Here is a 72,089-nt window from a genome sequence, read left to right on the forward strand (position 1 = left end):
ATGAGGTTCGTGGAGGAATAGCCTACAAGCTCCTCCATAAGCCGACAAGCTCCTCCATAAGCCGACAAGCTCCTCCATTAGCCGACAAGCTCCTCCATAAGCCTACAAGCTCCTCCATAAGCCGACAAGCTCCTCCATTAGCCGACAAGCTCCTCCATTAGCCGACAAGCTCCTCCATAAGCCGAAAAGCTCCTCCATAAGCCGAAAAGCTCCTCCATAAGCCAAAAAGCTCCTCCATAAGCCTACAACCTCCTCCATAAGCCTACAAGCTCCTCCATAAGCCTACAAGCTCCTCCATAAGCCTACAAGCTCCTCCATTAGCTTACAACCTCCTCCATAAGCCTACAAGCTCCTCCATAAGCCGACAAGCTCCTCCATTAGCCTACAACCTCCTCCATAAGCCTACAAGCTCCTCCATAAGCCTACAAGCTCCTCCATAAGCCTACAAGCTCCTCCATAAGCCTACAAGCTCCTCCATAAGCCTACAAGCTCCTCCATAAGCCTACAAGCTCCTCCATAAGCCTACAAGCTCCTCCATAAGCCTACAAGCTCCTCCATAAGCCTACAAGCTCCTCCATTAGCTTACAACCTCCTCCATAAGCCTACAAGCTCCTCCATAAGCCTACAAGCTCCTCCATAAGCCTACAACCTCCTCCATTAGCCTACAACCTCCTCCATTAGCCTACAAGCTCCTCCATAAGCCTACAAGCTCCTCCATTAGCCTACAAGCTCCTCCATAAGCCTACAAGCCCCTCCATAAGCCTACAAGCTCCTCCATAAGCCTACAACCTCCTCCATTAGCCTACAACCTCCTCCATAAGCCGACAAGCTCCTCCATAAGCCTACAAGCTCCTCCATAAGCCTACAAGCTCCTCCATTAGCCTACAAGCTCCTCCATAAGCCTACAAGCTCCTCCATAAGCCTACAAGCTCCTCCATAAGCCTACAAGCTCCTCCATGAGCCTACAAGCCCCTCCATAAGCCTACAAGCTCCTCCATAAGCCTACAACCTCCTCCATTAGCCTACAACCTCCTCCATAAGCCGACAAGCTCCTCCATAAGCCTACAAGCTCCTCCATAAGCCTACAAGCTCCTCCATAAGCCTACAAGCTCCTCCATAAGCCGACAAGCTCCTCCATTAGCCTACAACCTCCTCCATAAGCCTACAAGCTCCTCCATAAGCCTACAAGCTCCTCCATGAGCCTACAACCTCCTCCATAAGCCTACAACCTCCTCCATGAGCCTACAACCTCCTCCATGAGCCGACAAGCTCCTCCATTAATTGGTTTACCTTGAGATGTTCAACTTTGATTGTCGTTCACTGATTTACTCGGTCGGGTTCAGGTATGACCGTGTGGCTTCGAATTTATCTTGTGAATGTAATGCGAAACTTCTCCAGCAGGTACCAAGGCGCATAACAATACGAGCTAAACAAAGTTTGTCCAACGATGTCGGTGGCGAAGTGTCCAACGTATTGTGAATGTTTCAAAGCGCAATTTGACATTGAAATCCGATTTCGATTGACGTTGAAGATGGTTTTTCATTGAGTAGGCAAGGAAGGATTAACTAAATGGACCAAGGTCGCTGAATGGCCCTAAATCCTCTGGAATTGCTTCCCTTTCGCTCAATCAGCGTGGCATCATCAGAAGACGTTTTCGCAGGTGGGCGACTGGAAGCTCGTGACTGGTAACAAATTGATTTTCAAATCAACAGCCTTCTACGCCTTCGGGAACGCATTTAAATGACAACTAAGTAGATCTCGACCTGCATGGGAACGATGTCACTTAAAGGAATGAACGCCAGCCCCCCCATGGGTTTCACTTAATGGGCCACTTATCACCTGATAAGTGATCCTTGAGGGTCGGTCGACAGGATGGAGCTATCGGGAAGAATGCCTGGCATTTCGATTGTGAACCAGTACGATGGACAGAGGTTCACATGAGCCTGCTTTTCACGGTGCTGCTTCAAACGGAGACCCCAAACCCTCGTTTTACATCGAATCCATCTTGGCTAAGGACCATCGCAGCCAGCCAAGGTCGTTGGACGCGTCCGCCGTACACGGACAGTCATCATGGTCTCCGCCTCCGTGGGTTCTGTACCCTGTGATGTACCCTGGACCTCACTGGACTCTGCATTGCCAATCGGGGCACCTCCAGGAAGGGACTATGGGGACCGTCGGTAAGCAACGTTTCTGCTCGAACTGTTCATGACGTCTCCCTTCATTATTTTGTTTCACGTTGATGTCACAGACTTTAAAATTTCGCATCCACCACAGACCAATCCACATGGTTGTGTGAAACCTTAAGTAGATCCATATTTGAGGAGGATGTGAAGCCGCCTGTTCGGTCAATACGAAGGCTCTCTTGTGGCTGTTAAAGATTCCACAGTGGCTTTTGAAAAGGTACGCCATTGTGGGCCGGTACTCTGGCCAAGTGCTTGTCGCGTACTTTTGATTAGAAAGCAATGACGAAACACCCAGCGAATTGCTTGTTCAGCCAGACACACCTAGTGGGAAGTACGTACTCACTCTTAGAATTCAATGGAACTTTGTTGAATCTGATATTCGCTCAGCAAGTTCGGCAAAATGCAATCCTCAAGTGACCATGCGAGCCCTTCACGCACAGATTCTTGGCAAACCTTCCATTTGAATATAATCATCCCAAAGTTTATTGTTACACCTTTGAGAGTATCACATTTTGTTTTTTTCTTGAGCCGACATGGATATGGAGCTGGCATGATAGCTTGGAAGTATGTGCACTTTCCTCGGAGCCCTCCAGCCAAGGTTCGTATCTCGACCCCACGATAAAACTACCACCCTGGTGCTTCGTATGCAGGATGAGGCATCGTCTATCGTCGACCAGTGCTGTCTACCAGCACCGGGCGATGATGAACGTTCGAGATCCCATGGTGTCTTTCGTGAAGAGTAGGCGAGGTATCGCCGACACCCTCAAGCACAGATTCCTGCCTGCATTGACTGCTGGGAATGCAACGGTGAACCACTCGGTACAATCCTTGCCATTAGTGACATGCCTCAGCAGCATTGATGCACTGCAAAGTGTATGGTACATCGATGATGATATGCACATGATGTCTTTTGACTGTTCAACATAAAGTCACGAATTCCAAACTCACTAACCCAATGACTTGGGTGCAGGTGCTCAGATGACCTCTCCAGATCTGCCGCCGCGCCGCCCAAGGAAGCCACGAACTCCTCGCCGCTCGAGGCCGCACTTCTCATTCGAGCAGCTGCAAGGCCTCGGTGCAGCCTTCGCAAGCGATCGCTACCCATCGCTGGAGAGTCGCAAGAGCCTCGCCACGCTTCTCGGCCTGAGTCCGGCACAGGTATAGCAAAATTATCTTTTAGGAAAGCACAGGCAGACTCCTAAAATAAACAAATCACAATGTACTCATTATTTATAATAACCTGAAATGAGATGCACGTACAAGGGTCATCCCAAAAGCTCTGTCACCTCAATTTTAATGTTTTAAAGTCGAAAGTCTCGATGATCACCAAGGTTGTATGTCTACTGCCTCATGATTTACTGATATATCTGGTAGATATGAAGTTCCTCACACTAATTCTTTTTCTCAAGAATTAAATTAATGGCATATAATATACCAACAAGGACATGGCAGCAAACAAGGCATCCAACCTCTTGTTATAGTCACGGTGATGCAGAAGAAAATGTTCATGAAATCCACAAATAGTTTCTCAAAAGGAAAAGGAAAGGAATCCAGGGAGCTTAGGGAAAGACCTTTCGCATCCACCAAAGAGGTTATCGCCGCCATACGCAATGTGTTCAGGACACTTTAGAAGGAAGGTTTCTGTGCTGGAATCACAAAGTTTGTTTCCCATCAGAAGAAGTGAATTGAACAGGATGGAGATTATAATTATCTACCTATATAAAACACAGTGTGAGTTTGTGTGATGTCTGTCCTCCTTCATAAGGATGACTTGAGAATGCTTTTAAAGGCCAATCTTTTAACATGACCATGTGTTCACGACGGCATATTTTTCCAAGGACATGGCAGAAAACTTTCCAACATTTTTCATAAAAAGATTTATATTTAAAACTAAAAAAAATAAAAAAATAACTTTAAAACATTTTTCATAAAAGAGTAATTACATTTCTTCTATAAGAAATGTAGACGGTGACTTGCAACTGGGCCTCAAGGGCGGTGTACAGAAGCGTTTAAAAAACAACAACAAATACAAGGTACAGGGAGGTGAAATTCACGGCACATGATGCGCGACGCGCGCAAGAGTAAAACTAGTGTTCATTTACGTCCGTAGGATGTCTAATAAATAAAGAAGGTAAAAGCACCCCTGACGCTAGGCAGAGGCTTCAGACTTTGGCATGCTCATGAGGACGCACCATTAAAATGAAATGTCCAAGAATTAAAGAAAATAGGGGTAGCATTTGTACGTGTAGTGTCTTAAAATAACGCTTCTTGCTACGAAACAACATATCTTCCAGTCTCTCAATATTTTGAATAAAATAATTCCAACCCGTCATTGTTGACGGGCTTTTATGTTCTAATAAAATGTACATGGGGTGATGCCTTTTGGAATATAGGACAAGAATTATACAAAACTGCAAAGAACGATCACTGATCTTGTGTGGAAGATTGATAGCATACAGAGATGATGCGGAGGGAGTGGGGGGAGGAGGGGGGGTCTGGAGGAGGCAAAGACAAAGGGGTTTAGCCTCCAATCAATCATTTTATCCCATTTGTAAATGTGATGAATATTTATACTCATGAAACTGCCAGGTAACAGGTAGTGTTAATTGCTTATAGGAATTTAGTGGGACCTCATCTGGAATAATGTGTGCAGTTTTGATCACCACATCTGAGGAAGGACATAGTTACTATAGAATCGAGGAGGTCCAGTGTGGAGAGCAAGTAGATTGAGTCTGGGCCTGGCTAGATGAAGCTATGAGTAGTGGCTGGAGGAGACAGGACGTTTCACTTTAGGAAGGATGTGGTTATGAGGAGATCTGATGGAGATGCTTAAGATAATGAAGGGTATAGACAGAATGAGTGCAGAATACATTTTCAGCAGAATGGAGACCGACAGGACCAGGGGCCCCAGTACGACTAAAGAAGAGGAGAGAGTAATAAGTCAAGGGTCTTTCACTCAAAGAGTAGTAAATGCATGGAATATCTCCCTGGAAAGGTAGTGACAGCAGAAACAGTAGATAGGTTTGAAAATGAATTATAAAAGTAGTGGGGAGAGAGATACACTTGATTATTGGCAGGATTATACAGACTTGATGGGCCTAATGGCCTCCTGTGTTGAAGTTCCTTGTCATGCATCATGCTGCTCAGGGCATTGGTTGACTGCAGCCATTCATATTGATATCAGGAGTAATGGTAAACTTGATGGCAAAGCAAAGTTTCGATGGCATTCCTTCATTGTTTTCTGAATGCATCACTCGTTTTTGAAGCAAAGCATCACTGAATGAAGCAGGTACCGGTTGCCATATATGTTTGGTTGATGGAATCGCTCTCCATGTCTTTCGATTGGTACGGATGGAGGAGACCATTGAATTCTCATTTAGCAAGGACTTTGCTTTGCTCCGATGAACCATGTGAAATCCATGTGAAATGTTTCCATGCCAAGTAATGAAAGTCACCGTCAGCAACGTTGCAAATAACTCACAGATTCAACCACCAAGTGAGTGCTCCAGATAACTTGCACCAACCAGATCTTTCTTGGGAAAAAGAGTGTGAAGCTGCATTGTCTGTTTTGATGATTTACCAGCTCATTTGCAATGACTTTCAAACTCATTTCAGATTGATCTTCTTCAATCGTATGCAGCACAAGGGTGCAGGCGAGAATCATTGGCTGGGGGTGTGGCTGTGCCACTGATGCAGTGCCCTCTGATGGTTAGGACAAGAATTTGTAATTTCTTCATGGTCCCGGTGATAGCTCGCCTACTCTTCACCAAAAAAAGACCATGAGATCTTTAATGTCCAACAAAGAATGCTGGCAGATGGGACGCCTGTTTGTCCATCGGAGGGACGGCACACATGTCGATGAATCACCCAGCTTGTCTTCTTCTTCTTCTTCTTCTTCCATATGGCAGCTTGGCTGCAGGGTAGCTATCATTTTGTTGGGGTGCAGCTGTGCCGCGGATGCTGTGCCCTATACCAATACACTGGTACTCATTTTACTGTACTCAAAAAGATGATAGGCTGTCTACCCCACCTGGTGTTAATTCAGCATCCAATGGGATTCGAACTCAGGACCCTAAGTACCCAAGCACCCTGCCTGTGAAACATTAGGATGACAGTTTATAGCTGGGTCGGGATTCAAACCCAAGTTGGACAGCTTGGAGACGAGTCTGCATATCTCTCGGCCATCCTGTCAGCCTTATTTCAGGTTTAGGAAGCACTCCTATTAACACAGTTGCAAAAGGGGATTTATACCTCTCCCTCTCTCCAATTCCTATCGATGCAAAAAGTGATTACCTCCCTCAACAAAAGGGCACCGTCCACAGGTTTCCCATTTAAACATGCTGTTGTTCTCCTCAACGTTCAAGATTATCTGTCCATGTAAATTATATTCTGTCTCATTTGTCTACTGTCTTTCATTATTCGACATGTTGGAAGTACCATAACACAAGTCGCCAATTTAATTAATTTGCAGGTTTTGACATTTACTGTTTTGCCACCTAACTTCACCCAACACATGCAGCGAGCAGGAGCTCAATAAATATTTTCTGCACATTTTTGTGAAATGTTGAAAGTTGCTATACTATTTTCACTAAAAAATAAATTGTTCATTAAACAAGCTCATATGAGCTAAGATCCTCGTCCTCTTAATGATGACGTCATAAAAACGATTATGATGTCATTGTGATGTATCAGGTTTGCGATCAATTATCTGTGCTAATGCCCGGCTTGATTCCCGCAAACAAAATTCAAACAGCTTGCCTAGTTTCGGAGATAATGGTATAGGCGATTCCCATTAGCGGCGATATTATGACGTCAACTTTTTTTCTAGGAAGAATTTCCAAAATCGGAGATGGTTACTGCCTGCGCGTGTGCTTTCTGTATATACATGGCAAGTTTCACGAAGATCCGATGAAAACTCTGGTTTGTGAAACAAAAAAATGTCAAAAAAATAGGAATGACCTCATAAAAATTGATATGACGTCATAGTGATGCATCATATGTGCGGTAATTCATCTCCGCTAATGCCCTGTTTGATTCCCGCAAACAGAATTCAAAAAGCTTGCCTAGTTTCAGAGATAATTTTTTAGGCGATTTCCATTAGCGGAGATATTTTGACGTCATAACTTTTTTCTCGGAGGAATTTTCAAAATCGGAGATGGTTACTGTCTGCGGAGGGTATTTTTACATATATACGCCAAGTTTAAGGAAGTTTCGATGAAAACTGGAGGCTGTGAAACAAAAAAGTCCACAAGAAGAAGATGAACAACAACAACGTGAGTCAGACTTCGAGATCCTAAACGAGGATCTAAAAAAACCCCAACACATGCAGTACCTTGGACGTTCAAAAAGTTATACGAACGGGGTCGTCACGACAATCCATGACAAGACAACTTTTTAAAATTTTTCCATATGGTATGGTTTGGACTATACTATGGGTACATCGTTTGGAGGACAGGGCTGTCCTTATTTTATTTTTTTTCGGAAATTCCAAGGGGCTAACCCGAATTTATGTTGATATTTATGAGAAAAAAAATATAAAAAAACATGAACCCGAAATTTTTTTTTTAGGTGTCCTAAGGCAAGCTCAGGGAGGACGGAAACCTCCTGTAGAGCAGAAGGGCGAAAGCTCGCTCAATCTTGATTTTCAGTACAAATACAGACCGTGAAAGCGTGGCCTCGCGATCCTTTTGACTTTTGGGGTTTTAAGCAAGAGGTGTCAGAAAAGTTACTACAGGGCTAACTGGCTTGTGGCGGCCAAGCGTCCATAGCGACGTCGCTTTTTGATCCTTCGATGTCGGCTCTTCCTATCATTGCGAAGCAGAATTCGCCAAGCGTTGGATTGTTCACCCACTAACAGGGAACGTGAGCTGGGTTTAGACCGTCATGAGACGGGTTAGTTTTACCCTACTGATGCTTTTGTCGCCGGGACAGCAACCCCGCTCAGTACGAGAGGAACCGCGGGTTCAGACACTTGGCGCGTGCGTCTGGCTGAGCAACCAGCAGCGCGAAGCTACCATCTGAGGGATTATGGCTGAACGCCTCTAAGTCAGAATCCCTCCTTGGGCACGGCGATACTGTTGCGCGTGGGGCTTCGGCCGAGACAGCGTATACGACTCTTGAGCCGGCGGTCCCCTCCGAATTTCAAAGGACGGTTCCGGCGCGGTCCTCCGCACGGCATCGGTTTTGAGGGTCTAATGGTCCAGTATGTACCTAATGTCCATCGAAATTTGAAAAAAAAGAAATTCATTTTATATTTTTCTTTAAAAAAAAATCTTATGCCAAAATGACATTAACATGTAATGTATGATGTTTTCTGGTGCATTAGAATCTGAAATACTGCAGAAAAATATTGTTGAACTTGGCAAGATTTTTCCAGTCTATCTCAGTGAAACATGAAAAGTCTAAAAAAAAAAATCAAGATTTTATGTATTTTTCGCGTTTTTCGAACTCTGCAGTTTGCAGACAGAGTCTTTGAACAGACGGAACAACAGCTATAGTTCACTTGTTCAAAGTTGATTTCTTACAGTCCAGGAATCGTTTTCGGTGATCGGTTACCGCTTGTAATAGCTACTGCTTTTGATCCTCATCGTACGTAATAAGACTGTTGTACTCAGTTGCCAGGGCTACACCACGCTCTGCACGGTCATACACAACTTTAAGCTTGCTGACGATAGTACGGCTCTGTACGAAACTATCTTCAGTTTCCTATTGATCCGGGTCTTTGTGCAGAAAGTCAGAGTTCAAATGCAGTACATCAAAAAAACTTCTGCTTCTCGGAGATGCAAAATCTTCCAGTTTTCGGCGCATGATATCTTTCTGGTGAACAACAGCTCTTTTCGGTGCTTCATCATCGTCATCGTCTTGTTCTTTTAAAGTTAGAGATATTTTAATTTTTGTCTCAATTGACACATTTTGGTCAAATAAATAGACATAATGGTATCAGTTCTACCGATAAATGCCACAGCTGTCCCAGCAACTTTTTCACCGTTGCCTTAGATGCATCAACGTTCACTTCGGAATATTTATCCATTCGCTTTAACAATGTCAGGTCGTTCGCACTAGCTGAGATGGAATTCGGGGCAGTAAACCATGCTTTGACTTAGATTTGTACTCAGAAGTGGCCCAGATCAAGTCGGCCCTTCTCTTCTCTCCTTGTCAACTTGATCTGCCCGCGAAACAAGTACAGCTTGAGGGAATAGATAGCTTTAGCTATCCATCTGGCTCTATGTAGGGCGCCCGGACGACGAAAGTGAAAGCCTCGTTCAGACTCACCACCGACAAAGACAATACATAACTCTAAAAGTTCCCTGTAGTCCTCTCTGGGCTGATGATCTTTCAATTGGTCATTCGCGAATTCAATAATTTCCTCTTTTGTTAAAATATTAAATTCTCCAGGATATCCTATAGGTTGTACCGCTCTGAAGGTTGTTTGCTCAACGTACGACCATTGCTCTTGAAGCCTTTTGAATGGCGAAATATCTGGTCCTGTGGAAGGACTGAGGCACACCACGGAAGCCGCTTCCAGGATGAGCTCATGAATGTGGTGGTGGCACCCAAAGTGAAGTAAATTCCTGCCTAAGTGGCGTTCTAATAAGACGCATGCCCCGTTATGAATTCCCTTGTTGCTGCTGGTTGTGTCGAAACAAAGACCAGCAACTTTAGGACACAGATCCCAGTCACCGAGTATGTCAAATACCGCTTGAGCTTGCATGGCCCCCGTCGACATAGGAATCTTTGGAACACCAAGAAATTGGTCCACACCCTTTCTTGACACTAGGACTGGCAAGCGATCAACCTTCTCATTTCCAGTCATGTCCGGTAACAATTTCCCATCCCAATCAGTGTGACCACTCCTTGGCTTTTTGCACAACATCTTGGCTATTTGTTGTTCACCTTGGCATCTTGGTTTTCTTGGCGTATAGGTTTTCTATTATCATCGCTTTTCCGAAACCTTGTGAATTATTGGCTTTTTTAATTGGCTCACCTAGGCATTTATGAAAATGAGGAGTGGTCTCACTGGTCCTAATGCACTAGCAAAGGTACATCTGCAGTGAACTCTGCTTTTATCTGTCCTGCAATCTGTTCTCTATGTTTGCGCCGGTCACGACGAATTGAAGACCGACTGATTGTGTACTCTGTTACTTCATGTCTGAGACGTTTGACAGTCTCCGTCAGAACAAACGTGGCCTTGCTATCACTGATCTTAGCCCTATCGAGGGCTGAGGCGAGTTGTGGACTTACCACAGACTTTGTGACCTCTTTGTCATTGGTGGGGTAGTAGATGTCGATGTACTTGGCAAAGGGTCCTCCCCAAGCTGTTCTTCCTCGCCCATTGTCTACTGTGCCCATTGTCCCTCTTCTTCCTTTCTCCCTCTGTGCTAACAAAAAGAGTCTATCTTCTTCGATTTTTATGAAAGATAGCGCATTGGCATGTGCCACAAACAGATTGTCCAAATCATCACTGAATCTATCTTCTTTTTCTTTAGTCCTTCGGACCTCTTTTGTTTATTTTCTTTGTTTTTCCTCAGATTTTTATATTTATCTACTAACTTTTTAATCGCGGGTATCAAGTTTCTCTTCAACTTACAAGGAATTCTTGCCTTATCCCAAAATACTAGGATCATATCAGCGACAGTTGTAGTACTATCACAAACAGTTTTTCCTTCATTGTAGTTATGATGAAAGAACACTTTCAAAACCTCTCGTTTGGACGGCAATTTACTTCCCTTGAGTTGTCCCTCTTGAGAACCAATCAGCCACAGGGTGTCACGATCTCTAGAAGCCATCAGTGGTACGATCTGAATTCAGGATATATTCTGAAACGACAGAATAGTTATCATTAGTTCACGAAAGGCAATTTCACTAAATGCCTGAATGACCAGATACCAGACGTGAAATTGACGTCACTCAGTCAGTCACTGACTGACGGACTCAGTGATTCAATGGAGGAATGAGCAGACAATACAACAGATCTAAAGGCCCGGTCACACCTTGACGTTTTAGCCAACGTATGCCAATTTTTGAATTTTTTTCCTAAAACGCTGGCACACGTTGAATACGTTATGGGTAAGTTTTGATAACATTGAGAGCACGCTGAAAAACACTGCCATACGTCGTTGTACGTTGGCTTTAAACGTTGTACTTTTTGGTTGTCCTCAAATTTTTTCATGCTTGAAATTTCACGACGTATGCCGGCGTATGACTCACACGTTCCGCTACGCTGGCCACAAGTTGTATGCACGGTCTGCGATCGTTGACAGACGTCAACACATGCTACTTGTAAGTTAATCATAAGTTGAGACACGCCGAGGTAATGTTTAGCGTACCCGAAATTTATTTCTAACCTATGATTAACGTGTTGTTGGCACGTTACGCGATCGTTGCCCCACATCGACGGACGTTACTTTTAAGTTACTCATAGGCTGAAAGACGTCGGTATAATGGATCGTCCTTGCGTCAGCGTCCACGGCCACGGCCAGGACACTTATTTGCAGCATTCTTCAAACTTTTCTTCGGCATGACGAGGATGTTCACACTTCGGTGTCTAGCCTGGCTATGATTCCAATTGTCCATCGGCAGCGTCTATTTAAAATAGTCGAGTTTGAGCGTTTTAACACGTTCAGAAGAAACGCTTCAAATTTCCAAACCCCAGCATCAAAAAACAAAGGCGAGTGACAGCAATTTAAATCGTTCATTGTAAACAATGAAAATAGTTGAGTGGTACCGTTTAAAAGTCGTCGAGTGTAACAAAAATCCAATTGTTGAGCGCAAGCGTCTACTTTCAATAGCGGGGTTTGAGCGATTTAGCACGTTCAATCGAAACGATTAAAATTTCCGAGTGCCAGCGTCAAAAAACAAAGGCGAGTGACAGCAATTTAAATCGTTCATTGTAAACAATGAAAATAGCTGAGTGGTACCGTTTAAAAGTCGTTGAGTGTAAAAAAAATCCAATTGTTGAGCGCAAGTGTCTACTTTCAATAGTGGAGATGCAGCCATTTAAATCGTTGAGTTTATCATTTAAATCGTTAAACGCAAGGACGATCCATCATAACCCACACCCTCCCCCTCACACTCACCTACTACTGTCAACATGAACAAACTACTACTAATACTAATACTGATACTGTTACTGATACTGTTACTGCTGACATGGACATCGACTCAAAAAAGGACTCGAAAACTCTGTTGGGTTCCTCTTTTATGAGCAGCATTTTTATATACCAATTCCCAAAACCGCTGGGAACACGTCTTTATATGGCAGTTGTAAGCTAGAAACACGTTAATTTTTTTTTTGTCGACCGGAAGACGTCATTGGAATACGTCTATATACGTCGATGTGTGTTGGGACTACGTAAGGAATTGGTTCAAAGCACGTCAAACATAAGTTAGAAATAAGTTTCGCGTAAAAAAGACATTACCGCGACGTGTTTCGACTTATGAGTAGCTTATAAGTAGCCTTTGTGGATGTGTGTAAGCATCCACATATCCTGTGTAAAACTTATCCCCATCGCATGCGGAACGTGTGTCACACGCCGAGTACGTCGTAAAATTTTGAACATGTTTAAAATTTCTTGACTTACTCTACTTACTACGACATATGATAGCGTACTTTAGCGTTGTACTCACGTATACCAAACTTACTCATACCGTATTTGACGTGCCCCAACGTTTTAGACACATTTTTCTTAGGTCGGCATACGCTGGCAAGATCGCCAAGGTGTGACCGCGATGTTGACACTTCCATTTCTACGGCAGTTATGATTCGAATCGTTTTGCGTCAGCCTTTTAATAGGCTATGTCACGACATTGTCGGCGATGCGTGCAACGCGCTATGCCTAAGTTAGACTATCGTTGGGCATCGGTTGTGTAGGCCGACAACAGGTTCAGCATTCGTTGGTATAAGTTATCTATAACACAACAAAACGTTCTGTGTCCGTTACCAATGCGTTATACATAAGACCAAGTCGCTATGAATACATCCGAATCTTTAAAAAAAACATCAAGAATTCAACGTAAGCCAGCGTTTTAGATGCATTTTAATACGTTGCCATCGCTGGCTAAAACGTCAAGGTGTAACCGGGCCTTAAACAATAAATACCTCAAACGTACAACAAGCCGTGTCAGTTCAAGAACAAAAGACATAATTTCATGTTGGAAATGGAAAATTTTCCCATTTTGGAGTCACGTTTCAGGACATATGTAACAATTTTTGGGGATGAAAAACATTTTTTTCATGTTATTCACGTTCGAACCAACCAGTAATCGCGCAAAAATTTCATGAAAAATATCTGACATAGAAATACAAAAAAAAACATTAAAATACACATTTTTTCAATTTTTGACAGCTGGTAGCAACTCCAAGCCAAATTTTTTTTGGGTTCATATTTTTTTTATATATATCAACCTAAATTTGGGTTAGCCCCTTGAAATTTCCGAAAAAAAATAAAATAAGGACAGACCTATTGGAGGACCTTTTAAACTCCCGTCACATCATTCCATGCTCTGTACTTGTACTCCAGAGAGGGTTTACTCAGAAACAAAGGGAGAAATGACCACACTGTGGTCACAACCTGTGACGCAAAAAAAAAAAAAAAAAAAAAAAATTGGGCAGTGTACAGTCAGCAGAGTCCAACAAGTCTAATGTGTTAGGCTCACCAGGAAACCAAGATGGTGGCCATATCGTTTCTCTGGGTGCCATGGTGGGTGGAGTCAAGTGACCAAAGTGGGTGTGGTCTGGCAGTTGTCTGACCAATGGGAGTGCATCTCAAAATTCGACCCCCAGCAAGAATTCCAACAACAACAACAGCAATGCGGAGATCCTTGTGGACAGATCTGCGACATGTCACAGGTGAAATTAAATATATCTTGATATGGTAAATGTTTTCAATGAACAGTCATTAAAATGATTTACCTGAGGCATTTTAGAAAGAAAACACTGTCATTAAAATGATTTACCTGAGGCATTTTAGAAAGAAAACACTGTGATAAAAATGATTTACCTGAGGAATTTTAGAAATAAAACACTGTCATTAAAATGATTTACCTGAGGCATTTTAGAAATAAAACACTGTCATTAAAATGATTTACCTGAGGCATTTTAGAAATAAAACACTGACATTAAAATGATTTACCTGAGGAATTTTAGAAATAAAACACTGACATTAAAATGATTTACCTGAGGAATTTTAGAAAGAAAACACTGTCATTAAAATGATTTACCTGAGGCATTTTGGAAATAAAACACTGTCATTAAAATGATTGACCTGTGGCATTTTAGAAATAAAAGTCATTAAAATGATTGACCTGAGGCATTTTAGAAATAAAACAGTCATTAAAATGATTTTCCTGTGGCATTTTAGAAATAAAACACTCTCATTAAAATGATTTATCTGAGGCATTTTAGAAATAAAACACTGTCATTAAAATGATTGACCTGAGGCATTTTAGAAATAAAACAGTCATTAAAATGATTTTCCTGTGGCATTTTAGAAATAAAACACTCTCATTAAAATGATTTATCTGAGGCATTTTAGAAATAAAACACTGTCATTAAAATGATTTACCTGAGGCATTTTAGAAATAAAACAGTCATTAAAATGATTTATCTGAGGCATTTTAGAAATAAAACAGTCATTAAAATGATTTATCTGAGGCATTTTTGAAATAAAACAATGTCATTAAAATGATTTATCTCAGGCATTTTAGAAATAAAACAATGTCATTAAAATGATTTACCTGAGGAATTTTAGAAATAAAACACTGTCATTAAAATGATTTATCTGAGGCATTTTCGAAATAAAACAATGTCATTAAAATGATTTATCTGAGGCATTTTAGAAATAAAACACTGTAATGAAAATGATTTACCTGAGGAATTTTACAAAGAAAACACTGTCATTAAAATGATTTACCTGAGGCATTTTAGAAATAAAACACTGTCATTAAAACGATTTACCTGAGGAATTTTAGAAATAAAACACCGACATGAAAATGATTTACATGAGGAATTTTAGAAATAAAACAGTCATTAAAATGATTAACCCGAGGCATTTTAGAAATAAAACACTGTCATTAAAATGATTTACCTGAGGAATTTTAGAAAGAAAACAGTCATTAAAACGATTTACCTGAGGAATTTTAGAAATAAAACACCGACATGAAAATTATTTACCTGAGGCATTTTAGAAATAAAACACTGACATGAAAATGATTTACCTGAGGAATTTTAGTAATAAAACACTGACATGAAAATGATTCACCTGAGGAATTTTAGAAATAAAACACTGACATTAAAATGATTTACCTGAGGAATTTTAGAAAGAAAACACTGTCATTAAAATGATTTACCTGAGGCATTTTGGAAATAAAACACTGTCATTAAAATGATTTACCTGTGGCATTTTAGAAATAAAAGTCATTAAAATGATTGACCTGAGGCATTTTAGAAATAAAACAGTCATTAAAATGATTTATCTGAGGCATTTTAGAAATAAAACAGTCATTAAAATGATTTACCTAAAGAATTTTAGAAATGAAACTGTCATTAAAATGATTTTCCTGTGGCATTTTAGAAATAAAACACTCTCATTAAAATGATTTACCTGAGGCATTTTAGAAATAAAACACTGTCATTAAAATGATTTATCTGAGGCATTTTAGAAATAAAACAGTCATTAAAATGATTTATCTGAGGCATTTTAGAAATAAAACAGTCATTAAAATGATTTATCTGAGGCATTTTAGAAATAAAACAGTCATTAAAATGATTTATCTGAGGCATTTTAGAAATAAAACAATGTCATTAAAATGATTTACCTGAGGAATTTTAGAAATAAAACACTGTCATTAAAATGATTTATCTGAGGCATTTTCGAAATAAAACAATGTCATTAAAATGATTTATCTGAGGCATTTTAGAAATAAAACACTGTAATGAAAATGATTTACCTGAGGAATTTTACAAAGAAAACACTGTCATTAAAATGATTTACCTGAGGCATTTTAGAAATAAAACACTGTCATTAAAATGATTTACCTGAGGCATTTTAGAAAGAAAACAGTCATTAAAACGATTTACCTGAGGAATTTTAGAAATAAAACACCGACATGAAAATTATTTACCTGAGGCATTTTAGAAATAAAACACCGACATGAAAATGATTTACCTGAGGAATTTTAGAAATAAAACAGTCATTAAAATGATTAACCCGAGGCATTTTAGAAATAAAACACTGTCATTAAAATGATTTACCTGAGGAATTTTAGAAAGAAAACAGTCATTAAAACGATTTACCTGAGGAATTTTAGAAATAAAACACCGACATGAAAATGATTTACCTGAGGAATTTTAGTAATAAAACACTGACATGAAAATGATTCACCTGAGGAATTTTAGAAATAAAACACTGTCATTAAAATGATTTACCTGAGGCATTTTGGAAATAAAACACTGTCATTAAAATGATTTACCTGTGGCATTTTAGAAATAAAAGTCATTAAAATGATTGACCTGAGGCATTTTAGAAATAAAACAGTCATTAAAATGATTTACCTAAAGAATTTTAGAAATGAAACTGTCATTAAAATGATTTTCCTGTGGCATTTTAGAAATAAAACACTCTCATTAAAATGATTTATCTGAGGCATTTTAGAAATAAAACACTGTCATTAAAATGATTTACCTGAGGCATTTTAGAAATAAAACACTGTCATTAAAATGATTTACCTGAGGTATTTTAGAAATAAAACACTGTCATTAAAATGATTTATCTGAGGCATTTTAGAAATAAAACAGTCATTAAAATGATTTATCTGAGGCATTTTAGAAATAAAACAGTCATTAAAATGATTTATCTGAGGCATTTTAGAAATAAAACAATGTCATTAAAATGATTTACCTGAGGAATTTTAGAAATAAAACACTGTCATTAAAATGATTTATCTGAGGCATTTTTGAAATAAAACAATGTCATTAAAATGATTTATCTGAGGCATTTTAGAAATAAAACACTGTAATGAAAATGATTTACCTGAGGAATTTTACAAAGAAAACACTGTCATTAAAATGATTTACCTGAGGCATTTTAGAAATAAAACACTGTCATTAAAATGATTTACCTGAGGCATTTTCGAAATAAAACACTGTCATAAAAATGATTTACCTGAGGAATTTTAGAAATAAAACACTGTCATTAAAATGATTTACCTGAGGCATTTTAGAAAGAAAACAGTCATTAAAACGATTTACCTGAGGAATTTTAGAAATAAAACACCGACATGAAAATTATTTACCTGAGGCATTTTAGAAATAAAACACCGACATGAAAATGATTTACCTGAGGAATTTTAGAAACAAAACAGTCATTAAAATGATTAACCCGAGGCATTTTAGAAATAAAACACTGTCATTAAAATGATTTACCTGAGGAATTTTAGAAAGAAAACAGTCATTAAAACGATTTACCTGAGGAATTTTAGAAATAAAACACCGACATGAAAATTATTTACCTGAGGCATTTTAGAAATAAAACACTGACATGAAAATGATTTACCTGAGGAATTTTAGTAATAAAACACTGACATGAAAATGATTCACCTGAGGAATTTTAGAAATAAAACACTGTCATTAAAATGATTTACCTGAGGCATTTTGGAAATTAAACACTGTCATTAAAATGATTGACCTGAGGCATTTTAGAAATAAAACAGTCATTAAAATGATTTATCTGAGGCATTTTAGAAATAAAACAGTCATTAAAATGATTTACCTAAAGAATTTTAGAAATGAAACTGTCATTAAAATGATTTTCCTGTGGCATTTTAGAAATAAAACACTGTCATTAAAATGATTTATCTGAGGCATTTTAGAAATAAAACACTGTCATTAAAATGATTTACCTGAGGCATTTTAGAAATAAAACACTGTCATTAAAATGATTTATCTGAAGCATTTTAGAAATAAAACAGTCATTAAAATGATTTATCTGAGGCATTTTCGAAATAAAACAATGTCATTAAAATGATTTACCTGAGGAATTTTAGAAATAAAACACTGTCATTAAAATGATTTATCTGAGGCATTTTCGAAATAAAACAATGTCATTAAAATGATTTATCTGAGGCATTTTAGAAATAAAACACTGTAATGAAAATGATTTACCTGAGGAATTTTACAAAGAAAACACTGTCATTAAAATGATTTACCTGAGGCATTTTAGAAATAAAACACTGTCATTAAAATGATTTACCTGAGGCATTTTCGAAATAAAACACTGTCATTAAAATGATTTACCTGAGGAATTTTAGAAATAAAACACTGTCATTTAAAATGATTTACCTGAGGAATTTTAGAAATAAAACACTGTCATTAAAATGATTTATCTGAGGCATTTTAGAAATAAAACACTGTCATTAAAATGATTTACCTGAGGAATTTTAGAAATAAAACAGTCATTAAAACGATTTACCTGAGGAATTTTAGAAAGAAAACACTGACATTAAAATTACTTACCTGAGGAATTTTAGAAATAAAACACTGACATGAAAATGATTTACCTGAGGAATTTTAGAAAGAAGACGTTCATTAAAATGATTTATCTGAGGCATTTCAGAAAGAAAACACTGTCATTGAAATGATTTATCTGAGGAATTTTAGAAAGAAAACACTGTCATAAAATGATTTACCTGGGGAATTTTAGAAATAAAACACTGTCATTATAAATGATTAACCCGAGGAATTTTAGAAATAAAACACTGTCATTAAAATGATTTACCTGAGGAATTTTAGAAATAAAACAGTCATTAAAACGATTTACCTGAGGCATTTTAGAAATAAAACACTGACATGAAAATTATTTACCTGAGGCATTTTAGAAATAAAACACTGACATGAAAATGATTTACCTGAGGAATTTTAGAAATAAAACACTGACATTAAAATGATTTACCTGAGGAATTTTAGAAAGAAAACACTGTCATTAAAATGATTTATCTGAGGCATTTTAGAAATAAAACAGTCATTAAAATGATTTATCTGAGGCATTTTAGAAATAAAACAGTCATTAAAATGATTTACCTGAGGCATTTTAGAAAGAAAACAGTCATTAAAACGATTTACCTGAGGAATTTTAGAAATAAAACACCGACATGAAAATTATTTACCTGAGGCATTTTAGAAATAAAACACCGACATGAAAATGATTTACCTGAGGAATTTTAGAAATAAAACAGTCATTAAAATGATTAACCCGAGGCATTTTAGAAATAAAACACTGTCATTAAAATGATTTACCTGAGGAATTTTAGAAAGAAAACAGTCATTAAAACGATTTACCTGAGGAATTTTAGAAATAAAACACCGACATGAAAATGATTTACCTGAGGAATTTTAGTAATAAAACACTGACATGAAAATGATTCACCTGAGGAATTTTAGAAATAAAACACTGTCATTAAAATGATTTACCTGAGGCATTTTGGAAATAAAACACTGTCATTAAAATGATTTACCTGTGGCATTTTAGAAATAAAAGTCATTAAAATGATTGACCTGAGGCATTTTAGAAATAAAACAGTCATTAAAATGATTTATCTGAGGCATTTTAGAAATAAAACACTCTCATTAAAATGATTTATCTGAGGCATTTTAGAAATAAAACAGTCATTAAAATGATTTATCTGAGGCATTTTAGAAATAAAACAGTCATTAAAATGATTTACCTAAAGAATTTTAGAAATGAAACTGTCATTAAAATGATTTACCTGAGGAATTTTAGAAATAAAACACTGTCATTAAAATGATTTACCTGAGGCATTTTAGAAATAAAACACTGTCATTAAAATGATTTATCTGAGGCATTTTAGAAATAAAACAGTCATTAAAATGATTTATCTGAGGCATTTTAGAAATAAAACAGTCATTAAAATGATTTATCTGAGGCATTTTTGAAATAAAACAATGTCATTAAAATGATTTATCTCAGGCATTTTAGAAATAAAACAATGTCATTAAAATGATTTACCTGAGGAATTTTAGAAATAAAACACTGTCATTAAAATGATTTATCTGAGGCATTTTCGAAATAAAACAATGTCATTAAAATGATTTATCTGAGGCATTTTAGCAATAAAACACTGTAATGAAAATGATTTACCTGAGGAATTTTACAAAGAAAACACTGTCATTAAAATGATTTACCTGAGGCATTTTAGAAATAAAACACTGTCATAAAAATGATTTACCTGAGGAATTTTAGAAATAAAACAGTCATTAAAACGATTTACCTGAGGAATTTTAGAAATAAAACACCGACATGAAAATTATTTACCTGAGGCATTTTAGAAATAAAACACCGACATGAAAATTATTTACCTGAGGAATTTTAGAAATAAAAGTCATTAAAATGATTAACCCGAGGCATTTTAGAAATAAAACACTGACATTAAAATTACTTACCTGAGGAATTTTAGAAATAAAACACTGACATGAAAATGATTTACCTGAGGAATTTTAGAAATAAAACAGTCATTAAAATGATTTATCTGAGGCATTTTAGAAATAAAACACTGACATGAAAATTATTTACCTGAGGCATTTTAGAAATAAAACACTGACATGAAAATGATTTACCTGAGGAATTTTAGAAATAAAACACTGACATTAAAATGATTTACCTGAGGAATTTTAGAAAGAAAACACTGTCATTAAAATGATTTATCTGAGGCATTTTAGAAATAAAACAGTCATTAAAATGATTTATCTGAGGCATTTTAGAAATAAAACACTGTCATTAAAATGATTTACCTGAGGCATTTTAGAAAGAAAACAGTCATTAAAACGATTTACCTGAGGAATTTTAGAAATAAAACACCGACATGAAAATTATTTACCTGAGGCATTTTAGAAATAAAACACCGACATGAAAATGATTTACCTGAGGAATTTTAGAAATAAAACAGTCATTAAAATGATTAACCCGAGGCATTTTAGAAATAAAACACTGTCATTAAAATGATTTACCTGAGGAATTTTAGAAAGAAAACAGTCATTAAAACGATTTACCTGAGGAATTTTAGAAATAAAACACCGACATGAAAATGATTTACCTGAGGAATTTTAGTAATAAAACACTGACATGAAAATGATTCACCTGAGGAATTTTAGAAATAAAACACTGTCATTAAAATGATTTACCTGAGGCATTTTGGAAATAAAACACTGTCATTAAAATGATTTACCTGTGGCATTTTAGAAATAAAAGTCATTAAAATGATTTACCTGAGGAATTTTAGAAATAAAACACCGACATGAAAATTATTTACCTGAGGCATTTTGGAAATAAAACACTGTCATTAAAATGATTTACCTGTGGCATTTTAGAAATAAAAGTCATTAAAATGATTTACCTGAGGAATTTTAGAAATAAAACACCGACATGAAAATTATTTACCTGAGGCATTTTAGTAATAAAACACTGACATGAAAATGATTCACCTGAGGAATTTTAGAAATAAAACACTGTCATTAAAATGATTTACCTGAGGCATTTTGGAAATAAAACACTGTCATTAAAATGATTTACCTGAGGAATTTTAGAAAGAAAACAGTCATTAAAACGATTTACCTGAGGCATTTTCGAAATAAAACAATGTCATTAAAATGATTTATCTGAGGCATTTTAGCAATAAAACACTGTAATGAAAATGATTTACCTGAGGAATTTTACAAAGAAAACACTGTCATTAAAATGATTTACCTGAGGCATTTTAGAAATAAAACACTGTCATAAAAATGATTTACCTGAGGAATTTTAGAAATAAAACAGTCATTAAAACGATTTACCTGAGGAATTTTAGAAATAAAACACCGACATGAAAATTATTTACCTGAGGCATTTTAGAAATAAAACACCGACATGAAAATTATTTACCTGAGGAATTTTAGAAATAAAAGTCATTAAAATGATTAACCCGAGGCATTTTAGAAATAAAACACTGTCATTAAAATGATTTACCTGAGGAATTTTAGAAAGAAAACAGTCATTAAAACGATTTACCTGAGGAATTTTAGAAATAAAACACCGACATGAAAATTATTTACCTGAGGAATTTTAGAAATAAAACACTGACATGAAAATGATTTACCTGAGGAATTTTAGTAATAAAACACTGACATGAAAATGATTCACCTGAGGAATTTTAGAAATAAAACACTGTCATTAAAATGATTTACCTGAGGCATTTTGGAAATTAAACACTGTCATTAAAATGATTGACCTGAGGCATTTTAGAAATAAAACAGTCATTAAAATGATTTATCTGAGGCATTTTAGAAATAAAACAGTCATTAAAATGATTTACCTGAGGCATTTTAGAAATAAAACACTGTCATTAAAATGATTTATCTGAAGCATTTTAGAAATAAAACAGTCATTAAAATGATTTATCTGAGGCATTTTAGAAATAAAACACTGTCATTAAAATGATTTACCTGAGGCATTTTAGAAATAAAACACTGTCATTAAAATGATTTATCTGAAGCATTTTAGAAATAAAACAGTCATTAAAATGATTTATCTGAGGCATTTTCGAAATAAAACAATGTCATTAAAATGATTTATCTGAGGCATTTTAGAAATAAAACACTGCAATGAAAATTATTTACCTGAGGAATTTTACAAAGAAAACACTGTCATTAAAATGATTTATCTGAGGCATTTTCGAAATAAAACAATGTCATTAAAATGATTTACCTGAGGAATTTTAGAAATAAAACACTGTCATTAAAATGATTTATCTGAGGCATTTTCGAAATAAAACAATGTCATTAAAATTATTTATCTGAGGCATTTTAGAAATAAAACACTGTAATGAAAATGATTTACCTGAGGAATTTTACAAAGAAAACACTGTCATTAAAATGATTTACCTGAGGCATTTTAGAAATAAAACACTGTCATTAAAATGATTTACCTGAGGAATTTTAGAAATAAAACAGTCATTAAAATGATTTACCTGAGGCATTTTCGAAATAAAACACTGTCATTAAAATGATTTACCTGAGGAATTTTAGAAATAAAACACTGTCATTAAAATGATTTATCTGAGGCATTTTAGAAATAAAACAGTCATTAAAACGATTTACCTGAGGAATTTTAGAAAGAAAACACTGACATTAAAATTACTTACCTGAGGAATTTTAGAAATAAAACACTGACATGAAAATGATTTACCTGAGGAATTTTAGAAAGAAAAGACGTTCATTAAAATGATTTATCTGAGGCATTTCAGAAAGAAAACACTGTCATTGAAATGATTTATCTGAGGAATTTTAGAAAGAAAACACTGTCATAAAAATGATTTACCTGGGGAATTTTAGAAATAAAACACTGTCATTTAAAATGATTTACCTGAGGAATTTTAGAAATAAAACAGTCATTAAAATGATTTATCTGAGGCATTTTAGAAATAAAACACTGTCATTAAAATGATTTACCTGAGGAATTTTAGAAATAAAACAGTCATTAAAACGATTTACCTGAGGCATTTTAGAAAGAAAACACTGACATTAAAATTACTTACCTGAGGAATTTTAGAAATAAAACACTGACATGAAAATGATTTACCTGAGGAATTTTAGAAAGAAAAGATGTTCATTAAAATGATTTATCTGAGGCATTTCAGAAAGAAAACACTGTCGTTGAAATGATTTATCTGAGGCATTTCAGAAAGAAAACATGGTCATTAAAATGATTTACCTGAGGCATTTTAGAAAGAAAACACTGTCATTAAAATGATTTATCTGAGGCATTTTAGAAATAAAACACTGTCATTATAAATGATTAACCCGAGGAATTTTAGAAATAAAACACTGTCATTAAAATGATTTACCTGAGGAATTTTAGAAATAAAACAGTCATTAAAACGATTTACCTGAGGCATTTTAGAAATAAAACACTGACATGAAAATTATTTACCTGAGGCATTTTAGAAATAAAACACTGACATGAAAATGATTTACCTGAGGAATTTTAGAAATAAAACACTGACATGAAAATGATTTACCTGAGGAATTTTAGAAAGAAAACACTGTCATTAAAATGATTTATCTGAGGCATTTCAGAAAGAAAACATGGTCATTAAAATGATTTACCTGAGGCATTTTAGAAAGAAAACACTGTCATTAAAATGATTTATCTGAGGCATTTTAGAAATAAAACACTGTCATTAAAATGATTTACCTGAGGAATTTTAGAAATAAAACACTGTCATTAAAATTATTTACCTGAGGAATTTTAGAAATAAAACACTGTCATTAAAATGATTTATCTGAGGCACTTTAGAAATCAAACACTGTCATTGAAATGATTTACCTGAGGAATTTTATAAATAAAACACTGTCATAAAAATGATTTACCTGAGGCACGAGAAATAAAACACTGTCATTAAAATGATTTACCTGAAGAATTTTGGAAATAAAACACTGTCATAAAAATGATTTACCTGAGGCACGAGAAATAAAACACTGTCATTAAAATGATTTACCTGAAGAATTTTGGAAATAAAACATTGTCATTTAATTGATTTACCTGTGGCATTTTAGAAATAAAACAGTCATTTAATTGATTTACCTGTGGCATTTTAGAAATAAAACACTGTCAGTAAAAGGATTTACCTGAGGCATTTTCGAAAGAAAACAGTCATAAAAATGATTTACCTGGGGAATTTTAGAAATAAAACAGTCATTAAAACGATTTACCTGAGGCATTTTAGAAATAAAACACTGACATGAAAATTATTTACCTGAGGCATTTTAGAAATAAAACACTGACATGAAAATGATTTACCTGAGGAATTTTAGAAATAAAACACGGACATGAAAATGATTTACCTGAGGAATTTTAGAAAGAAAACACTGTCATTAAAATGATTTATCTGAGGAATTTCAGAAAGAAAACATGGTCATTAAAATGATTTACCTGAGGCATTTTAGAAAGAAAACACTGTCATTAAAATGATTTATCTGAGGCATTTTAGAAATAAAACACTGTCATTAAAATGATTTATCTGAGGAATTTTAGAAATAAAACACTGTCATTAAAATGATTTCCCTGAGGCATTTTAGAAATAAAACACTGTCATTAAAATGATTTACCTGAGGCATTTTAGAAATAACACACTGTCATTAAAATGATTTATCTGAGGAACTTTAGAAATCAAACACTGTCATTGAAATGATTTACCTGAGGAATTTTATAAATAAAACACTGTCATAAAAATGATTTACCTGAAGAATTTTGGAAATAAAACACTGTCATTTAATTGATTTACCTGTGGCATTTTAGAAATAAAACACTGTCATTTAATTGATTTACCTGTGGCATTTTAGAAATAAAACACTGTCATTTAATTGATTTACCTGTGGCATTTTAGAAATAAAACACTGTCAGTAAAAGGATTTACCTGAGGCATTTTAGAAATAAAACACTGTCATTAAAATGATTTCCCTGAGGCATTTCAGAAATAAAACACTGTCATTAAAATGATTTATCTGAGGAATTTCAGAAAGAAAACATGGTCATTAAAATGATTTACCTGAGGCATTTTAGAAAGAAAACACTGTCATTAAAATGATTTATCTGAGGAATTTTAGAAATAAAACACTGTCATTAAAATGATTTCCCTGAGGCATTTTAGAAATAAAACACTGTCATTAAAATGATTTACCTGAGGCATTTTAGAAATAAAACACTGTCATTAAAATTATTTACCTGAGGAATTTTAGAAATAACACACTGTCATTAAAATGATTTATCTGAAGAACTTTAGAAATCAAACACTGTCATTTAATTGATTTACCTGTGGCATTTTAGAAATAAAACACTGTCATTAAAACGATTTACCTGAGGCATTTTAGAAATAAAACACTGACATGAAAATTATTTACCTGAGGCATTTTAGAAATAAAACACTGACATGAAAATGATTTACCTGAGGAATTTTAGAAATAAAACACTGACATGAAAATGATTTACCTGAGGAATTTTAGAAAGAAAACACTGTCATTAAAATGATTTATCTGAGGAATTTCAGAAAGAAAACATGGTCATTAAAATGATTTACCTGAGGCATTTTAGAAAGAAAACACTGTCATTAAAATGATTTATCTGAGGCATTTTAGAAATAAAACACTGTCATTAAAATAATTTATCTGAGGAATTTTAGAAATAAAACACTGCCATTAAAATGATTTCCCTGAGGCATTTTAGAAATAAAACACTGTCATTAAAATGATTTACCTGAGGCATTTTAGAAATAAAACACTGTCATTAAAATTATTTACCTCAGGAATTTTAGAAATAACACACTGTCATTAAAATGATTTATCTGAGGAACTTTAGAAATCAAACACTGTCATTGAAATGATTTACCTGAGGAATTTTATAAATAAAACACTGTCATAAAAATGATTTACCTGAAGAATTTTGGAAATAAAACACTGACATGAAAATGATTTACCTGAGGAATTTTAGAAAGAAAACACTGTCATTAAAATGATTTATCTGAGGAATTTCAGAAAGAAAACATGGTCATTAAAATGATTTATCTGAGGCATTTTAGAAATAAAACAGTCATTAAAATGATTTACCTAAAGAATTTTAGAAATGAAACTGTCATTAAAATGATTTTCCTGTGGCATTTTAGAAATAAAACACTGTCATTAAAATGATTTATCTGAGGCATTTTAGAAATAAAACACTGTCATTAAAATGATATACCTGATGCATTTTAGAAATAAAACACTGTCATTAAAATGATTTTTCTGAAGCATTTTAGAAATAAAACAGCCATTAAAATGATTTATCTGAGGCATTTTCGAAATAAAACAATGTCATTAAAATGATTTACCTGAGGAATTTTAGAAATAAAACACTGTCATTAAAATGATTTATCTGAGGCATTTTCGAAATAAAACAATGTCATTAAAATGATTTATCTGAGGCATTTTAGAAATAAAACACTGTAATGAAAATGATTTACCTGAGGAATTTTACAAAGAAAACACTGTCATTAAAATGATTTACCTGAGGCATTTTAGAAATAAAACACTGTCATTAAAATGATTTACCTGAGGCATTTTCGAAATAAAACACTGTCATTAAAATGATTTACCTGAGGAATTTTAGAAATAAAACACTGTCATTTAAAATGATTTACCTGAGGCATTTTAGAAATAAAACACTGTCATTAAAATGATTTACCTGAGGAATTTTAGAAATAAAACACTGTCATTAAAATGATTTACCTGAGGAATTTTAGAAATAAAACAGTCATTAAAACGATTTACCTGAGGCATTTTAGAAAGAAAACACTGACATTAAAATTACTTACCTGAGGAATTTTAGAAATAAAACACTGACATGAAAATGATTTACCTGAGGAATTTTAGAAAGAAAAGACGTTCATTAAAATGATTTATCTGAGGCATTTCAGAAAGAAAACACTGTCATTGAAATGATTTATCTGAGGAATTTTAGAAAGAAAACACTGTCATAAAAATGATTTACCTGAGGAATTTTAGAAATAAAACACTGTCATTAAAATGATTTATCTGAGGCATTTTAGAAATAAAACACTCTCATTTAAAATGATTTATCTGAGGAATTTTAGAAATAAAACACTGTCATTAAAATGATTTACCTGAGGAATTTTAGAAATAAAACAGTCATTAAAACGATTTACCTGAGGCATTTTAGAAATAAAACACTGACATGAAAATTATTTACCTGAGGCATTTTAGAAATAAAACACTGACATGAAAATGATTTACCTGAGGAATTTTAGAAATAAAACACTGACATGAAAATGATTTACCTGAGGAATTTTAGAAAGAAAACACTGTCATTAAAATGATTTATCTGAGGCATTTCAGAAAGAAAACATGGTCATTAAAATGATTTACCTGAGGCATTTTAGAAAGAAAACACTGTCATTAAAATGATTTATCTGAGGCATTTTAGAAATAAAACACTGTCATTAAAATGATTTATCTGAGGCATTTTAGAAATAAAACACTGTCATTAAAATGATTTACCTGAGGAATTTTAGAAATAAAACACTGTCATTAAAATTATTTACCTGAGGAATTTTAGAAATAAAACACTGTCATTAAAATGATTTATCTGAGGCACTTTAGAAATCAAACACTGTCATTGAAATGATTTACCTGAGGAATTTTATAAATAAAACACTGTCATAAAAATGATTTACCTGAGGCACGAGAAATAAAACACTGTCATTAAAATGATTTACCTGAAGAATTTTGGAAATAAAACTCTGTCATAAAAATGATTTACCTGAAGAATTTTGGAAATAAAACATTGTCATTTAATTGATTTACCTGTGGCATTTTAGAAATAAAACAGTCATTTAATTGATTTACCTGTGGCATTTTAGAAATAAAACACTGTCAGTAAAAGGATTTACCTGAGGCATTTTCGAAAGAAAACACTGTCATTAAAATGATTTACCTGAAGAATTTTGGAAATAAAACACTGTCATAAAAATGATTTACCTGAAGAATTTTGGAAATAAAGCATTGTCATTTAATTGATTTACCTGTGGCATTTTAGAAATAAAACAGTCATTTAATTGATTTACCTGTGGCATTTTAGAAATAAAACACTGTCAGTAAAAGGATTTACCTGAGGCATTTTCGAAAGAAAACAGTCATAAAAATGATTTACCTGGGGAATTTTAGAAATAAAACACTGTCAATAAAATGATTTACCTGAGGAATTTTAGAAATAAAACAGTCATTAAAACGATTTACCTGAGGCATTTTAGAAATAAAACACTGACATGAAAATTATTTACCTGAGGCATTTTAGAAATAAAACACTGACATGAAAATGATTTACCTGAGGAATTTTAGAAATAAAACACTGACATGAAAATGATTTACCTGAGGAATTTTAGAAAGAAAACACTGTCATTAAAATGATTTATCTGAGGAATTTCAGAAAGAAAACATGGTCATTAAAATGATTTACCTGAGGCATTTTAGAAAGAAAACACTGTCATTAAAATGATTTATCTGAGGCATTTTAGAAATAAAACACTGTCATTAAAATGATTTATCTGAGGAATTTTAGAAATAAAACACTGTCATTAAAATGATTTCCCTGAGGCATTTTAGAAATAAAACACTGTCATTAAAATGATTTACCTGAGGCATTTTAGAAATAACACACTGTCATTAAAATGATTTATCTGAGGAACTTTAGAAATCAAACACTGTCATTGAAATGATTTACCTGAGGAATTTTATAAATAAAACACTGTCATAAAAATGATTTACCTGAAGAATTTTGGAAATAAAACACTGTCATTTAATTGATTTACCTGTGGCATTTTAGAAATAAAACACTGTCATTTAATTGATTTACCTGTGGCATTTTAGAAATAAAACACTGTCAGTAAAAGGATTTACCTGAGGCATTTTAGAAATAAAACACTGTCATTAAAATGATTTACCTGAGGCATTTTAGAAATAAAACACTGTCATTAAAATGATTTATCTGAGGAATTTCAGAAAGAAAACATGGTCATTAAAATGATTTACCTGAGGCATTTTAGAAATAAAACACTGTCATTAAAATGATTTACCTGAGGCATTTTAGAAATAAAACACTGTCATTAAAATTATTTACCTGAGGAATTTTAGAAATAACACACTGTCATTAAAATGATTTATCTGAGGAACTTTAGAAATCAAACACTGTCATTTAATTGATTTACCTGTGGCATTTTAGAAATAAAACACTGTCATTAAAATGATTTACCTGAGGAATTTTAGAAATAAAACAGTCATTAAAACGATTTACCTGAGGCATTTTAGAAATAAAACACTGACATGAAAATTATTTACCTGAGGCATTTTAGAAATAAAACACTGACATGAAAATGATTTACCTGAGGAATTTTAGAAATAAAACACTGACATGAAAATGATTTACCTGAGGAATTTTAGAAAGAAAACACTGTCATTAAAATGATTTATCTGAGGAATTTCAGAAAGAAAACATGGTCATTAAAATGATTTACCTGAGGCATTTTAGAAAGAAAACACTGTCATTAAAATGATTTATCTGAGGCATTTTAGAAATAAAACACTGTCATTAAAATGATTTATCTGAGGAATTTTAGAAATAAAACACTGTCATTAAAATTATTTCCCTGAGGCATTTTAGAAATAAAACACTGTCATTAAAATGATTTACCTGAGGCATTTTAGAAATAAAACACTGTCATTAAAATTATTTACCTGAGGAATTTTAGAAATAACACACTGTCATTAAAATGATTTATCTGAGGAACTTTAGAAATCAAACACTGTCATTGAAATGATTTACCTGAGGAATTTTATAAATAAAACACTGTCATAAAAATGATTTACCTGAAGAATTTTGGAAATAAAACACTGTCATTTAATTGATTTACCTGTGGCATTTTAGAAATAAAACACTGTCATTTAATTGATTTACCTGTGGCATTTTAGAAATAAAACACTGTCAGTAAAAGGATTTACCTGAGGCATTTTCGAAAGAAAACACTGTCATTAAAATGATTTACCTGAGGCATTTTAGAAATAAAACAGTCATTAAAATGATTTACCTGAGGCACGAGAAATAAAACACAGTCATTAAAATGATTTGCCTGAGGCACGAGAAATAAAACTGTCGTTAAAATTATCGACCTGAGGAATTTTAGAAATAAAAGTCATTAAAATGATTTACCTAAAGAATTTTAGAAATGAAACTGTCATTAAAATGATTTATCTGAGGCATTTTAGAAATAAAACAGTCATTAAAATGATTTATCTGAGGAATTTTAGAAATAAAACACTGTCATTAAAATGATTTACCTGAGGCATTTTAGAAATAAAACGCTAATAATTTATTCTTAAATATGTTGTCGTAAAATATGTTGCAAATGCAGAACCCACAAGTAAAGTTGTCTCTCTTCTCAGGTGAAATCGTGGTTCCAGAATCAACGAGTTCGCTCCAAGAAGCTGGGAATGGACCAGGAACCAGAACAAATGCCTTTGACGTCCATTTATAACACAAACTTCTCTGTTGCTTTTGAAGCTGGTCCACAGGATGTGCAGTCTGTTCAAAGTGGCAGCCAAGAAAGGCAAGACACTGATAAAGACATATGTACAATGCGTGCGAAGGGTGTCAGCACCACAGATACAGCACCATAACCAGAGATGGGAACGTTTCTGACGTGGCAACACCTCATTGTCTTTCTAACACCATTACGTCAATAGTGGTGTTAGGTTAGACCACCTTGCACCCGACATTCATGATGAGACAACAACTTCAAATAAAAACTTTCAGGTAGTTATCCTGCTTGCTATTAATAATGTGGCTAAAGTACCTATGGTAACTTTGTTCATCTCAAATGATTTTTCGAACTCCACTCACATCGAATAGGTGATTGGACGTCGAGCAATAACCCATTCCAATTGTAAATGTTGTTAATGTTATCTGGATATCCATTGCAATTGTAAATGTTGTTGATGTTGTCTGTATACCCACTCCAATTGTAAATGTTGTTGATGTTATCTCTGTACCCATTCCAATTGTAAATGTTGATGTCTGGATACACATTCCAATTGTAAATGTTGATGATGTCTGGATATCCATTCCAATTGTAAATGTTGATGATGTCTGGATACCCATTCCAATTGTAAATGTTGATGATGTTGTCTGTATACCCATTCCAATTGTAAATGTTGATGTCTGGATACCCATTCCAATTGTAAATGTTGTTGATGTCTGGATACCCATTCCAATTGTAAATGTTGTTGTCTGGAGATTGAGAAATGAGAGGTACCATGGGAGCAGAGCATTTTTCTAAAGCTTTTACAAAAACGAGGGTAAGGAACACTGGACTTTAACAATGAGATATTTGAGGTTAAAAGAAAGCAGGAAATGTGTTTTTGTATACCAAGTCGAGGCTCGTGGAGGAGCGAGGAACATATTATGGAACAGGATGTAACAGAACAAAAGGTACAGTGGAAAGAGAAGAGGGAAACACACAACAGGCAGGACTGTGGGACAAAGGGACAAAATATATTTGGACATTAGACAAGTTAGGAATGAGGGGGTAGCGGAGGACGCTCGTGGTGGACAAGATGGATACAAAAGAAAACTCTCAGGAAGGAAAAACTGGAACTTTGGAGAGAGGAGAGCTTGGGAAGGGATTAATGGGGGTAAAAATGGTTTTGCATTGGGGGATGATCTGTAATGGTGGTGAACAGCTGTATTGAAGACCTGGAAGAAAGAATGAGATTGAAGAGGATGTGACAGTTGATTCCACAGGTGGGGAAAGTGAGGGACGAATGAGTGGAGGTGAGCAGTGATCTTGGATTTAGGTAGTTTCACAAGAAGGGGGTTGATGGTGGACTGTGTGAGCCCTGCAGAAACCTGGGGGTGGCAAAGCATGGAGAGGGCAGAGGGTGCAAGACCAGAAAGGAGGCGGTAGAAGACAGAGAGACCACCAACCTGTCTGCAATGGCAAAGTAATAGACCCATTGACTCGGCTTCATCACGAGAGATTCCAATGATCTTGAAAGCCTTTGTTTCCATGGCATCAACCGGAGCAAGATGTGAGCCAGGGGAGTTAGCCCAGAGGGGAGAGCAGTACTCCTTTAAGCTGCAGATGAAAGCTTTGCAGGTAGATCAGAGTTCAGGTGTGTCAAGGGAGGACTTTGCACAATGGAGGATTGCAGTCTGTGACTGGCTTTGGAGGCCAACTTTTAAATGTGGTTTGCCCAAGAAAGTTTATGGCTGATTGTGAGACCCAGGAGTTTGAGTAAGAGTTTAAAATGTTATATTGGAGGACCTGAAAAAAATGTATGAACTATACTTTTTATTTTAATAAATTCCTCACTGTAAACCCTGACCAAAAACAAACAAAAAAAAATGTTCTGAATAAATATTGACATATTGGTAAAATTGTGTTGCATTGTTTATAGGACACCAACCAAAACTCGAATAATAATTTTCCTCATTGCCTTTACCGTTCAAGCTCTCTGGCTTTTAACATGTTGTCTTTCGGAGGCGATGTTAAGCCGGCTGTCTTTTTGCAATGTGTATGTACAAGATACCAAGGTAATCTGTTTTAAAGAGTTAGGTTTTGTTTGGTGCCCTGTAACGACTGAACAAAGGATTAAGCACCTTGAAGAGAACTTCTGGTTTATAACTGCCATGTGGAATGCATTTACTATGTTCTTTGCCCCCATCTTTGGACCAGCCCAGCTGGGTGTTTATATTTTTGGTACTGTCGACCATTGTCCATCTGGAGCCTCAACTCAATGACTGGACACTTTTCTTTCGTATTCGGCATAAATTATGCAACAATATGTGGTTATGAGGGGTGTAAAATGATTTTGGGAATTTAAATAAAAGGAGAAGAGTACAGGATTGTACATGCTTGGGTGAAACATTATTTATTTATATGCACTATGACATCACCACTACCAACACACAACTTTGAAATATTTATTTATGTACACTTTATCATATCTACTACCGACATACCACATTGAATTATCTATACTAGCAGATTACCCACCCTACGGGAGATCTTGTTCCAAGCATGCAACGAGTTCTTCTGATGCATACCTTTATTTGGGCGGTGGAGACAGAGCCACATTTAAGTTTAACAGCCCCCGGGACATTCGAGGAGTAGACACATTAAAGCTTGTGGAAGAGTAAGGCAACACACTGACATTGGGGTTGTGGGGCAACAAACAAGAGTCAATTAACAGAAAAAAAATTGGGGGGGGGGATTCAACCACAGACCCAAATGAGGCCAACAAGATAGGGACATAAACGCACATGAAGACATTCCATGAGATGTGCAAATACAAAACAAAATTTAACAGCTATTGAACGACTTGTGGAATGTGTATCCACAGCTTTAGAAGAGCAGGAAAGTTTCGTGGAATCTGGTCAGTGGAAGGTGTTACCAGTCATTGGTAAGTTTTTGAACATTGTAGAGGGTGTGAGGTTTCCAGTTCAACAGTGTAGTGTAAAAATGATCAGTTTCAAGGCTCCAAAAAACAACAACTGGAGTTCTTGGAAAAATTTGGTTGAAATCGTACAAGGATTTGTAAATTTGATTAACATATTGTTGAGGATTCAGCGGTGGCGGGATTCGGACGAGTGCGTCAATCAGGTCAGGTCACGTATGGGAGCAAATGGCAGAACAGCGCGTCGCTGCGTCCACTTTCCGCCGGTACTCCAGGGGCCTCCGTCTGGCCATCCCCCAGGCAGATGCCAGGCCCATCCCCATCTCCTTCAGATGATGGCCAACCTGCTGCAACCACGAGGCACGTGGTCGGCCCACTGGCCTCCTCCACTCATGAGACTCCCTCGCTGAGAGAATCTGGTGAGCAGGATCAGTGTCAGGAAAACGAGCCACATGTCCATACAGCCGCAACTGACGCTCACGGACAATGCAGGTAACAAATCTCATCCCAGTCTCTCTCAGCAACCGCTCGTTGGACACAAAATCCGACCAGAGATAGCCAAGGATTCTCCGAAGAGACCTGGTACCAAAGGAATTAAATCTCCGTCTCAGATCCTTGGTCAGAGTCCAAGTCTCGCATCCATAGAGCAAGACTGGAAGTACCAAGGACCTGAAGACTCGGACTTTCGTCCTCCCGCACAGGTACCGGCAGCGCCACACCCCATGATCCAGTGAATCCATGACTCCCCAGGCCCGACCCAGATGTCTATTGACCTCTGACTCACAGCCAGCAGAGACATGAATATCACTGCCAAGGTAAGTGAATCTCTCCACGACCTCAACATCCTCACCACAAACAGACACAGACAGGACAGCAGCATCCAAGATGTCACCGAAAGCCTGGATCTTAGTTTTGACCCAAGAAACCCACAATCCCAGCGGCTCTGACTCCTCATTCAGCACCTCGAGAGCCCCCAAAAGGATATCTAAAGTCTCCGCAAAGATGACTGCATCATCTACAGAAATCAAGGTCCAAGATCTTGACATTCCCAAACGATAGACCGCAGCTTGGTCTCTCCGACATCCTCCCAAAAACCAGTCCATTCAAGTGCTGAAATGTGTGGGGGCAAGTACACATCCCTGACGAACTCCAGTAACAACTGGAAATAAGTCAGAGATGGTACCACCACACTTCACAGCACTCTCAATACCAGAGTAAAGTTCAGACATCAGATCGATCAGTTTTGGTGGCACCCCACGAAGACCAAGAATCCTCCAGAGGACATCCCGATTCACTGAATCGAACGCTTTACAGAGATCAACATAGGCTGCAAGCAGCCCCTGCCGGGACTCTAGTCTGCATTCGGTGAGGACACGAAGAGCAAGGATACGGTCAATCGTTGACCTCTTTGGTGTAAACCCTGACTGCTCTGGACGCTGGTGCTCAAGCAGATGGTGGCGAACCCTATCAAGAATTATCCGAGCAAAGACCTTGCCCAGCACTGAGAGCAGCATCACCGCTCGGTAGTTGTTGCGGTCTTGGCGGTCACCCTTCCCTTTCCAGAGAGGGACAACAAGGCCCCTCTTCCAGTCAGTTGGGATGATGCCTGTGTTCCAGGCAGAGCACAAAACTGCATGCAACGACACGAGTGCAGCATTTCTACCAGCCTTGAGAAGTTCAGCATGGATGCCACAGATCCCTGGAGCTTCACCCCGTTTCAACTGGTTCACCGCAGCCCGTGTTTCCACAAGCGAAGGTGGACCACAGTTGATTCGAGGGTCAGCAACAGGGATTATAACACCCTTGACGTCCAACGTGACAGCTGGTGGATCAGCCTGGTACAACCGCTCAAAGTAACCGGCCCAGCGGGCCTTCACTTCAGACTCCTCTGTCAAGAGCCTACCACTCTCTGCTGTAACTGCAGTGCTCCGAGGGATGGGCTTGGATGAACACAAAGCGCGAATTCCCCTGTAAGCGGGACGAGAATCACCTGTCAACAGGTGATGCTCTACCCCCTCACAGATTCCTCGCACATAGGCCTCCTTGTCCACCCTCAGTGCACGTACAGTTTTACGCCTCAGCTCCCTGAACAGCTCAGCTCTGCGACTCTGGTCAATGGTATCCAGTGTCCCTTGAGAGATAAAATTCTTCTTTGCCCTGCGGTGAGTTCCATGACATCCACCGGCAACATCAAGGACGGTGGTCTTGAAGGCACTCCACAACTCTTCAGGACACCCCAAAGCACCCAGACCCCCCAAGTGTCCACTCAGCCTGTTCGCAAACTCCTCAGCTACTCTCTCATCCCTGAGCTTGCCAACATCCAGCCTAGGCTGGGATGGTACCATTCTCCAGGATTTAAGGTGCAGCTTTAGAGTTGCTACAACAAGCCTGTGGTCAGTATTGAGGAACTGAGCACTCCGGTAGACCCTGCAGTTCTGGATGATCCTCCAACGACCGTCAATGAGGATATGGTCAATCTCCTTTGCCACACCGCCAGCGTTGGAATACCAAGTCCAGCGATGAGCTTGTGGGCGCTGAAACCATGAACCAGCCACCCTAAGTCCATGACTTCTTGCAAAGTCAAGGAACTTAGTGCTATTCTGGTTCATAGTTCCTGACCCATGGGGACCAACACACACCTCATAACCATCCCTATTAGTTCCAGTTGATGCATTGAAATCCCCCAAGACTAGAAGTGTATCTCGTCTGGGGCACTGATCAACCACAGACTCGAGAGTGGCATAGAATGTGTCCTTCACGGTGAGATCACTCGCCTCAGTCGGAGCATAAACAGAGACCAGGGAAATGACACCTCAGGAGTGACGAATCCTTAATCTCATAATACGCTCGTTGACCGGTGTTACCTCAATTATCATTGGGGTCAGCTTATTGGACACAGCGACAGCAACTCCTTGGGTATGGTAACCATCAGAGCGACCAGACCAATAGTAGGTGTAACCACCCACCCTTATCTCGCCGCAATCCGGTCTCCGAACCTCAGAGAGTGCTGCAATACCGATGTCCAAACGCTTGAGCTCAGATGATAACAGAGACAGGTGATCATCCTCTCTTAGGGATAGGACATTCCAGGCACCCACCCGAAGGGACCGTCTCAGGTTAACCCAAAGAGACCGCCGTCTGGTGGACGACACCTCAGCACCACTCCCACACACTCTCCCGCAATCTGACCCATGGATGTTACCCCGTGGTTTCCCTCCTATCATCAAAGATTGGGGGTCCTGAAGGCTTTGCCCCAATCCCGTCATCCAGTGAGCTGCCCAGCGAAGGGAAGCTGCACAGGAGGTACTCCCACGGAGTGGGTTTTCAGATATTTTTGCGTTTTTGTGTTTTGCGGAATGAAGGGTTTTACGGTGGCCGGAGTGCAAATCCTGCCACCAACCTCCGAATAAAAAAAAAGTAACCCAACTGCAGGAGGACGTCCGCAGATACAGTTGGGCACTAGATATGGATGTCCATTGGCTCACAAGGAGCTCCTCCACCCTTTGACAGGTTTTGTTTTTAATCCTGCTGGGTGTCCATATCCAAACACCCTCCTCACCAGAAAACCTGGTGGGGGAGACGGTTTAGTCGCCGACAACCCGACCATGGAACAGGTTAGTACAGGTTTACATGGTACCGTATCAGGTCACAGATCTAACCTGACCTGACAGTGCATCAGTCACTGTCCGTAACCAGTTTAGGTTTTCGCACCCTACTCTCAAAAGCCAAATGTTACAGATTCGGCGCCATCCTCAACACCGCCGTTTCCGGGGATATAACGCCGGCTGGTTTGGCACAATTCTCGGGTTACGCGTCTCGAACCACGAGACCAAAATACACCTGTACCTTGCCAGCTGGGGGAATAGACCCCGGTTGCAGCCTGGTTTTGTCAGAGACCGAGCGGAGTCGACCAGTCTGTAACCATTTTCGTTTTTATCTCCAAATCGAGCGGATCGTTCCTCGACATGGCAGAAATTAATTCAAAGCGGCAACTTCATATGAATCAGCCAGATTTATTGGGGACATCGGCGAACACGATACAAGCAAAGCATTCACGACAATGTTACAATTAATCTATAACCCGTTCTTAACTAGGGAGCTGCGGATTATGGGTTTCGAAGGGGACTCTAATGAGATAAGCCTTAAACGACATACAGACAAGACATGGACAGCATGCAGACAAGACAGAGTACTTGGTGATGTTTCATGGACGAGAGGAAAGTGTCAAAAGCCCGAATGCGGCTTGTGACAAGCCGATTTCAATGGATTTGAGCACCCAGCTCGAACACGCCGCGGGGCAAAATGGAGGCGTCGTCCATCTGTCGCAGACCTCACGCACGCACTCTCGCGCATTCACACCCCTGCACCAGAGCGAAAGATCCACGGTGGTATGCTCCAGCTGGCTTTTCACAAGGTCCAGCATACAAGTCCAGGCCTGGCCTGTTCACCAGACAAGGCCAAATCGGGGTGTTGGACTCTGGCAGGCTGGGACGATGGGATTCCAAGATGTCGAGCCGTGAGGTGAGTCGGGACAGTCAAGGGCTCCATCGTTAGACGCAGGTTGAACCTGTCGGACCTCCTCTCGAAGCCGACTCCAGACTCACACAGCAGCCAGGTCCTCTCGAAGCAGATTGTAGCCTAACCCTCAGTTTCAGTTCCTCCCTCGGCAGATTCGACCCTCAGGTTCAGTTCCTACTCGCACACTCGACCTCAGGCAGATCCTCTCTCAGCCGATGGCAGACAGACCTCATTCAGTCCCTTCCTTGCCTTTCTTTCGGCTCGCTCTTTACGAAAAGCCGATCGCAAGTACCCTCATGCAGTTTTTCCTACTGTCGATGGCAGACTCGACCCCGGCGCTCTCGTCGCAGATCCACACTGCCTTTCCTTTGTTCGCTCGCCTCCAAAAACCGACTGCTCATCCAGCAGATCACGCCTCGACACTCGTCGTTTCTCTCTTGCCTTCCCGGCGCACGCTCGCCTCGAAGCCGACTGGCTCCTCCCCTTAGTTTCACTTCCTTCTCTAGGCCACTCCCTCTCAGCCGACTGGGCGGGGCCTCATCCGGAGAGTGGGAAGGAAGAAGAAGAAGCTCTCGGTACACCACCAATGTAGAACAATAACATGCATCCTACACCTCCCGACACACATGTAGCGTCCATTTACCGAACAACCTGGCTCAACATGCATTTAATGGGGGGTCTGGGCTAATCCTATAATTAATAACATACTGTTATGTTTGAGGGGGGGTATGCATTCAAAGGGTAATTAGGATGTTTAATTAGGTATGCCATGCTGTTCGAGTTTACCAGGATCTCGATGTAATAAGTAGCAATTCAGTGGTGATAAGTTGTCTAGTAAATGTTCATTTCTTCAAGGGGGGAAATGATAATTGTCACGTAATTAGATAGGGACACGGGATAGGGTAAGTGTGTCTGCGTAAACCTCTTTTGGTATTCTCTGGAGACTGGCCGTGACGTCACAGGACAGTGCAGCGGATGGCTCCGCCCCATGATCACGATTGGCAGAAGGCGACGGCGGTGGGCCAATAAACGGCTCGATTGGAAGTGACGAGGACAGGAGGATAAAAAGGTTCTGTTCGGGATCGAAAAGGAAGAGGAAGAAGATCGGGACAAAAACGATCGTGTTTTTTTTGGTGTGGAGGCTGTTGCGCGGGAAGCATCCTTGTTGTTGTGCTGATTCGATCGTGTTCTTCATCATGTCTTGGAGCCTTGCTGAGCCTCGTGCCTCACCTTGGTTGGCTCTGGGGTTCTGCTGACTCAGAGTACGGGGTCGAACGGCGGGCGGACCTGCCTCCCTCTCCTGCTCGCAACTTGGCGCCAGAACTGGTTCCCTGGCGGCTGTGAGCGGACTTGGGCCAAGACCAGGAGGTCGACAGCACCACGGTTTCTCCTGCCCCCCTGACGAGAGCAAGTCCAGCTCGTCCGACGCCGATCCAGGGACAGTTGCGTCCACACCACGGTCCAGCCTGACCACCAGAAATAGCTACGGTGTGTGTGTGTGTGTGTGTGTGTGTGTGTGTGTGTGTGTGTGTGTGTGTGTGTGTGTGTGTGTGTGTGTGTGTGCGTGCTTGGCGCCTAAGAGGGATTGAGATCTCTATATTCATTGGAATTGTCTGTGTTTTTCCCCACGCCCGATCCCACACCATCCCGTCGAATCGCCCCGGATCCCTCTTCTTGCAGAGTCTTGTTATTTCTGGTTAATAGTAAAAACGAATAAACATCATCAACTCAGTGAAAAGTGACTCGTGCCACCTTCCTCGTCCCGTTTGCGGTAGAGCGATTAGAACCGCCATGTTTGGGTTATAAATAAATAAACCGCCTCCATCGTTTCGGCTCATTCTACGTTGGCGGGACTGTTCAAGTCCCGTGGACGTCACAATACTAAGGGCCATTTCCGCAGCACTACCCCCACCTTTCTCCCGAGCCTCCATCTGGGGCAGCCCACGGCAATGGCCCTGTCTAACGTACAGCACAGATCTCCTATTTACTCTAATCCACAACATGGGAAGCACTTAACTCCAAAAATCAGTGTCACAGTAAGATTGGCATGTCCCTATCCTAGTGTGTCGGGTCACAAATCTAACAAACAAATTTACACTCTATGCACACGACTTAACATTCTAATTATGGATTTGAATGGGAGGGCATTCAATTTTGCTTTTCACACCAATATTGGCAAAGGAGCAGAACATTCAAAGGTTCAAAGTTCTTTAACGTGTCCACTCCTTCATGCCCCTTCCCGGTTGTATTGTCCATTCACCCCTGAGGGTTTCCTCACTTCGTGGCCCTATTGGCCTCTCACCAGGTGAGTTCAGTCGGCCCAGTGGCCTAATCTCACCAAGAGTTCTTCGGCCCACTGAGCCCACAAAATGGCATGAATCTTTGGCCGCAACGGCCCACAAAAGCACTTTGGCCTCAATGGCCCACAAAAATGCTTCAGCCCATATGGCCCACAAAATGACTTCTCAGCCGCAATGGCATACTCACAAGCAGCAGCAGGCAACAAGCCCTGCATGGGACAGCAGGTGACACAGCAATGGTGGCACGGTGATATCGATGGTAAGAAAATGCAGTTTGGACGTCTTCTTGGGGACGCAAATGGGTGTGATGACATCAGACCAGGTGAGATGGAGTGTACCCTTTACCTTCCTTGCCTGACTTGTTTTGGTTGAGTTCTCTTTTTTTTTCCTTTTACAGACAGGATGGTGTGTTTCTTATTCAACTCTTATCTTCATGGATGTGTGCTCATGACATACTGGTGGCCTCTCTGGCACTTGGAGAGGGTGACCTAGCCTGGCCCCAGCTAACAAATTTTCCCATCAACACTACCCATACCACGTGTCACACATGAATGGTTCGGAGGAGAGTCCATCGAACCTAACCATTTACTTTTAGCTCGAGACAATGCAACAAATCCTGCTATGGCTAGAATGATCCTAATGACCCATTTTTTCGCGACCAGGCACATTGTTCCATTCTTTTAAACCTGGGCAAGGCCCTTATTTGTCTTTTTTCATTTGGTGGTGCAAGGCATAACTTGCTGGCTGGGGAGTGTGACTACGACTAGGCCTCTTTGCCTGCTTCCAATTGGGGGTGGAGGACACCTAGCGACCTCGGGGTTCACCTGAGCGTGCTTCTGGCGCTCCTAACTAAGGGGTGGCTCTCTCTAGCCCCCATACTGTGCTCTCTTAGCACTGAACCTACTGTGCTCTCCTGGCATCTCTGACAGCCTTCACCTGCCAGGAGCCCCCAAAGCCCTGGTGCCCTGTTTCCCGAATCACCAACTTCCAATACCATGTCACACTCCCAGCCAGTACCACCATACCTTGGCCTGCACCTACCCCTCGCAGTTCGCCTGCGCAATTGAACAGCAGCCAGAATCCATGTCAAATCCTCTAAGTCCCCCTAACCTACACTAACTTGGTTAGGAGACTCCTACCAACAGGGTACGTTGTTCGCACTCACTCTCCTCATTCGCACAATCACGCCATTCACCCAAACACTTTTGTCATTCATTCCACAGTGCCACACACCAAGTCCACAACACCATCCAACACCTTTCACTTTTATGTGAAAACAAAAACACACCAGTCCTTCGGATCCCACTTGGTCATCAAATTTAACTGATACACTTTTTTTATTAAACCCCAATCAATTTGTCACTACGTCCGTCGTCCGCTGGCCTCCTCCATACTGCCCCAATCGTTTATTTCCAACAATTTAAACGAAACATCAAAATCTCTTCACCAGCCGCACGGAACCTCTGCATGGTTCCAACCAGTCATATCAGTCTTCCCTCAAACAAGCCACTCTTTGTCATCCACTTGCTTCAGGTGCGTTCAACGCTCTGCCTGTGATGTCTCCACCACACCTTTTTTTTTTTTAAAATAATCACCCAAATCCACTCGTGCCACTCTTATCCCTTCTGTCATCTCTCAATTTGCAATCACTTCTGGTACAATTTTCAATCAAAATTTCTTACATCCCCATATGGCCTGCTTCTTTGGCTCATTGTAAGGGGGAGTGAGGGAACAAATCCCTCATTACCCATTACATGACCCCGCCACCTTTCCGCCACGACTCAAAGGGGTCACGTCTCAATTGGGGTTGTGGTCCACCCCCTCCTTTTCTCCAGCGTTCGTGGAAGTCAGGTAAACCCCAATCTGGAGAGTGCCCCCCCTCTTCTCCAGAGTTCACGGAAATCAGGTAAACCCCAATCGGTGGAATGGCCTCCCCCTCTTCTCCAGGGTTCACGGAAATCAGGTAAATCCCAATAGGGGGAACGGCTTCCCCCTCTTCTCCATAACTCCCTCAAGACTGATAAACCCCACTCAGCTCGCCAAACCCCTCGTGTGCTCAGAAAGGTTTGAAGACCAAGTGACACACGCCAGTGCCACTTGCTACTCATCTGCGCTCTACCCCCAAAGTTCCTGCGAGGCTGACAGAGAAATTAAATTCCAATTTCTAAAGCCTGCTCATGGATGCAGCACCTCAAACTCTGCAAGAACCCATGCAGAGCTGTCAATTATGGTTTTTGTCCCCTGGCTCAAATTCTGTCCTGGTGGCATTTCTATTTCCCCTTGCACCTCTAACCTATTTCCTACGTCACCACTCATTCCACGCTCAGGACTCCTACACACAGCAGGCTGCACACATTCCAAGGTTATGTGTTGACCTTCCACCCATTCAACCTTGCCTGCGTACTGACTAACTGCCTCGCACTCCAGGGTTACATTCTCGACCGCCAGGTGAGTACCCACACACGTTTCGACCTTGGCAGCACACACCAGTGCTGTAATCTGGAGTGTGGACGCACCGCATTCATTCACAGGCATTCCACACACCTTCAGGGGTCACGCATACGTGCACCCCATCGGACAGAGTCTCTTCATTAACATAAAATTCAATTCCTACCTTAAGCTCATCGTCCGCACCATGTATGCATGTGCCCACGTACCTGCTTCGTTCTGGAGTCACCTCGGTCCGGTCGCTTCTCTCCAGCAGGTTGCTCATCATCGATTCGCCACACTCCTCTGGGGCTGTCAGCTCCACATGCTGGACCTGCTCAAAATGTGTTTCATTCATCAACAACCCCGTATGCTCCCTCAATCTCTCCATCACCAGGGTTTGCTATAATTGTGGTTTCATCCGATGAGTAATGTCAATAAAGTCCCGCACCACTAACATTACTCCCTGTGGTGATGCGACACATCCAACATTATTGTGCTGTTCTACTTCCTGGCTCCATTTTCTTTTCCATTTGAGTCGTTCTTCCTCTCTGAGCCTTTTTAGTTGTTCGTTATCTTTCTGGAGTTTTTCCATCTCCATGTACTCTAACCTTGCTCTCTCCTTTAGTTGGTCAATTTCCAATTCATGTTTTTCTTGTTCCCTCTTCGCTTTTTCCCAAAATTCCTCTCTCATCTCCGCATCTCTTTCGGAAGCTTCCTCCCTCCTTTCGTCCATTCTCTTACCGTATCCTTCGCTATATTCGAGTTGACGTGCCAGTTCATTTCCCCTGCACTTCGATTTCAAAAGCTGTACGGACTTTTCCAACAATTCTTCCTGTAGTTCCTTGAACTGGCTTGACTTTTCTAAGAATTCTTCCTTCCTTTGCTCCAGATATTTCTCTCCTCTTTTTATCTTCTGTTCAAGGCTTTCTCTTATCTGATTGCCTGATCTTACCTCTTCCTTCAGTTGTTTCAATTCCAAATCGTGTTCCAGTTTTTTCTTTTCCAGCTTTGTTCTCCACATCTCCACATCCATCCATCCATATCTCTCTATATCTCTCTATATCTATATATCTATCTATCTATCTATCTATCTATCTATCTATCTATCTATCTCTCTCTCTCTCTCTCTCTCTCTCTCTCTCTCTCTCTCTCTCTCTCTCTCTCTCTCTCTCTCTCTCTCTCTCTCTCTCTCTCTCTCTCTCTCTCTCTCTCTCTCTCTCTCTCTCTCTCTCTCTCTCTCTCTCTCTCTCTCTCTCTCTCTCTCTCTCTCTCGGGAGATACCAATCTGCTCTTCCTCTATTCCTCTGTTCAGTTCGCTCCTCTCCAGTTCCAACACTTTGGGTAAACCAATCCTCATTACGGGCATACCACTCTACGTTCGTCGTTTCTCCATGTAGTTCCTCACCTGTGTTGGCCAAGTCCTTTTCCAGTTCCCAAATTCGTTCCTGTGCATCGGCCAATTGTTGTGACTCCCCGTGCATATAATTTTCCTGAACCTCGTCTGCCTGCCATAGTGCCTGGTCCAACTTAATCTGCAACTCCTCTGTATAATTCTCACCACACTCCACATGTTCCCAGGCATCCCCCAATCGTGCATGAAGCTCGTCAATGTATGCGTGGTCGTCCTGCCGAGTCTGCCATGGCGCATGCCGTCTCCACGTGGTTCGAACCGGTGGGCGGGAGCGTTTTCTTTGTGCCGTGTGGCTCGTTGCGCTATTATTAGCCCACTCCCACTTCGTGACGTGCGGCTCGTTGCGCTATTGTTAGCCCACTCCCACTTCGTGTCGTGCGGCTCGTTGCGCTATTATTAGCCCACTCCCACTTCGTGTCGTGCGGCTCGTTGCGCTATTATTAGCCCACTCCCACTTCGTGTCGTGCGGCTCGTTGCGCTATTATTAGCCCACTCCCACTTCGTGCCGTGCGGCTCGTTGCGCTATTATTAGCCCACTCCCAATTCGTGACATGCGGCTCGTTGCGCTATTGTTAGCCCACTCCCACTTCGTGTCGTGCGGCTCGTTGCGCTATTATTAGCCCACTCCCACTTCGTGTCGTGCGGCTCGTTGCGCTATTATTAACCCACTCCCACTTCGTGACGTGCGGCTCGTTGCGCTATTATTAGCCCACTCCCACTTCGTGTCGTGCGGCTCGTTGCGCTATTATTAGCCCACTCCCACTTCGTGACGTGCGGCTCGTTGCGCTATTATTAGCCCACTCCCACTTCGTGTCGTGCGGCTCGTTGCGCTATTATTAGCCCACTCCCACTTCGTGACGTGCGGCTCGTTGCGCTATTATGAGCCCACTCCCACTTCGTGCCGTGCGGCTCGTTGCGCTATTATTAGCCCACTCCCACTTCGTGTTGTGTGGCTCGTTGCGCTATTATTAGCCCACTCCCACTTCGTGCCGCGGCTCGTTGCGCTATTATTAGCCCACTCCCACTTCGTGCCGCGGCTCGTTGCGCTATTATTAGCCCACTCCCACTTCGTGTCGTGCGGCTCGTTGCGCTATTATTAGCCCACTCTCACTTCATGTCGTGCGGCTCGTTGCGCTATTATTAGCCCACTCCCACTTCGTGACGTGCGGCTCGTTGCGCTATTATTAGCCCACTCCCACTTCATGTCGTGCGGCTCGTTGCGCTATTATTAGCCCACTCCCACTTCGTGCTGTGCGGCTCGTTGCGCTATTATTAGCCCACTCCCACTTCGTGCCGTGCGGCTCGTTGCGCTATTATTAGCCCACTCCCACTTCGTGTCGTGCGGCTCGTTGCGCTATTATTAGCCCACTCTCACTTCGTGCCGTGCGGCTCGTTGCGCTATTATTAGCCCACTCCCACTTCGTGCTGTGCGGCTCGTTGCGCTATTATTAGCCCACTCCCACTTCGTGTTGTGCGGCTCGTTGCGCTATTATTAGCCCACTCTCACTTCGTGCCGTGCGGCTCGTTGCGCTATTATTAGCCCACTCCCACTTCGTGCCGTGCGGCTCGTTGCGCTATTATTAGCCCACTCTCACTTCGTGCCGTGCGGCTCGTTGCGCTATTATTAGCCCACTCCCACTTCGTGCCGTGCAGCTCGTTGCGCTGTTATTAGCCCACTCCCACTTCGTGACGTGCGGCTCGTTGCGCTATTATTAGCCCACTCCCACTTCGTGACGTGCGGCTCGTTGCGCTATTATTAGCCCACTCCCACTTCGTGCCGTGCGGCTCGTTGCGCTATTATTAGCCCACTCCCACTTCGTGCTGTGCGGCTCGTTGCGCTATTATTAGCCCACTCCCACTTCGTGCCGTGCGGCTCGTTGCGCTATTATTAGCCCACTCCCACTTCGTGCCGTGCGGCTCGTTGCGCTATTATTAGCCCACTCTCACTTCGTGCCGTGCGGCTCGTTGCGCTATTATTAGCCCACTCCCACTTCGTGTCGTGCGGCTCGTTGCGCTATTATTAGCCCACTCCCACTTCGTGCCGTGCGGCTCGTTGCGCTATTATTAGCCCACTCCCACTTCGTGCCGTGCGGCTCGTTGCGCTATTATTAGCCCACTCCCACTTCGTGCCGTGCGGCTCGTTGCGCTGTTATTTGCCCACTCCCACTTCGTGACGTGCGGCTCGTTGCGCTATTATTAGCCCACTCCCACTTCGTGACGTGCGGCTCGTTGCGCTATTATTAGCCCACTCCCACTTCGTGCTGTGCGGCTCGTTGCGCTATTATTAGCCCACTCCCACTTCATGTCGTGCGGCTCGTTGCGCTATTATTAGCCCACTCCCACTTCGTGACGTGCGGCTCGTTGCGCTATTATTAGCCCACTCCCACTTCATGTCGTGCGGCTCGTTGCGCTATTATTAGCCCACTCCCACTTCATGTCGTGCGGCTCGTTGCGCTATTATTAGCCCACTCCCACTTCGTGCTGTGCGGCTCGTTGCGCTATTATTAGCCCACTCCCACTTCATGTCGTGCGGCTCGTTGCGCTATTATTAGCCCACTCCCACTTCATGTCGTGCAGCTCGTTGCGCTATTATTAGCCCACTCCCACTTCGTGCTGTGCGGCTCGTTGCGCTATTATTAGCCCACTCTCACTTCATGTCGTGCGGCTCGTTGCGCTATTATTAGCCCACTCCCACTTCGTGCTGTGCGGCTCGTTGCGCTATTATTAGCCCACTCCCACTTCGTGTCGCGCCGCCATTTTGCGACTCCATTTTCTTTATAATTTCGCAGTTTTACACCCGATCCGCTCAAAATAAAATCAAATTTCCAAGCGTCGTTTTATTACATATACTGTATATATATATTATTTCCTCGCGCCTCTCATAACCAATGTTCGGGGTGCGAAATGCACCACAGGTCCAAATATCCCGCTCCTGACTACCAGTGTTACGGTTCGGGGACAGAGGGATTCTCAACCCACTCCGGACACCAATTGTTAATGGCTTCCGTGGTGTCGGGATTCGAAGTCCGTCACCAGTTTTTTTTTTTGTTGTTTTTGTTTTTTCACGAATCGGGCGGATCTATTGGCGCGACGCGAATTTGCTCAAAGCGGCAACTTCATGCGAATCAGCTAGATTTATTGGGGACACATCGGGGAACACGACCCAAGCAAAGCATTCACGACAATGTTATAATTAATCTATAACCCGTTCTTAACTAGGGAGCTACGGGTTTTGGGTTTCGAAGGGGACTCCAACGAGATAAGCCTTAAACAACATGCAGACAAGACATGGACAGCATGCAGACAAGACAGAGTACTTGGTGATGTTTCATGGACGAGAGGAAAGTGTCAAAAGCACGAATGCGGCTCGTGACAAGCCGATGTCGATGGATTCGAGCACCCAGCTCGAACACGCCGCGTGGCAAAATGGAGGCGTCGTCCATCTGTCGCAGACCTCACGCATGCACTCTCGCGCGTTCAGACCCCGCGAGGTCGACTCCGCCAGAGCGAAAGATCCACGGTGGTATGCTCCAGCTGGCTTTTCACAAGGTCCAGCATACAAGTCCAGGCCTGGCCTGTTCACCAGACAAGGCCAAATCGGGGTGTTGGGCTCCGGCAGGCTGGGTTCATGGGATTCCAAGACGTCGTCGAGCCTTGAAGTGAGTAGGGACAGTCAGGGGCTCTGTCGTTAGACTCAGGTTGAACCTGTCGATGACCTCCTCTCGAAGCCGACTCCAGACTCACACAGCAGCCAGGTCCTCTCGAAGCAGATTGCAGCCTAACCCTCAGTTTCAGTTCCTCCCTCGGCAGATTCGACCCTCAGGTTCAGTTCCTCCTACTGCTATTCCTCAGTTCCTCGACCCTCAGGTTCAGGTCCTCCTCGCACACTTGACCTCAGGCAGATCCTCTCTCATCCGATGGCAGAAGACCTCATTCAGTCCCTGCCTTGCCTTTCTTTCGGCTCGCTCTTTACGAAAAGCCGATCGCAAAATTAATACCCTCATGCAGTTTTTCCTACTGCGATGGCAGACTCGACCTCGGCGCTCTCGTCGCAGATTCACACTGTCTTTCCTTCGTTCGCTCGCCTCCAAAAACCGACTGCTCTCCAGCAGATTGCGCCTCGACACTCGTTGTTTCTCTCTTGCCTTCCCGGCGCACGCTCGCCTCGAATCCGACTGGCTGCTCCCCTTAGTTTCACTTCCTTCTCTTGGCCACTCCCTCTCAGCCGACTGGCTGCTCCCCTTAGTTTCACTTCCTTCTTTCGGCCACTCCCTCTCAGCCGACTGGGCAGGGCCTCATCCGGAGAGGGAAGGAAGAAGAAGAAGAAGAAGAAGCTCTCGGTACACCACTAATGTAGAACAATAAACATGCATCTTACACCTCCCGACACACATGTAGCGTCCATTAACCGAACAACCTGGTTAAACATGCATTTAATGGGGGGGGGGTGTCTGGGCTAATTCTATATTTAATAGCATACTAAGGGCCATTTCCGCAACAATATATTGTATTTCTTTTGAAGGAGTGTCAACACAGGAGGCCATTAGCCATAAGGCCCCTCAAAGCTTTATCGGTGCTTCGAGGGATGTGGGAACAGTCGAAGCGGTAGATTTTTTTTGAGGGCAATCTTTGACAAACTTTTTTTTTCATACTAGTGGGGTGTGTTTACACATTGTGTAAGCATATGAACCCTGCTACCCCATTGTCTCGGGTCGCTCAGTTGCATTTGATTTTTCATTTCTTTTTTTTCATTTATTTATATTTTCATTTACGGATGCCTTCTGACGGTTCTGTGATTTTTTTTTCCTGGTGTATCGGCTTCGATGTCTGTCGGCACACAAAATTACCATGCTTCCCCATTGTCTCGGGCCACTCACCTGCATTCTTTTCATTTATTTATATTTTCATTTATGGCTGTCCAACGATTCTGTGATCCCCGCGCCCAAGTGTACCGACTTACATGTCCATCGGCATGCAAAATTTTAAGCTTTCTACGTCACCCGGAAGGTCCCTATCTTTAATATCAGTGAGTCAGTCAGTGGTTAGAAAGAGATATGGTGCTTTTTATGGGAGTATTAAACCTTATGCACCTGGCCAGGTAGTTCATTGCAGTCAATTACTCACTGAAGGGATGCTTGAAAAAAAGCCTGGATTTTCTGCATTGTACCAAGTAACTGTAATTATGTCCTTTCTGGATTATTTTTGTCTATTATCTGAATAGCTTGGTAAATATTCCACCAATTGTGCTGAATATGGGCTCAAATTAAATGAGCTGAGGTACACTTTCATTTTCTTTTTGTAAGGTTATTTAAATATATTTTTTTAATTCGGACAAAATTGGAAAAAGAACAAGAGTTTAGCTGATGGCTGGGCAGAGCTATCTACCTTTGTATCCACCTTTACTATCGCCAGGGCAAGGGCAAGGGCAAGGCCCTCCACGTAACATCACCATGTCTCACCTTTAATTCTCAGGATTACGAAAAAAAATATCTGGAGATGAATTTATTGTTGAAAAAATATCTGGAGATAAACAGCAAGTTGCAAATTGAAGAAGAAATTACTTGCTTCTAGGTATATATATATATATATATATATATATATATATATCTCTCTCTCTCTCTCTCTCTCTCTCTCTCTCTCTCTCTCTCTCTCTCTCTCTCTCTCTCTCTCTCTCTCTCTCTCTCTCTCTCTCTCTCTCTCTCTCTCTCTCTCTCTCTCTCTCTCTCTCTCTGATGGTAACTATCTTCACAGAGCATCACTGTTGCCGAAGCAGCTTTCTGAGCGAGGGTTATGCTGGGTCGTTTGTGATTGCCTTCCCAGCAGTAGTTATGGCAGGAATTTGGAATTTGGCAAGGGTGCCGGCAATATCTACTCTCCACAAAGGACAATGTGGTGTCTTTAACATCCACCAACTCATGTCGGCAGAAGGGACACCTGATTAACATCTATCCGGGCACACACATTGATGAATCAACCCACCTGTGAAATGCCGGGATAACAGTTTATAGCTGGGTCAGGATTCAAACCCAGGCTCGAAAGCTTAGAGGTGAGTGTAGATACCCATAGGCCATCTTGCCAGCCATAGGTACCTATGTAATTCAAATTGAACTTATTTCCATTTCTGCTGCCACTGCCTCTCAAGGAAGACCATTCCACGCATTAACTACTCTCTGAGTGAAAGACCCTTACCTTATTGCAGTCTTAACTCTCCTCCTCTTTACCCTCAGGCTACGGCCCCCTGGTCTTATCACTGTGTGGATAGCCCCCAATCTCCTCGGGACACTCTCTTGACAAACTTTAACTGAACAATTCTCCTTCTTTCGTTGTTTCATGACACACCAAAAAAACATGACACGTTCTGCGAACGAGATGGGATGCAGCGACACGCTGCTCTGGTGCATGCTCCCATACCTAACCTGACACCAAAAAGGTATACTGAGTTGTTTATGCAATAAATCCATCAATATCTCTCTTTGACATCAGATATATTGTACTTATTGAAAAATACAAAGTTTGTATTTTGGACTATTACAAGAAGCTTTTTCTTAGAAACTTTGATCATCCCTCACTTTATTATCTCTAATTATATCTCCAACTAGAATGGTGCTTGGTATAGCGCATATCTCCAACAGGCTGAACAGTTTACATTTTGTTATCCCACCGATAGGCAGGATCTGAATCTGGACCTCAACAAAAATCGAATTGGCTTGTTCTTGTCACCTAATCAACTCATCCACCTAGTTTTGTCATAACTTGTTAACAACTTTTTGAGATACATATGCTATACATCCTTTTTGGCCCCACCTCTCAATGGTGAAGAATCACTTGAAAAATTATTGTCTCCAGATCTGGATTCGAGTTTTCACCAAAATCTAATAATTTTGTCGGTGTCACAAACCCAAGCTCTCCACCAAATTTCATCTGAAAAACAGGAGTATGTCTCTGGATGTGCCCATGCGGTGTTTGTCTCTGGACTGCGTTTATCTCTGGCCATGTCCGGGTGGTGTTTGTCTCTGGGTAGCACAGGATTTTAAGTACGTCTGGTGTAACTAACCTTTAAGTAACTTTTACGTAACTAACCCTAACAGCTTTTTTTTGTTTTACAACTAGTACGTGCAAGGCCCGTATACATGTGCCGAGCGTGCTATGCGCAGTGCAATATCAGTGTTACGGAGATAACCACATCACCAAGATTTGCACAGGACAGAACAGGTTGGAATGCTGAGTTTAATACAATGTCAAATTTGTACAGAAACAACACAACAATTTAACATGCGTGCGATTAGTTTTGGTATACAATCCAAAACAAGAGGTTAATCTATGTGTGTACTCGATGGCAACCACGGTGTTTCCAAAACTGTGAACTCATTTAAAGTGCCTGTATGTCACATGTGGCTGAGGGATATCCACACAAATATAATCAACAATAATAACTGCACATAAACTACACAATAACTACACATAAACGGTGAAGAAATGTAACACGTTGTCAACTCTTTCATTTATAAATACTCAACCATACAATATGTAAAAGTCGATTCCCAATTTTATCCTGTAATTAAAAACAACAAAATCAAACACAACACAGCTATTCAAAGTGAATGAGTTTTAGAACCAGGAAAAAAAAAAAATTCAATTAAATAATTGTAAGATTGCAGTATAATAAGAATAATAACTCTTAACAAAAGCTAGTTACCTTTACGATCTAGACATCAAATAGAAATCGTATCATCATGTTCGTTCTCCTCACTCGCAATGAAGTCCAAATGAATATCCTACAATGAACAATCTGCGATATCCGACCATCTGCAATGACTCTTGAAAAGAGAGAAATAAGAGAGGTCGTCAGTGTGAAAACTTGCTCGATTCTCCATATGTGTACGTGTTTAATATTGGCAATGGAAGGGAAGATTCAAAGATTAAATTTTCAAAAGGCATCTCATCTGTTATACAGTCGCAACTGAAAGGATTGCAAGATTTCATCATCAATATGTGACTTTCTAAATGACGTAGTTATCCCGAATGCTCAGTGCACATGTGCAGAAACTCCGATAAACGGTGCTATTCGGGGCAACATAAAGTATATAATGTGTGCGAGCAAGGATTGTCACTTAAAATGGCTCACAAAGCTTGTAAAAGAAGCCATAAATACTTGTAAGAGTACTTGAGAGAAAGGGCTCTGCATGCAACGAAAAACTTGGAGAACTTTCTCAGCTCGCCGAATGGGTAACTGCCCATACTGCAAACTCACGACCATGTGGGCCGGTGCAAGGCCCGAGTGGACGGGCATGTGCTGCACAAACCCCCGACGGATCGCTACGAGTGAATGGACTTTGAACCTTGTGAACATGGCAAGCTGGGTGATTTATTTAATGGATATCTGTGATTGGAAAGACGATGCTGAGCATCATTACCAAGTAACGGTAATCAAGTCATTGGCAAAAGACATCTTTGTGACGTGAAAATATTTACACGTGACGTGCCAGCTATATTTACTTGTGAGCTGGATGTATCAGGTACAATTCCCTGAGGAAGGCACCGTATCTGGTTTGGGAACTCCTTCTGAACACCGATGGAAACGACATATCTGGAGCTTGTGCATGGACAGGGTAAGTTTAAAATGATGATATTTACTATTAATCATGTTGGGAGTGGAGAGGGTGGGAGTTGTGAGGGCTGTTGTAAATATATTGTTTGGTTCTGGGACCACAAGAAAGATTGTTCTAGATTATTGCATCTATTGGTAAAAGGAGAAGCGTCCATCCGTGTGTGTTGTTTTTTTTTTCCACTGCGGCCGCTCGCGTGTAGTAACAGAAATTATAGGAAGTCAATACCTCTCAATCTCATCCACAGATATTTATTGTATTTCCTAAATTCTCATGAGTCCAATTTGCATCCAATAACACAACAATTATGGTTAACCATTTTAAAATTGCCGCTCTTTTGTTTAAATGCTGAAAATTATGTTAACACTATGAAAGCCGGAAATCTTTTTATTTTTTTACGAGCAAATACCACCCGCTGCTTTGCTGGCGGGAATACTGAGGGGGGGGAGAGGGATGGGGAAGTGAGAGAAGGGGGAGAGTGAGGAGGTAGAGGGGGAAATAGAAGTGGAGGGGGAAGGAGAAGTGGAGGGGGAAAGAGAGGAGGTAGGGGGAAAGAGAAAGGAGCGAGAGTGAGCGAGGAGGGAGGAGAGTAAGGAGAAGTGGAGGAAGGGAAGGCAGCAAGAGGTGAGAGGAAGGGAAGGCAGACGTGCGGTGGAGCATTAATTATGATTGCTTCATCAAAATGCTTCTGCATAGAATAACAGTGAAGATGGAAACAAAATAATGTCTGAAATCCATTTTCAACTGGTCATACGATAAATACGACCCAGAGACAAACACCACCCGGACATGGCCAGGGATAAACACAGTCCAGAGACAAACACAGTCCAGAGACAAACACCGCATGGACACATCCAGAGACAAACTCCTGTCCAGTCATAAACACCACCCGAACGTATACGCAGCCATGCTGTCTGGAGACAAACAACGCTCAGACATGTCTGGAGACAAACTCCTGTCTGGAGACAAACTCCCATCCGGACATGTCCATAGACAAACTACCATCCAGACACGTCTGGAGACAAACTACCATCCAGACATGTCTGGAGACAAACTACCATCCAGAAAAGTCTGGAGACAAACTCCCATCCAGACACATCTGGAGACAAACTACCATCCAGAAAAGTCTGGAGACAAACTCCCATCCGGACACGTCTGGAGGCAAACTACCATCCGGACACGTTTGGAGATAAACTACCATCCAGAAAAGTCTGGAGACAAACTCCCATCCAGACATGTCTGGAAACAAACTCCCGTCTGGACATAAACACTGCCCGGACACGTTCGGAGACAAACACCACCCAGACACATCCGGAGACAAACACCGCTCGGACACTTCCGGAGACAAACTCCTGTCTGGACATAAACACTGCCCAGACACGTTTGGAGACAAACACAGCCCCGACGCATCCGAAGACAAACACCACCTGGACATAACCACCGTCCAGACACTTATGGAGAAAACCACCATCCAGACATAACCATTGTCAAGATATGTCCAGAGACAGCGACAGAGAGGGAGAGGGAGAGAGGAGAGTAAGAGAGTTGTGGGAGGAGGGTGCTGTATAGTATTGGGAGGAGGTGGAGCAAGGATGAGAGAGAGTGAGAGTGAGAGTGAGAGTGAGAGTGAGAGTGAGAGTGAGAGGTGGGGGAGGGGAGTTAGTCGAGATAATAATATATTATGCTTTATGAACAACACACACACGCGCACACACACACACACACACACACACACGCACACACACACACGCACACACACGCACACACGCACACACGCACACACTTGGCCGATATCGGCAATTTTTTGGGAATCGGCACATCGGAGTCAGTGCGATTATCGACTCCACTATGTACTGTTTACACCCCAAAAACCTTGAATAGCTTTCACTGAAAAACAACGCTGCATTTTATATCGATGTTTCGGGGAGATGTGCACAAACATTAATCTTTATAAACAGCTGTGTGTGACGGGTGGAAAAAAAATTGGCTCGGTAATTTAGAAAACACGTTCACATGGCAAACGGCTCGGAAATCGGGTGCTTTCAAATATATTTTGCATTGAAACTCACAAAGAGAAACATTTAACCTTTGTAAAGCAAACCCGATAACCAAATGCTTTAGAAACAGTTGCGAGGACAAAGGAAAACCTGATAAAACTTCCATAAGTTATGTGATGAAACTTTGCCACCATAGCGCCCATCATAGGCATGGCATGTCCACACACCCACAGAGAATCTCTACAGATCTCGATCGACTGATGTGTACCACGTCCGCTTGCGCTGTATACGCACCTCTACCTTGCAGTAACTTTTGACTGTACCTCCCGATCCGGACATGAACTGTACCACTATCAATGGTCGGGCACTCGGTAAGTGGCTTAAGCACTCAAGCAAGCACTCCAACGGAACGCCTGGCTTGGCAAGTGATTACCAAGTGCCGTCGATAAAACTGTGCACCCAGAAACGCCCATGCAATGTCCAAATTGGACAAATGAACACTTTTTTTTAGCATCGGAACTGCTGCTGAGTTCAAATCTGAAGCTTAAATTTTGTAATCAGCTTAGTTTAAGAGATTCTCAAGGTTATCACATGGGTGGAAATAAAATAAAGCCACAAACACTGGCATCTCCGGGCGTTCATAAGCATTGTAATGTAACCAGCGATTCGAAACTACGATAAAAAGACATTCGATAATACGAGTTAGGAAAATGAAAAAAAGACTTTATCACAAAGAAATCATTGTGGCCTGTTCAAAGTCAAGATATTGTTGAGCAGGCCAAAAAACATGGTGGCTTCAGATCCCAGCAAAGTAACCCAACCCATCCATTGGGAGCATACTCTGTGCAGAGCATTGGTGCTGCCTAAGCAGTCTCCTTGGTGATTGGGTACAATCCTGGGCAGGTTGCCACTCCAACACAGGATACCAATAAGCTGGTACAATTTTGCTGACCTCGGAAGGATGACGGGCAGAGTCAATCCCACCTGGTATTGACTCAACAGCCATGGGGGATTTGAACTCAAGATCCTAAGATCCCAAGCCTATCACCATAACTATTAAGCCAACACCAGGCATGAGGTAACCCAGGAAATGCCTTAAGACCCCATATAGAGCAAGGTGGCCGAACACCTGATGAAGGTTATAATTAAATAAGGCCGTTAATTATCTTCAAAAGGGGTGTTTTAATTAACTCAAACACCCAATTTTCACTCTTGCACTTCCTTGGAGTTCCCTTAGTATGCATGGAAAGTTTCAGGCTGCAAGGTTTCATGGTTTTGGAGTTATGGAGGACACACACACACACACACACACACACACACACACACACACACACACACACACACACACACACACACACACACACACACACACACACTTATTAGTATAGATTTATGCATTTCAGATTTACAAAATCCACTCAGGTAATTTAAACCTTTTTCATGAAAAGTCATGAAACAACAAGTTTGTGCTTTTCAAACACAGGAAGCAAGAGGAATTTTAAAAAAACGAAAACGGTCAAAATGACTGGGCCTTCGTCGTGTTAAAAACAGCTATTTCACTTGGAGATTTTGCACTTGTAACAAGCAGAAACGAATCACTGTAAACATAGACACAGTGCATGCATGAAAGGCCTCGTTAGCATTCATACGTCATTTTGAAAGTCACATATTGACCACACACCTGCTACAGCTAGAGTGTGTATGCGTTTATTTCAGTTGGGTGGTGTGGGCAGCACTGCCTTTTTTAAGTAGCATTTATTGAGCAGTTACCATCTCAAATTGTCCTAGCTGCTTGAGGGGGTCACCAAGAAGTACGAAATGTATACTTGCATCACGTGTGTGCAGATAGAACACCGTTTCAATGAGGGCCTTGGTTGAACTGGCTGGAATCTTGTAATCTCACGGGACCAACTCGGGGTTCAGAAACTTAAAATACAAATCCTTCAAAGTGCCACATTCAGTGAGACTTGAACTTCTTACTTTAAGGACAACAATCTGTTATATCACAATACAAAATACACGAGAACAGTGTGATGTTATTTCTAAGTGTACAAGCTTTTATTAATTTTCCAATTTATAACCCAATCTATTTTTTTTTTTTATTGTGAAATTTTTTTGGAGTATCAAAGTAAAAACAACTCTACAAAGAGAAATGGGTTTCGTATGGAATTGTTGTTTTCGGGCTTACAGGAGAAATAAGACGATTCCTGACATCAAGAGCTACCGGTAGTGACGGCTGTGAGTGTACGCGCTTCTCCCGCTGTCTCCGGTTGCAAAACCAGACTCGAACAACATGATGAGGGAGACCAAGGCTGACGGCGAGGGCCTGCAGATGGGCGGGTGGTGGTCGTGCCTGGCGTAAAAAGGTTGCTTCTAGGGTGTGTTTGGCTTGGATGCTGTTTGACAAGAAATAGTGAGAATTTTTTTTTTTTTTTAAGCATACAAAGGAATTGAAGAAAAAGCTATTCAAGATAATTCACAAATGCTGTGCCAGTAACCATATCTCTAAAACGAAGATTACACATGAGAGTTGGTTGAAATACAACAATAAATTTATGCCTCGTGCCACTCAAAAAAGGACTACCTGAACTCATTCGAATTTGAAAAAGGTACACAAAATACCCGACTTTTAGGGGGCAATTCTTGGACACCCCTCCCCTCCCCTTATGATGCTCGGTGATGCTTCACAGTCCCCCACACTCCCCCCCACCCCAATAAAAATACATGACTCCATGAATTAGAGCAATGTCGGCCTTTAAGTTAATCTGGAGGCAAGTCTATCGGTGGAATTCGATAGCTCAGTCAATGATTTAAAGTTGCCCTTCGGTTCCCCCCCAAATTTTACAAACATCTAGGTGAACTGCCTGCTTTCTTCTTTTCGGATATGCCCTCTCGTAGCGTCGAATCAATGTTTTAAACAGTGCCTCTGCCATTTTTGGATCAATTCAAGCGAAAGTAAGGTCGTTCTAAAATGGCACATCTTCCTGTCGTGGTGAAAGGAAATCTAAGATGGCTGCACACATCAAGATGAAAATGGCGACACGTGACTGTGGCTCTGACATTCTGCTTCCCCCACCCCCACTCCCTCACCCTCCATTTTGTGACACTGTGTCATTCTGGGAAACACTCACTCAATCCCCAAAGTGTCACATATTTTGTGTACGGCTCCAAAGTCGGCCCAGTAAGTCACTGCTAGTGTTATATATTTGAACTAGAACGGCACTCGGTCGAGCCCATACCTCCGCCATACTGAACAGTTTATGTTTTGTATCCCACTGATAGGTCGGATCTGGATCCGGACCAGAACCAAATCGAATCAGCTTGTTCTTAAATCATCCACCTAGTTTTGTCATAATCCGTCCACAACTTTTTGAAATATTATGCTACGAGTGAGGTACCCGTGCTATGCATGGGAGGGGGCTGGATGGATTGTTTTTGGCCTTATCTCTCAATGGTGATCAAGAATCACTTCAAAAAAAATTTTCATCCCGTATCGGTATCTAGATTCGGATCTTCACCAAAATCGAATCAATTTGTCCTTGTCACACACCGAACCTGCCCACCAAGTTTCATCCTAATCCGTCCATAACTTTTTAAGATATCTTGCTCACAGGCAAACAAACAGACAGGCAGGGGTGAAAACATAACCTCCATCCACCTTCAATGGAGAAGGTAACAAGGAGGGAGTAATCGAGTGTATGAACGAACTATGGGAAAAGGGAAAGCATGAAGATGAGTTTTCATGGGAATATAAAAGAACCTTCTTCTTCTTGCGTAGGGCAGCTTGGCTGCCGGATAGCTATCATTTTGTTGGAGCACGACTATGCCGCTATGCCTGGTGTTGGCTTAATCAAGGGAGGCATAAAACGCCCCTCCCTTAAAATGGAATGGTTTCTCTGCAAGTAATTTTAATACAGGGACTGAAAATTTGTTTCTCAGCTTCCAATGGATGAAATTGGCTACAAATTTCAGACGTAACTCCTTTCTATGCCAAGGTAATATGTTCCAAATTGCAGCAACGTCCATTTGAGCATTCTTGCGTTTTTAAACGAAAACCTCAAAATTCACGTTGGTGTCTGTCAGTCTGTCCATCTGTCTGTCCATCCAAAATGTGTTGGCACTCATATCCCAAAGGCGACACATTGAAACGAGCTGAAACTTGGAATATACATCAGACAATACGTCTAATTAATGGCTTTCGAAACAAATTCCACCTAAGTTTCACAGTTTTTGCTCTTTTGCTAATTTGTGCTCATCAGCTATTAGCTCGAGTTCTGTTCTTGGGCAGTACAAGTATGCAATGGCGGTGTTGTTAGAAGCAGAGACTCTTACAGCAATCAAGGGAAGCACGAAGCACCCCTCCATTTATATGAACCAGTGTCTTTGTGTGCAACGTTAACAAAGGAACTGAAAATTCCTATGGGAGAAGGGGGGTTGCCCCCCCCCTAAAATGTGTTTTCTTTCTTCTACAAAACCACACACACAACTTTCATGAAACTTGACGACAACCTTCATCATCAATGATATTCTTGGGGGAAATGCCCAGTGCATAGCTTGTAGGAAATGCCAAACAATAGAAAATAAGGGATTATTGCATAGCTTGCAGAAAATGCCAAACAATAGAAATGAAGGGACATTGCAGAGCTTGTAGGAAATGCCAAAAAACAGCAAAGAAGGGATTATTGCAGAGCTTGCAGAAAATGCCAAACAAGAGAAAATAAGGGATTATTGCATAGCTTGTATAAAATGCCAAACAACAGCACAGAAGGGATTATTGCAGAGCTTGTAGAAAATGCCAAACAATAGAAAATAAGGGATTATTGCAGAGCTTGTAGAACATGCCAAACAATAGAAAAGAAGGGATTATTGCATAGCTTGTAGAAAATGCCAAACAATAGCAAAGAAGGGATTATTGCAGAGCTTGTCGAAAATGCCAAACAATAGAAAATAAGGGAATATTGCATTGCTTGTCGAAAATGCCAAACAATAGAAAAGAAGGGATTATTGCATAGCTTGTCAAAAATGCCAAACAATAGCAAAGAAGGGATTATTGCAGAGCTTGTAGAAAATGCCAAACAATAGAAAATAAGGATTATTGCAGAGCTTGTAGAAAATGCAAAATAATAGACAATCAGGGATTATTGCATAGCTTGTCGAAAATGCCAAACAATAGAAAAGAAGGGATTATTGCATAGCTTGGAGAAAATGCCAAACAATAGAAAAGAATGGATTATTGCATAGCTTGTAGAAAATGCCACACAATAGAAAAGAAGGGATTATTGCAGAGCTTGTAGAAAATGCCAAACAATAGCAAAGAAGGGATTATTGCAGAGCTTGTAGAAAATGCCAAACAATAGACAATAAGGGATTATTGCATAGCTTGTAGAAAATGCCAAACAATAGCAAAGAAGGGATTATTGCAGATCTTGTCAAAAATGCCAAACAATAGAAAATAAGGGATTATTGCAGAGCTTGTAGAAAATGCCAAGCAATAGAAAATAAGGATTATTGCAGAGCTTGTAGAAAATGCAAAATAATAGACAATCAGGGATTATTGCATAGCTTGTCGAAAATGCCAAACAATAGAAAAGAAGGGATTATTGCATAGCTTGGAGAAAATGCCACACAATAGAAAAGAAGGGATTATTGCAGAGCTTGTAGAAAATGCCAAACAATAGCAAAGAAGGGATTATTGCAGAGCTTGTAGAAAATGCCAAACAATAGACAATAAGGGATTATTGCATAGCTTGTAGAAAATGCCAAACAATAGCAAAGAAGGGATTATTGCAGATCTTGTTAAAAATGCCAAACAATAGAAAATAAGGGATTATTGCAGAGCTTGTAGAAAATGCCAAACAATAGCAAAGAAGGGATTATTGCAGAGCTTGTAGAAAATGCCAAACAATAGACAATAAGGGATTATTGCATAGCTTGTAGAAAATGCCACACAATAGCAAAGAAGGGATTATTGCATAGCTTGTAGAAAATGCCAAACAATAGAAAAGAAGGGATTATTGCAGAGCTTGTAGAAAATGCCAAACAATAGCAAAGAAGGGATTATTGCAGAGCTTGTAGAAAATGCCAAACAATAGAAAATAAGAGATTACTGCATAGCTTGTAGAAAATGCCAAACAATAGCAAAGAAGGGATTATTGCAGAGCTTGTCAAAAATGCCAAACAATAGAAAATAAGGGATTATTGCAGAGCTTGTAGAAAATGCCAAACAATAAACAATAAGGGATTATTGCATAGCTTGTAGAAAATGCCAAACAATAAACAATAAGGGATTATTGCATAGCTTGTAGAAAATGCCAAACAATAGCAAAGAAGGGATTATTGCAGAGCTTGTAGAAAATGCCAAACAATAGAAAAGAAGGGATTATTGCAGAGCTTGTAGAAAATGCCAAACAATAGCAAAGAAGGGATTATTGCAGAGCTTGTAGAAAATGCCAAACAATAGACAATAAGGGATTATTGCATAGCTTGTAGAAAATGCCAAACAATAGCAAAGAAGGGATTATTGCAGAGCTTGTAGAAAATGCCAAACAATAGAAAATAAGGGATTACTGCATAGCTTGTAGAAAATGCCAAACAATAGCAAAGAAGGGATTATTGCAGAGCTTGTCAAAAATGCCAAACAATAGAAAATAAGGGATTATTGCAGAGCTTGTAGAAAATGCCAAACAATAGACAATAAGGGATTATTGCATGGCTTGTAGAAAATGCCAAACAATAGCAAAGAAGGGATTATTGCAGACCTTGTAGAAAATGCCAAACAATAGACAATAAGGGATTATTGCATAGCTTGTAGAAAATGCCAAACAATAGCAAAGAAGGGATTATTGCAGAGCTTGTCAAAAATGCCAAACAATAGAAAATAAGGGATTATTGCATAGCTTGTAGAAAATGCCAAACAATAGACAACAAGGGATTATTGCAGAGCTTGTCAAAAATGCCAAATAGAAAATAAGGGATTATTGAATGGCTTGTAGAAAATGCCAAACAAAAGAAAAGGAGGGACATTCCATTCCATCGCTCATGGAAAATGCCAAACAATAGAAAACGAGGCACATTCAAAAAAATATTGTGGGCATGCTGTACGACCTTTGTGTTCTCAGGAGGAACCAAGTAATACTCCAGAAAAGTTAATATAAAGGGGCGGCAATTTTTTCAACAAATTATTCACACACATGCACATTATTCTCATGTGTTTTCGTTTTCAAGGAACAAGAAGAACTTTACGTACTGACGAGTTTTAACCGATTTCGATGTGGGGTTCCCCTTTATATTAACTTTTCTCGAGTATTACTTGGTTCCCCCCAAGAACACAAGGGTCGCACAGCAAGCACACAATATTTTCTGAATGTCAATTATTTTCTATTGTCTGCCATTCCCCACAAGCTCTGCAATAATCCCTTCTTTGCTATTGTTTAGCATTTTCTAAAAGCGATGCAATAATCCCTTCTTTTCTATTGTTTGGCATTTTCTACAAGCTCTGCAATTAATCCCTTATTTTCTATTGTTTGGCATTTTCTACAAGCTCTGCAATAATCCCTTCTTTGTTATTGTTTGGCATTTTCTACAAGTTATGCAATAATCCCTGATTGTCTATTATTTTGCATTTTCTACAAGCTCTGCAATAATACTTATTTTCTATTGTTTGGCATTTTCTACAAGCTCTGCAATAATCCCTTCTTTGCTATTGTTTGGCATTTTCTACAAGCTATGCAATGTCCCTTCTTTTCTATTGTTGGGCATTTTCTACAAGCTATGCAATAATCCCTTATTTTCTGTTGTTTGGCATGTTCTACAAGCTATGCAATGTCCCTTCTTTTCTATTATTTGGCATTTTCTACAATAATCCCTTCTTTGCTATTGTTTGGCATTTTCTACAAGCTATGCAATAATTCCTTATTGTCTATTGTTTGGCATTTTCTACAAGCACTGCAATAATCCCTTCTTTTCTATTATTTGGCATTTTCTACAAGATCTGCAATAATCCCTTATTTTCTATTGTTGGGCATTTTCTACAAGCTCTGCAATGCCCCTTCTTTGCTATTGTTTGGCATTTTCTACAAGCTATGCAATGTCCCTTCTTTTCTATTGTTGGGCATTTTCTACAAGCTATACAATGTCCCTTCTTTTCTATTGTTGGGCATTTTCTACAAGCTATGCAATAATTCCTTATTGTCTATTGTTTGGCATTTTCTACAAGCACTGCAATAATCCCTTATTTTCTATTTTTTGGCATTTTCTACAAGCTCTGCAATGTCCCTTCTTTTCTATTGTTGGGCATTTTCTACAAGCTATGCAATAATCCCTTATTTTCTATTGTTTGGCATTTTCTACAAGCTCTGCAATAATCCCTTCTTTGCTATTGTTTGGCATTTTCTACAAGCTATGCAATAATTCCTTATTGTCTATTGTTTGGCATTTTCTACAAGCTCTGCAATAATCCCTTCTTTGCAATTGTTTGGCATTTTGTACAAGCTATGCAATGTCCCTTCTTTTCTATTGTTTGCCGCATGGCACATCTATATATTACTCAAACTCTCATTTCATATGTATGTATGTATGTATGTATGTATGTATGTATGAATGTTCCGGAAATACAGCCAAAACTGTACACGAATACGCAAATTTTTTTGGCCCACCTTACTCACCATTCTCCTGCTGTGTGTAGTATCAAGTTTCGTTAAAATCGGGCAAAGAAAAAAATTATTTAAAAAATCAATTCCCGATTCAGTCAAGTACTCTTCGGGAGAATTTGGTCAATGCAAACAACCTCAGCGGTATAGTTCACTGGAGCTATCGATATTTTTTCTTTTTAATTTTTTGAAATGATTTTATTTTTATCAACCAAGCTGTCTCAACGGGAACCCAACGGGTTCACGGGTCGTCTAGTACCATATAAAGGGGCCTTTTCTATGCCCCTGGCATTTTCCTCAATGGTTGGGGCGGTAGGCTTGGGATCCTTGGGTCCCGAGTTCAAATCCTGATTGGCCGTTGAATTAATACCAGGTGCAGATGACAGCCTGCCATCCTTCCGAGGTCGGCAAAATGAGTACCAGCTTGCTGGAATGATTGAGCCCTTTGAGGATCCTGTGTCAGAGTGGTGACCTGTCCAGGATTGTGCCCAATGGCCCAGGAGGCTGCTTCAGCAGCACTAACACTATGTACAGAGTATGGTCCAAATGGATGGATGGACTATGCCACTGATGCTGTGCCCCTATACCAGTACACTGGTACTCATTTCGCTGACCTTGAAAGGATGACAGGCTGAGTCAACCCCACCTAGTGTTAATTCAGTGGAATTTGGGGCTCAAACTCAGGACCCTAAAGCATGAGTCACATTTGCTCTACGGCTCGGATACGGCGGCCGTACTCCCCCCCCCCCCTTGAATTGACAGAAACGTGCGGCGGCCGCAGAGTTTCTGAGGTGGCCTCAGGGTGGCCCTACGCCGTATGGCTATCTTTTACAGGCTGTAGGAGTCTCCGTGGAATTAAAGCGCGGAGTTATATTTTTTTTCATTTCTCGGTTGGCCGTAGCAATTCGACAAGCCGTAGCCATGACGTAGATGTGTTACACGTCGACCGTACGTAAGGCGTACGGTGAGCTTGCGTTATTCGTGCGTTTTCCGTAGACTCTTATCAATGAAAAATGAATTTTGCCAACTCCCAAAAAATTACGGCGGCCGCACTATTTCCACGTTCGCCTTAGGGCCCCCCTGCGGTTGCCTTGCGGGCACCTTGAGGCTACCTTGCGTCTGCCTTGAAAATTCTATGGCCGCTGCAGGGACGCCCTAAGGTCACCGTGCGACATCAAATCAAAGACCGTACGACAACCCACGTTTTCGGTCTCCACAATTTCTAAATACCCCGTGCGGCTACCCAAAAAATAAAAACATATGTGACTGCTTCATTGTGTGACTGTGGAAATACTGTGGCCGCCCTATAATTGCTAGTGGCCGTAGATTTTTTAGACCCTACGGCCACCGAGCCAAATGTGACTGAAGCATAAGATCCCAAGCCAGCCACCTTAACCACTAAGCTAACACCAGGCTTTATAAAAGAGTGAAGGATTACAATATTATACACAAATGCATGTTTTCAATGGCACAGTACAGTACTTATGCTAAAAGAAATTAAGAGTTGGAAAAAAAAAACCCTTCATTTTTGACTCATCTTCATTTTAATGAAGCCCTCTTTTATTCCTTCTTTGTTCTAAATCTCTTCTTTCCTGTTCTGTTCCATTGCGAGGAAAAACTTTCCCCATACTTTCTTCTCAAGGGGCTGGCAGGATGCATGGCTGAGAGGTACACGTACTCTTCTCTAAGCTGTCAAGCCTGGGTTGAAATCCTGACCCAAGCTACACGCTATCATCCCGTTGTTTCACCATTGACAGTGTGATAAATCAATATTTGTGCTGTCTACCGAATGGACGTTGAACTGGGTGTCCAGTCTGCTATTGTTTGTTGGTGGGTGTTAAAGATCCGACTATGTCCTTCCCCAAGAGAAGCGATCAGTTATCACCGGCATCCTGGTCAAATTACAAATTCTTGCCCTCACTAACAGCTGGGAAGGCAATGGCAAACCACTCAGTATCACCCTTGTCAAGCAGCCAAATACCTGACTTTAGGCAGAACACACAATCAATCAATCAATCTTCTCAAGCTCTTTCTCTTTTTACACTAACTATTGTTATCTTTTCAAATTCTCTACCCTCTGATTGGTGTGCGCATCTGGTGTGGATGGTGTGCCTCCATTTCTCTCTTTCACTTTCCTTAGTTTGACATATTAGTTTGACAAGCTTTGGTGGACTGTGTACTTTGGCGGTGTGTCGAGGTGCACGCCCTCAGCTTTGTTAAATGTTTATTTGTTTTAAACATCTTTTTAGTAAAAAATAAAGATAGTCTCATAAGGCCAGTGAGCCAGAAACGTGTCCATGGATTGATTTACAGGTGATTGGTTGGCATTGCAAAAAAAAAAAAACAAGCGTTGGCTGGTTGAACTGCAGGCCACAGTGTGCTGCAGCTGACTGTTTGTAGTCAGTCGTTCGGTGTATTTCACAGACTCCACACATTGCAGATCGCAACTTAAGCCAGAAATGCCTTTTTTAAATGGTAAAAAAAATAAATTATACACAACTTATTTTTTAATTAAAATGAATATGTTAAACATGTTGGCACCTTATGCTTGTTCTTCGTTTTCGTTTCCGTTCATTCTCGTGATGTTCCTCACCAAACCCATCTGAAACAATTTCCACAAAAAATGTACATCTCGTTCAAGATTATTGCTTTTCCTCCTTTATTTCCACCTTATCATTTTAATAATGTCTTCAGAGCTATAAGTGCCATGCACCTCAAAGCATAAGTAATAAATACAGAGCCTATTTTGCACCATGCAGAGAGAGGGACCAAGACCAATAAAAGAAGATAGTGTAATAAGCAGCACTACTACGGACTCCAATAACTGCATAAAGACAGCGCTGAAATAAATAAATAATACACAAAGTCACCGTGGCATTTGTGCAGACAACCCATTCACTAAGAGTCAAACAGTGCACTTACACATAAACATTATAAGAAAACAATACAGGACTTTCGAGGCCTTTCACGCAGGTGCTATGCATGCGTTTGCAGTGACTCGGTTTGGCTCGTCAAGCACTTTTAACCTGTCGTTGCTCGTGCGAAATATGTAATTTAAATGTTTTTTTTTAAAAACATAAGTTTCAGCATTTAGACGAAAGAGTGGCAATTTCAAGTTATATTCCTGAATGCAAAACGGACTCGTGACAATATAGGAAATACGAGAAATATCCGTGGATGAGATGGAGAGGTGTTGATTTCCTCTATTCTCCTGTTAATACAAGTGAGACGCCAAAGTGAATATATAAAACACACACACACACACACACACACACACACACACACACACACACACACACACACACACACACACACACACACACACACACACACACACACACACGGACGGACAGTTTTCCTATAAGCAATAGATGCAAAAATCTAGGAAATTTGGCTTGTGGTCCCGGAACCAAACGAACAATATATTCATAACAGCCCTCACAGTTCCTGTCACTCCCTCACTCCCTCACCTTCCCCACTCCCAACATGATTTAATACTTTCCCTGTACATGCACAAGCTCCAGATATGTCCTTCCCATCGGTGTTCAGAAGCACCTAATCCAGATACACAGTCCATTTACTGGTAGCGATCCGTCGGGGGTTTGTGTAACAAACGCCTGCCCACTCAGACCTTGCACCGACCCACATGGTCGGGAGTTTGCGGTTCAAGCAGGTGCCCATTTGGTGAGCTGAGAAGGTTCTCTAAGTCTTTAGTTGTGCAGAGGCCCTTTCTCTCACGTGCTTTTCCAAGTATATTCAGCTTGCTTGAGAAGCTTTGTGATCCATTTTAAGTAACAATACTTATCACCGACACACGATATACTTTATGATACCCTGATCGCCAACGTTTCCTGGGGTTTCTGCACATCCACGCTAAGCATTCTGTGGCGGACCACGTCATTTCGAAAGTCACATATTATTTAGATGGCCCTTTTCAGAATTAAATAAATTTCCCTTCTTGTGAATTGCATTCCACTGATCCAAATAAAAAGCATTTTACAATATTGGACATATTGCCACTATATTTCCAAGAAAAAGGTTATGAAAGTGCATTACAATCTTGTTACTGCAAAACTTGGGCACACACTTCTTAAGGATTGCTGCCTTTACCATAATCTTTGAGGAGAGTCCTCTCTCAGTATTAAATCAATTCAAGAAGTAAGGGCCAAGTGCTGAGATAGAAATATCAAAGAGGCTAACCTCTGCTGGTGTCAGCATGGTATAACCACTGTGCCAAGAGGTCACGCAGTCGACATGCGTTGCGCAAACTCAGCTGAAGGTTCTCGAAACGACAAACTGTTGTCTGGCTGAGTGGTGAACCTTGCACGTTTGCCAATGCTGCCCCGACGCATGTTTGTGTATAACCTGCAGTTCCAAGACAGGTGTGGTATGACACATCATTGTTTGAAGAGAAAAAAAATTGCAATTGGTTCAGGATATTTCTGGGTGGCAGTGGCACTGCTTCTTCATGGGTAACACATAAGTAGCCATCCCCAGTTGTCCTGAGGGCATTACTAGTCAACAACAAATTGATTGTATCAGGTGCTTTAATGTATAAAATCTTATTACCGAGTTGTATGCGCCGCATCTTGAATTCTCTTGCAAAATCTTCGAGATCTTGCACCTCTGAGGATAAGGCCTTTGATCCAGCCGCAATTGGCAGTCCTGTGTTGTCCCAGGGGTGGTTGCAGGTAGTGGATGGAGGTGCCAAAGAAAGGGAAGTCGAGCAAGAAGGGAAGAAACTAGCTGTGGAATAAAAAAAAAAAAAAGGGAAAAAAAAAAAACAACAGGTGAGATTATTGCATTTGAGAAAGACATTCAGTTGGGAAAAAGCTCATGTGTCATTTTAATCCAATGGGTGTGAACATCCTCATGCTGTTGTCTTTATATATATATATATATATATATATATATATATATATATATATATATATATATATATATATATATATATATATATATATATATATATATATATATATAGGAGCAGAGGCTCATGGAAGAGGAAGGTAGAACTGATAGTGGGATAAATATCAATGGAATGAACGAACTGGAAAAGAGGAGAGGAATGGATGTTTTATGGGTTGCCAGAGGAAGGAGACACTTTTTGCAAGCATTATGGAATGAGTGAAAGTTATCCTCAGTCTGGTTGTCTTTCCACATTGAGAAAGCAAGTCACTTGATTGCAAGGATGGAAAGGAAATTTGCGGATGAGATAGGATAAGCCTGTGCATGAGAGAAAGTAGAAGTTTGTGAAAGTATTCCCAAAGGGGAATCAATATCAGGTGCTGTGGAGATGGTGGTCCAATCTTTTTGTGAAAGGGAAGAATGAAATACTTATGGGAATTGTGGGAAAGAGTAGTGGAAGCTCGGTTGAGAGGAGAGGTGATGATTTGTGAGCAGCAATATGGGTTTATGCCAGGAAAGAGCACCACTGATGTGATGTTTGCTTTGAGAATGTTGATGGAGAAGTATAGGGAAGGCCAGAAAGAGTTGCATTGTGTGTTTGTGGATTTAGAGAAAGCTTATGATAGGGTGCCAAGAGAGGAGTTGTGGCATTGTATGAGGAAGTCGGGAGTGGTGGAGAAGTATGTGAGGATCGTGCAGGATATGTATGAGGACAGTGTGACAGCGGTGAGGTGTGCGGTAGGAATGACGGACCGGTTTAAGGTAAAAGTGGGATTGCACCAAGGATTGACTCTGAGCCCTTTCCTGTTTGCAATGGTGATGGACAGGTTGACGGACGAGATCAGACTGGAGTCTCCATGGACTATGATGTTCGCGGATGACATCATGATCTGTAGGGAGAGTAGGGAGCAGGCTGAATCGAGCCTCGAGAGGTGGAGGTACGCACTGGAGAGAAGGGGAATGTTAGTCAGTAGGAGTAAGACGGAGTACATGTGTGGAAATGAGAGGGAGGGTGGTGGTATGGTGCGGTTGCAAGGAGTTGAGGTGGGGAAGGTGGATGGGTTTAAATACTTGGGATCAACTGTCTTAATGGCTAGGGTAGTGGGCTTGGGATCCTAGGGTCCTGAGTTCAAATCCCGCTCAGCTGTTGAATTAACACCAGGTGGGGTTGACTCTGCCTGTCATCCTTCCGAGGTCGGCAAAATGAGTGCCAGCTTGCTGGTATCCTGTGTCGGAGTGGCGACCCATCCAGGATTGTTCCCAATAGCCAAGGAGACTGCTTCGGTGGCACCAACGCTCTGCACAGAGTATGGTCCTAATGGATGGATCAACTGTCCAAAGTAACGGAGAGTGTGATGGAGAAGTGAAAAAGAGAGTGCAGGCAGGATGGAGTGGGTGGAGAAGAGTTGCAGGAGTGATTTGTGACAGAAGGGTAGCTGCAAGAGTGAAGGGGAAAGTATATAAGACGGCAGTGAGACCAGCTATGTTGTATGGTTTGGAGGCGGTGGCACTAACAAAAAGACAGGAAGCGGAGCTGGAGGTGGCAGAGTTAAAGATGCTGCGATTCTCGTTCGGAGTGATGAAGATGGACAGGATAAGGAATGAGTGTATTAGAGGGACAGCGCAGGTAGGACGGTTTGGAGACAGAGTGAGAGAGGCGAGATTGAGATGGTTTGGACATGTGCACAGGAGGGAAGCGGAGTATATCGGGAGAAGGATGCTGAGGATGGAGCTGCCAGGTAGGAGGAGAAGAGGAAGGCCAAAGAAGAGGTTCATGGATATGGTGAGGGCGGACATGCGGGTGGTTGGAGTGTCAATGGAAGATGTGGAGGATAGAGCGAAATGGAGACGGTTCATCCGCTGTGGCGACCCCTAACGGGAACCACCGAAAGAAGAAGTACAGTATGTATGTAATATGTACATGTGTGTATGTATCTAATATGTACATGTGTGTATGTAATATGTATGTGTGTATGTATGTAATGTGTATGTATGTAATATGTACATGTGTGTATGTAATATGTATGTAATATGTACATGTGTGTATGTAATATGTATGTAATATGTACATGTGTGTATGTAATATGTATGTGTGTACAGTATGTATATAATATGTACATGTGTGTATGTAATATGTATGTGTGTACAGTATGTATGTATGTAATATGTATGTGTGTACAGTATGTATGTAATATGTACGTGTGTGTATGTAATATGTACATGTGTGTTTGTAATAAGTTTGTGTATGTATGTAATATGTACATGTGTGTATGTATGTGTGTACAGTATGTATGTAATATGTACGTGTGTGTATGTATGTAATATGTATATGTGTGTATGTAATATGTATGTGTGTATGTAATCTGTATGTGTGTACAGTATGTATGTAATATGTACATGTGTGTTTGTAATATGTATGTATGTATGTAATATGTACATGTGTGTGTGTAATCTGTATGTGTGTACAGTATGTATGTAATATGTACATATGTTTGTAATATGTATGTATGTAATAAGTATGTGTATATGTATGCAATATGTATGTATATAATATGTACATGTGTGTAAGTAATATGTGTGTATGTATGTAATGTGTACATGTGTGTATGTAATATGTACATGTGTGTTTGTAATAAGTTTGTGTGTATGTATGTAATATGTATATAATAAGTATGTGTGTATGTATGTAATATGTACATGTGTGTATGTAACATGTATGTGTACAGTATGTATGTAACGTATGTGTGTATGTAACATGCATGTGTGTATGTAATATGTATGTGTTTTTGTATGTAATATGTAAAAGTGTGTATGTAATATGTATGTGCATGTGTGTATGTAATATCTATGTGTGTACAGTACGTATGTAATATGTACATGTGTGTATGTAATATGTATGTGTGTGTATGTAATATATACATGTGTGTATGTATGTAATATGTACATGTGTGTATGGAATATGTATGTGTGTATGTATGTAATATGTACTTGTGTGTATGTAATATGTATGTGTGTACAGTATGTATGTAATATGTACATTTGTGTAT

General features: G+C 40.3%; 2 protein-coding genes across 2 annotated transcripts; one reads left to right on the forward strand and one right to left on the reverse strand.

Annotated features, from left to right (window-relative positions):
- Positions 1–1,436: 1,436 nt before the first annotated feature.
- Positions 1,437–31,878, forward strand: LOC147022900 (brain-specific homeobox protein homolog). Its single transcript, XM_085887858.1, has 3 exons — positions 1,437–2,177; positions 3,154–3,341; positions 31,213–31,878. Exons 1-3 carry the CDS (start codon positions 1,922–1,924, stop codon positions 31,444–31,446), a joined length of 678 nt encoding a protein of 225 aa, XP_085743984.1. The 5' UTR covers positions 1,437–1,921; the 3' UTR covers positions 31,447–31,878.
- Positions 31,879–52,096: 20,218 nt separating this feature from the next.
- Positions 52,097–68,883, reverse strand: LOC147022901 (pituitary-specific positive transcription factor 1-like). The gene is made up of 4 exons (XM_085887859.1): positions 68,704–68,883; positions 68,335–68,499; positions 66,676–66,736; positions 52,097–57,882 (listed from the first exon to the last, which is right to left on the reverse strand). The coding sequence occupies exons 1-4, from the start codon at positions 68,720–68,722 to the stop codon at positions 57,627–57,629; spliced, it is 501 nt and encodes a 166-aa protein (XP_085743985.1). The 5' UTR covers positions 68,723–68,883; the 3' UTR covers positions 52,097–57,626.
- Positions 68,884–72,089: the final 3,206 nt, after the last annotated feature.

Source organism: Eptatretus burgeri, chromosome 7 (assembly GCF_056783735.1).
Source record: "Eptatretus burgeri isolate ZD-2024b chromosome 7, Ebu_testis_v1, whole genome shotgun sequence".
Taxonomy (NCBI): Eukaryota; Metazoa; Chordata; class Myxini; order Myxiniformes; family Myxinidae; genus Eptatretus; species Eptatretus burgeri.

Bases quoted from the DNA above. Each gene is read 5' to 3' on its own strand.
- LOC147022900 (XM_085887858.1), top strand. From the start codon at position 1,922: ATGGACAGAGGTTCACATGAGCCTGCTTTTCACGGTGCTGCTTCAAAC. The intron at 2,178-3,153 runs GTAAGCAACGTT...ACTTGGGTGCAG, and splicing joins AGGGACTATGGGGACCGTCG to GTGCTCAGATGACCTCTCCA. The intron at 3,342-31,212 runs GTATAGCAAAAT...CTCTCTTCTCAG, and splicing joins TCGGCCTGAGTCCGGCACAG to GTGAAATCGTGGTTCCAGAA.
- LOC147022901 (XM_085887859.1), bottom strand. The intron at 66,737-68,334 runs GTTAGCCTCTTT...AAATTGTTTCAG, and splicing joins CCATGCTGACACCAGCAGAG to ATGGGTTTGGTGAGGAACAT. The intron at 57,883-66,675 runs GTGCCAACATGT...CTTGTCAAACAG, and splicing joins AAACGAAGAACAAGCATAAG to CATCCAAGCCAAACACACCC.